Source organism: Centroberyx gerrardi, chromosome 6, assembly GCF_048128805.1.
Source record: "Centroberyx gerrardi isolate f3 chromosome 6, fCenGer3.hap1.cur.20231027, whole genome shotgun sequence".
Lineage (NCBI taxonomy): Eukaryota > Metazoa > Chordata > Actinopteri > Beryciformes > Berycidae > Centroberyx > Centroberyx gerrardi.
Genome location: NC_136002.1, coordinates 13,499,870 through 13,568,581, shown reverse-complemented (window position 1 = coordinate 13,568,581; position 68,712 = coordinate 13,499,870). Strand labels below are relative to the sequence as shown.

The following is a 68,712-nucleotide window of genomic DNA, read 5'->3' as shown; positions in this document are numbered from 1 at the left end:
TCATAGCCATGACGTTGCAAATATGCAGCGAGGACACTTCCAAGACCTTCAACAATCCCTTTGCCCATTCAAATGAATTTTAAGTTTTAATAAAAGATTCCACAAAATATATGGAACGGCAACGTTTTTTTTATGTGGACACTGTGTGTGTGTGTGTGTGTGTGCTCTATGCGTGTCTGTGCCCATGTGTATTTGATGAATATGTAGATGTGTAAGTACTCCTACTATTATAAATCTCTGTGACAGATACAAGCCTACCTGTGTTATTTATAGCACATTAACAGTATCATGGCTCAATAATCAGTGGCAATAACCAGAGAACTGAGGTACATTTTCCAACCGACAGAATTTCCACTCATTGTTTGCAAGTGTGAAGGAATGTTTTTCAATTCTCTGATAGTCGACTGTATGAATAGGCTGTTATTTTGTTATTTTCTTTTTTAGTGGCACATTGTTCTTTTGCTGTACCAATGAATGAACTGTATTTTTCTCATTTTTCAGTGTGTCGATTTAGATTGTACAACTAATTAATGGAGTTTATCAGAGTGTAAAATTACATTTATGTGTTTTTAATTATTTTATGTGCATTGATACTGTTGGAACCATTATGTGTTTGCTTTATATTTTATCGATATTGTTATGTTGCTTATGTATTTATTATTGCTTGTATATATTGTGTATTTTTTTACTTTGAACACTGGGTGGAGTGTACGGATACAGGTACATTTGAGTGAGCTTCCAAGAACAGTGTTGCATGCAGGAGGCACACAATTTTAACATGCTGTGCTTCTGTGCTGTATGCTGTCGTACTATTTTGATTTGTTTGGCGCCGGTGTTATGTTGGTTTGTCAGCAACAGGACTATTAATAAACAATGCGCTGAATTTAAAGTGGACGTATTGGACATTGGCTTATTGATATATGCATCATTAATAGTTATAGCCCCGTTAGCAGCCCTCAGTGTTTTGTTTTGTTTTTGCTTTGGATAGAAAGTCATACCTTAATCAAAGCTTCATTAGACTCATCAGTATCGTATTTCGCTGGATTCATCACACATCATTGGACTCATCATGCTGCTGGAATGTTTCACAGGCTTTCCCGGGTGTTTTGCTGCACTGTTTGGAAACTGAAGATGGCAAGTGTGGATAGCAGGATGCCAAGCTGAAGACAATGGGATGTAGAACTATCTAGGGCAGCCAACGATAAATTGTGTGTAGCTCTATCCACACAGACTATTACATGGCCACTGTGAAGTTGTGTGCACACATATTTTATGAATTTGCTAAAGCGTTTTTCTATGTTCTGAGCTTTGTGTAGTCGGCCTAATGTGTTTTGTGGCTAATTTGATTGGGGGATGCAGTCAGAGGCAGGCGTACATAGCAGTGAGTCAAGTGTTACTGAGCCTGCAGCAGCTGAGGTTGAACCCGTCATGGGTGAAAATAAAGTGGACATGGATACTGTAAAAAAAAAACAGCTTGTCAAACTATTTCCCAAAAGCATTAATGGAAAAGCTATAGATAAGCTACAAAAATGAGAAAGCTGAAAGTAAACAAAGCATCCAATTAGAAAAAGATGCTTCAGGAAATGATGAGTGACAGAGAATATGAAACAGAGGTGCAGTGTACATTTGACAGATGTAAAATTCTGTGTGATGAAGTAAAGGAAGCTCACGACTCTTTGATGGTTTTATTGCCTGATGATGAAAGGGAAAGGCATGAAATACGGTATAGGGCAAAAGCGTTATCAGTGAGTGTTGGATTGGTGATTTGAACAAATGGTTGTCAAACATGGACATTTCTCTTCCCGCTGACAGTATTGAAAATGTCAATGGAAATGATGTGGGACCAAATGACAACATTTCAAATGAGGAAACAAATGCTTCTACCAACTTTCTAGCCAGAGAAGAGGCAGAAAGAGCTGCACTTAAAAGAGAAGCCCACTCTTAAGGAACCTGTAGAACTGCTTAGAAAGAGAAGGGAACAACTTGAGCTTGACACCAAAATAGCTCTACTACTAGGTTAGCAGTGCTACAGGCTAATCATCCAAGTGTTTCCAATGCATCATCAGATGGAACTGAATCCTATCTCAAGAAAGGAACAGACCATAAGAATATCTCTAACCTTCTCAACCCTCATGCCAAAGAATATGAGCTCCTGCAAAGAGCTTATCACAACATAATAGGATGTGCTTTCATTGATTATGTATGCCTTCATTGATTTAAATGGCTATGTAATCAGTTCAACAGGTACATAGTAAGCCAACACTCGGGACGATTATTTCCAGTCTCAAGTGTATGGATAATCATCACACAAGATCCTCCTGAGGCAATGTTGAAACATCTGGAGATCTCTACAGCCTGCTGCAGAGCCAACATGAGAAAACAGAACAACTCTTATTGTCTGCCACCAAGAGAGCATATGACTCCAGAAAGAAGCTACGCTGTGGCAAGAGACCTGCTACAAGAGCACTTTGGGAATGAGTTCAAGATCACAGATCACACATACATGGAGAAGCCGACAGTGAGGATGTCAAACCCCTTCAAGCTTATAGGCACTTTTCCTGCACGAGTGTTGCAATGCTATGGGAGACATGCAGTACGTATGAGAGCTGGATGTGCCTGCAAACAGGAGAGCAGTTATTCTGAAGCTTCCTTATAAGCTCAGGGGGAAAAGAATAACTTTCTAAATGAGAAAGGAATCTGTATTGGCTGCCTTTGCATTGGGCATATGAGCAAGGACTATCATGGATGCATGAATTGAAAAGTGTGCAGTCGAAAGCATCCCAGACTTCTTAGAACAGCAGGAAAAGGTCATGAGAACAGGCTAAGGATAAATTAGTGACTAGCAAAACTGTTTCTACTGAAACTTGTCCAATCCTTCAATAGAGACAAGATCATTCAAATCTAACCTACACATTCCTGGATACAGGAGGTACAGATTTCTGCTCTGAAACGCTGATGGAAAGGCTGAATATCAGTGGAAGAAGAAACTAAAGTCCACCTTCCAAAAGAGAGCTCATGACAAATGCAGTTGTCTAAGACATCTGAAATATACAGGGATGTATTAGGGCCATTGTCTGTGAAGATTCAATCACTTTAAAGCATTTTTTTTAGTTCCCTTGCCATTTTATGGATCTTATTGTTCAATTTTCCACCATGTTATTTTTATAATCATTTAGATTCTGTTATCTAGTGCAGCTGTGCCTTAGCTTATCATTTGTTGGTGTTGTTTTGTTTGTTTTGAAGTGATACGCTCTCATAAGCTAATTGTTTTTGATTGTTGTATTTATCATTGTGTGCCTTTTATTAGTTTTTATCTGTGAAAATAAACTTAAGCCTGCTGCTCAAACACTTTAGAGAAAATTTTGTTTTATAGCATGTGTGCTTGTGTGGAAGTGTGCATATTTTTTTGTGTATGTGCCAGCATGCAACCCTTGATGTGTTTCTCCCACTGTTTTGCTCAGTTAGCATCAGTGGCTAATCAATGGCTAATGAAAGCTAGCAGGGAGGCTAGATTGGCATAAGTTGGCATTAGCTGGTGCATTAGCAAGTGTTGGGCAATTATTTTAATGACGTAAATTGGACTGAGATTTCCCCCTGCACAGGAAGTGAACAGGAGAAATGTAACAATGATTATGATTAGGCAGCTAATTATAGTATCAGCTCAATGCGGCACATACGCTTAGACAGTCTATTTACTTAGAAGGCAGGCAGGGGTGCTTCTGGTGTGTTCGCTGATTGCAATGTGTTGGTGTGTGTGTGCGTGTGTTTACAACATTATGAGAGAAAAAAATATTTTTCATTGACACACACACACACACACACACACACACACAATTGTCATTGTTTTGATGGCTCTTTAAGTGAATGTACTGATGGAGTGACATTTCCCTGACTCTTTTTTATCCATCTTATGTAAATTATGCCCAATTTATAAAGAAGTGATAGAGAAATATGAGGCATATCTTCTGTATTTCCCACATGAGATAATGATTCTGTTCTGAATTTGAGTACAGGACATATTCAGCTCCAAGTTTTCACATATGGAAAGGAATATAATATGAAGAAGCAATAAAAGCAGAAAAAAATGGTAAATTATGGCAAAAGACGGAGGAGGTGGGGTTGTACGAGGACAAGGAATGAATACACATGCATTATTGTGCCTGGAAAAAAAGTTGCTAAAACTGATTTATCTTCCAATTGATATCCATGCACTGTTTGACATTTTGTAGTTCATTTTCACTAGGTTGGCTTGGTTATAGATGATATAAGACAGAAGACCAGCGCACACACTTATCCTTTCTGCATATTTTGAAAAATTGTGCAATTACAGTTTTTAGTGGCAATCATGTTAGATCCACAGTCTTGCTCCATTGCCACTGCTAAGTAATAAATGATTCAACACAAACTGATATTTTAATGTGGGGATGAAATCCTGTGAAATTAAAGGTGACATGGCAAACTCAGTATGTACTGGCAAAACTCTTTCTATCAGTAGCTCTATTTGAAGCTGTGAGGGAGCAGACACATGGCACCTATGGCATGCCACGACCAACAACTCTATCAACGGCTCTGTTTATACCTAAAAAGAACAGACAAAAAAGTAATGCAGCATTTACAGGGTGAGGTAGTTACTTCCCCTGTATGTCAAGGAGAATGGGAGGCCAGGCAGTCAATTACAATGTGGTACACTAGGTTTGCCTCGGAGAAAATACTAGGCAAGGGAATGCACTTGTTTTTCAATCAAAAAACAGGCCAAAATATATAACTTTTCCCTTTTGTATGGGGCACAGGGCCACAAGCAATCTTTTTTTTTCAGATTTTTTTTTTAAAATAGCACTAACCTTGTTGGCAAGCGAGGGACAAATGGTGCGTGATTTAGAATCGCCTTGTTGCTCTGCATGTTCCGATGTTTGACTCAAAGTAGCGCTAGACCTCAGCTGGCCCCCTGCTTTGGGGCTGCTGGACTGCACACACTGACAGTAAAGGCAGGCAGCAACAGACAAAAGGGAACGCATACACAAATAGACAGACAGAGAAGTACAGACACGCACAGTACAGCACAAACAGACAGATAGGCAGGCTGGCATACACACAAATCCCAAAGACCCTATCCTCTCCTCCCTCCATTCTCCTCAGTGTCCCATTTGCCCCCTGCTCACTCTTTCACATAGAGAAAAGAGGGATGAGGGAGGATGAAGAAGAGGAAGGAGGAGAAGAGGAGAAAGAGAAAGAGGAGAGGAGGAGGAAATGCACATGAGGAGGAGGGAGGAATGAGAGTAAGGGAAAGAGGATGAGTGGGGGGAGGAGAGAGCTGAATGAGAGGGAGAGAGAGAGAGAGAGCAGGAGGAGAGGGGATTGGCGAGGACAGGGCTGAAGGACATAAGGCAATGGTAAATTTAAAAGACTGATTTAGCATGCTGCTCACATTGGTGTGTGTGTGTGTGTGTGTGTGCGTGTGTGTGTGTGTGTGTGCGTGTGTGTGTATGTGTGTGTGTGCATTTAGTCACATGCATGTGCGCTTTTTCATGTGTACACGTACGTCTGTCTATGTGCATGTGCGCACAGGCTTATATGTACGGGTGTGCGTCTTTCCCCATGTATGCTCATGAATGTGCCTGTGCATTTGCACTTGAGTGTGTGTGCGTATTTTATATATTTATTCCCATATGTGTTTGTGTAGGTGTTGTGTTGTATTGAGGTGTGTTCACACGCCCTTGGCTGCCTCTAAAGCAGATTAAGGGGGTTGGGTGTCTGACCTTGCTGTTCCAGCCTGGGCTTTAACCCTGACAGAAAGAAGGGGCAGAGTGCGCCTCTATATCCCCCTTGGGGTGCACCCAGCCTGGGTTACCCTGCCACCCTGTGACCCATCTGCTGGAGGATCAGGCTGGAAGTGCCACTGCTGGGTAATTGGCCTGTCTGTCCGCCTGTCACCACACACACAAAACCTGACAGAGCACACACATTTCTTTCCCTGCCTGGGCTATGGGGGTATGTGTGTGGGAGGAAGTGTGTGTGTGTGTGTGTGTGTGTGTGTGTTTGTATGTGTAGGTGGGGAAAGAAACTGGTGGCGGTGGTAGGGTCACATATTCTGAGGCAGCATTCCCTGTAACCCCTAGTGCAAAACAGAGAAATGCACACACACACACACACACACACACGCACACACACCTAAACACATACACACACACATACACACACACACACACACACACAAGCTTTGTCTCCAACTCAGAAAAGAACAGAAACACAAGAATAGAACATATGCAGAAACAACATAGACTCCGGGAGTCTATGTTGTGGCATTTAAGTCAAACACACCTCAAACATCAAATATTTTCTGACCCAAATCTGATGTGAACAAGTGACCCCATGACCTCACAAGAAATAACTTGGCCTTTCCCGACCCTCTCTCTTTATCCCCCCCCCCCCCTCCCCCCCTTCTCCCAATTACACCCAGGCCAAGCAACGGATAATTGCTCATCTCAAAATGTGCCAGATTAGCTGACCCCATAAAACAATACAAGAACCACAGGGCTCTCAGGAAAGAAATAGACTCTCCAAATGAGTTTTTATTTTGGGTTACATCCAATAGTGATTAAGTGACTTGAATGTCATTAGTCTTTGCCTGTGTCTGTGCCGCATCTTGGGTCATGATGAGGTCAGGCCTAACTAGGTGTCAAAGGACAGGGGACGGTGAATGAGGTCATAGGAAGGATAGTGACTCATTAAAGGTCAATATGAGGACAAGTCAGTCAACACTGCAATGGGGGCAGGAACAGAGGTGCTGACTAATCTTTGGTTGCATCGAGTGTAAGAGCTCAGGGACTGGTGAAGGATGATTGTGGCAATCGTCACAAGGCAAAGTGCTTGTGTCAACATGTGCCATAAATACATTTACAGAAAGAGTCACAAATAAAGGAAAATTAAAGAATGCGTCAACATGTGTCTGGGTGAAAATTGAACTCACACACAACATACAGTATACACCATTTCATGAGCAAATGAAATGGCAAACAAAGCCACTTTATGTTGTAATGTTGACGACGAGCTACAAAACAATTAGCGGCATTTGGAAGAGAAAAAGAAAATAAACCCCTCCTAATAGGGTTTCTATGTTGTATTCATGACATATTGAAGGCATCTAGAGGAATTGCAGGGTGAGCTTTACCACAATTTAAAGGCATAGTGAGTAGGGAGACTGTCCTTCAACCGGAGGACCCAGGTTCAAGCCCTGTCAGCAGCCCTGTTGAAGTCCTTTAACAAGACAAAACCCTTCCAGCTACATGCTGTTCTGTCCTGTACTGACCCTGACCTCTGACCTCCCTGTGCAGAAGGGCCAGAAAAAACAGAATTGTCCAATGGGAATGGGAGTGTCACTTTGTTATTATCAACAGTATAAATGCTTGAGAACTCCTTATAATACATTTGGCTCAAGAAATTCTGAACAGATGGCTGTAACCTTTCCAAACCTTTTTCCATGTGTGAATTTTGAATGACTAATAATTAGAAACCGCTATCGATCCTATTCAAAAGTCGCTATGTGCAAAATATTTTGCAATATCTAAGAACTGATGTATTCAAGAATGGTCCAGGTTAAAGAAATGTCAGAATTTGATAACTCTTGACCCCACAGTTTCTGTTCCCACAGTGACTGTCATATGCAATGGTTAACCATAAAGCCATGCGTGTCTTCTCTTTAAAAAGTACTTCTGTGTAATTCAGAATTATACAATGTTAATGAACATTCATAGTGCTATCACTGCTGGCAACAGCTGTGTTTGAAAAACATTTAAACAGCTGAGCTAATGTATTCAGAAGTGGTCTGGGTTGGGAAATATCAGTTTGTGACGCATCTTAACCCCAATAGTCGCAATACACAGTGACTAATGCTGATGTATGCAATGTCAAATCCCCTTTTACTCTGCGTCAGGATTGTGTAAATTTGTAATACCTGATGTTAAAAAACCTCCATGGAATCTGTACTGATGCAAGTAGAAAACAGCTGTGAACAAAGCATATACTGTTACAAAAGCTGAGAGCTGTTTATTTATCAGTGTTGTGGGCTGTTGTTGATTATTGTCTGTTTCCCCTTTCTTTCACTATTTCGCTCACAACTATCCTCTAACTGTGACTGACGTCCAGACAGGATCACATCGTGCTCATCTGCAATGTCTCAGAAGTTATTCTGTTATCTTCTAATTGCTTTGTTGTGTGTATTAACAAGAGCAGACAAAAGGCGTGGCTGTCTCTGCAACTAAATGGAATAACAATGACATGCAAAATACTCCTGTGGCTGTGTCCAAGTGTGTGTGTGTGTGTGTGTGTGTGTGTGCTGTTTGGCCACAAGATGCCCATTAAGTACCAGAGAGCATACTGTGGACAGGGTGACACTAGCCTGACTCAGTCATGTTGATTACAGTCTTTTCTCACAAACACACACCCACCCACACACACACACACACACACACACACACACACATACATTTTGCAGATACACACACAACTCATTCTGAAACCAGAGCACACACAAAAGCATGTGCAGGAGAATACACAAACAGACACTCATGCACATGTGGAAACACACAGCAGGGTTTGCATGCCTGCTGCTGATAACTGGTCATCAACTCATTCAAAGTGGTCACTGATTACTTGTGCGAGACATAATTACTTTATCGTGGTTTTAAATATTTTTTCCCCAGAAAAATCACAGGGCCCCAGTCACAGAATGCATAAATTGAACCACATGAGGGAAGCAGGACAGTCTTTCATTGCCTCTGACAGGCTATATGCAACTGAGGCAGCCTTTCTGGATAATTTGATTGGATGAGACGTGCATGCTGCTGGCTGACGTCTGGAAAGTGATACACGTTTGGAGCAAGAACATAACATTGAAAATATACCCATGTCAATTTGATCATTTGCGAATGGAAACAAAAGAGTAGTTTCACTCCAAAATGAGCCATCCACCAGTTGAAAAAGATTGACGCCCACTCTAACCAGGCATTTGCTGGCTGCTTACAAAACTGTTTTTGAGCATAAAATCATTTTTCCTACATGGAAATGCATAGCATTTTGGAAATCTGGTTTCAAATTTTATTAAAGCTCCCAGAGGGCCCACTTCTTCTTGTGTGTGTGTGTGTGTGTGTGTGTGTGTGTGTGTGTTAGTGTCTGAGGGGTAATCATTAACAGCCTTTGTCAGTGGTAGCTGTTAATAAACTAAACTAACAGTACGACTGTAAAACATCAATTATTGTGTGATTATGTTACAATTCTTCTTTTATTGTGTGATTATGTTACAGTTAAGCCATCTTCCATCTTTTGTCATCTTCAGGTTGTCCCGGACCAATTTTTATGCGGTGGACAAATCCTGTAGACATAAACGATGCTCTGACATCTTGGGTTGTTGAGTGACACAGGTACGGACAGCTGATTAAAGGCCTCCACACTGAGTCTTACCCACTGACCCACTGAAATTTGTAGCCATATTCTTACAGTATGGTAAGGTGTTCCCATGCTCTACTGCTGAGTGCCCATTACTGTATGCTGATTGCCCCCTGTGGTGTGGTTTAAAATTACATCCAACCTCGGTAGCCACACAATCGAACCACAATGCAAGGGCTGCTGTTCTCAATACAGTGACAATGATAATAAAACTTGTTTTGATTTAGGCGTGTCTGGGGGGGGTTGTGGTTGGAACTAGAGGGTCTCAGCCCTAGAGTTTTGCATTACAATATGCTAATTTGCATTAACTGTATTACATGAAAAAAAGAAGAAAAAAGAAAATTCTGCAGTAGATGCAGAATAAATGCATGACGGGGGACTTCTACAATGGCTACAATTGTATAAATACACATAATCACACACACTCCCACACACAAACACACACACACACACACACACACACACACACACACACACACACTTCTGTAATAAGTAATTCACCAGTTTGGTTGAATAAGTAACAAAAAAAACAGCTATTTTCTCCTAAGGGACTTTTCAACTGCAAGCCATGATAACAAGATACAAGTTTGGAGACTGAGGATGACTACGTTTAACAAAGACAGATGTGGATGTCTGAGAAGACAAAGTGGTGTTGGTGAATTGGGAGGTCGGAGGGAGGGGAGGAGAGAAGTTAAGGGATTTGGAGGAATGGGGAGAGGCTTGAGGATGGAGAGAGGATTGGCAGAGGGATGATAGGATGTGTGAAGAAAAGCGCTTAGCCACCAAGAAGCTGGAGTGGCTGTGTGTCTGGGGCCATAGGGCTGATACTGTGTGTGTGTGTGATTCTGTGTGTGTGTGCATGTGTGTGTATGTCTGTGTGAGAAATCTAGTAGTTACAGGTTAGTGGGAAATTCTCAATGGTTCAATTACACAGTCTTGTATAACCTGAGGGGACTGGCTGATAGGTCTATTAGCTCATAGTCAGGATACCAATGCTGCCAATGGGACTTACACACGTACACACACACACACACACACACACAAATGCACACACACACAACTTTCATGCTACACGACAGAACAAACCTGCTGAATTACACATGTATTGTTTCATGCTGCTGACACATACTTCTAGTGAATTGGCCCAGTTTATTTTACTGTAATATAAAAAGAAATATAGACACAAGCGGCCATTAGTGGGGTCCAATCTGTGAAAGAGGCATGATGTAGGCAGCTCAATCTGTGTGCAGAATTAGGTAGAGTCAACTTTGTGGGAGAAATTTAAAAAAACAATTGCTATTGCAAGGGTGGCCTGAAGGTGGCACTGTGAAACCAAATGGTTTGTCACATTTTGGGCTCCATCCCAAATATATATCTGAAGTTTGGTCTAGCACGCTTTGGATTTTTGGTGCAAATTTTTTTTGTGATTGGATCAACTTTGTGGGAGAAATAGAGACCTTATAGTTCAGGAGTTATTGTCCAAAAGGTAACACTGCTTGTCATTGTGCCAGAAGAAGAAGAAGAAGAAGAAGAAGAAGAAGAAGAAGAAGAAGAAGAAGAAGAAGAAGAAGAAGAAGAAGATTCCTAACAAAAACATGCATTCATGCAAACCCTAGCTCTAACCCAAACAACGAATGCAATATGAATGACACAAGATTATTGAAAACAAACTCAGTGATATTCTAGCATGGTAACCATTCACTTACAGGTCTAGCACAGAGTAAATGTTCTATCTATTTACCAAATTATATTTCATTCAAAGCTTGAACTTGGACTGATTTGTATGTTAGCAAATAATCTGAATGAAATGGTATCCAGTCTGTTCATTGGGGGATAATAAACATGACTTGTGATTGCAGGAGCAAGGCCACACTTGGTCAGACCTTGTCAACGACATCAAAGCACCATCCTAGACTCTTTGGCAAACGTGCCTGATTTGGACCAAGTGCAGTACATGTAAGAGCTAGCTCGACTCAGAGAGGAAAAGTAATGATATACTGTGTAAATGAATATGAATGTAAATGATCAGCTCATTCTCTGTCTCTGAGACAGTCGCTGTCTCCCTCCATCCTGGGTCTGTCCTGAGAATGCATAATTTGTGCTTCTCTCAAACATATCAAAAGGAGCACTTTTTCAAAGATTCCCATTGATTTGAGCAGCACTCATATTTGGACTGAGTGAGCACAGCAAGGTTACTGTATTGATGGTTTCATTTGTAACAAGGAATGCCCTTGTAAAAATCCAACATAATTATGACAATGGAGTCAATTCGGTATCGGTTTAGAAAATGAAATGTGACTTTCAGAGTTTGCTCAAGCAATTAGAGCATAAAGTTTCGGCCTAAACTAGATCAATCATGAATTCACAATTGATTCATCAAGTGTGTGTGTGTGTGTGTGTGTGTGTGTGTGTGTGTGTGTGCATGTGCGTGTGTATTTATCCTCATTTTCCACTAGAAATGTCAATTCATACATTACACAGAAACACATGCATTCCATCACATACTATAGACCCAATTCTTGATCAATCTTGCGTGCGTGTGTGTGTGTGCGCGTGAGAGAGAGAGAGAGAGAGAGAGAGAGAGAGAGAGAGAGAGAGAGAGAGAGAGAGAGCTTGTGTGTGAGCTTACTCCCATACTACTTCATTTTATTCTTATTTGTGTCACTGGAAGGCAAAGAAGAGCAATAATTTCAAGGTTAGAAAATAAGGGATGTATTTTAGGAAGAAGGAACAAGCCAGTGAATTTAATTAGCACAGAGTTAGTGCAGAATTGCATAGAGCAATCTTCCCTCTTCCGGGGAAAAAAAAATAAAAAATCCTCATTTGCACCAGAAAGACATTCTTCTCTCATATCTCCATTCTTCATATACATACATTTCTCGCCAGTTCAAAATGAAGACGCATTATGCGGCCGTGCATTTTTTATTTTTTTATTTTTTTTTGGCATCTTGCACTGAGTCTTTATTGTGTTGGAAAGTGCTGTCACTGCAAGACAGGCTTTTCCCTCTGTGATTCTCACTCTGCATGTCCCGGCTAATACTGGGGGAGTTACAAATGACTTTCTAAACACACTCTCAAAGAAAATGTTTAGAAAGAGTAGCTTTGTGTGTGTGTGTGTGTGTGTGTGTGTGTGTGTGTGTGAACGCCTATACATATGTTCCTGTGGAGGGGCTGTGTACTCAAAAAACTTGGTATCGCACATAGTCGTCTTTTCTAAATGGTATCTTATGTCTTAAATTGTCAACATATCCCTCAATGTCCCTTCCCTTCCTTCCTCCTACCCCAGCCCCCCTCTTATCCTGCCTCACCTCATGCCATCAATTCTTTTCCTCCCATGATTGATTTCAGACCAAAACCTCATGTTGTTTTGATCCTAACGGCAGTGTATTGTGCAACAAGGATCAACATCCTGTCAAAGGTCTCATGTTTACAAGGACTGTACATTTCCTTTAGGCCTTCCCCTATGAAGGTAAATATGTTGCAAAATGCGAGAGCTTGTAGACTTGATGTGAGAACTTGTAAAATACGATGTGAGAACTTGAAGAACAAAAATGAATGTGAAGTCACAGAAAAAATATTCACAAATGTGTGGATTGATATTTACATGAATACAATGACAGCTGCAAACTTGTAATCCAACATTTACTCATATTTATTTATTTTATTTGAGTCCATTTTCCAGTACAACCACAACTCCGTGATTACAACCTCTCGAATCGGTCACTGCAACTTCACAAATGTGCTCTCTTGCATCACAAAGTGATGAATCTGCACGCCTTGACTTTTGCAACACTTCTTGTGATAAATGTGTTGCAAAAGTCAAGGCGTCCAGATCCGTCACTTTGTGATGCCAGAGAGCACATTTGTGAAGTTGCAGTGACCGATTCGAGAGGTTGTAATCACGGAGTTGTGGTTGTACTGGAAAATTGACTCAAATAAAATAAATAAATATGAGTAAATGTTGGATTACAAGTTTGCAGCTGTCATTGTATTCATGTAAATATCAATCTACACATTTGTGAATATTTTTTCTGTGACTTCACATTCATTTTTGTTCTTCAGGTTCTCACATTGTATTTTACAAGTTCTCACATCAAGTCTACAAGCTCTCGCATTTTGCAACATATTTACCTTCATATTCCCCTTAGGAGTCCCATTCAAACCCATGAGTTCTGTGCCTGCGAAGATAGGTGTCCATGCTAGGCTACTGATGAGCCAATTAGACAAAGAAAAAGAAAAAGAAAAAAAAAAGTATTTCTACTAGTTGGACTGAGTTTCAGAGTTTGCCTCAACTTCTTCACAAACGCCTGCTCTGTTTAATAGAGCTATATTTTAATGTTGGACTCGGATCACTACTTGATATTTTACAAGGCTTTCAGTGAGTCAGCATTATATTTCTCCATGGTATGTTGCCTTGCAAACTACATTGAAGTGTATTACAAACCTGCATCTATAAATCTATGCCCCCTCTCCCCCCTTCACTATCTATTCCATCATTTATTTTTTATTTATTTATTAATTTGGTTTTATTGGCCTGGTCCTGATGAGAACCAACTGACCATCTTTTCTTTTTTTATTATTTCACCTCAGCTTACACCTGTTTAAACAGACCTCATGGAATAATTTGAAGTGGGCATTTAAGCACGTTACACTACACTGCCTTGTTTTTGCCTTGTTTGGATGTACTTATTATTGTTTGTTTTGTTTTTTTTTAACCTTGTTTTAAGTGGCTTTTCTATTCTTGTTTTTACTGGCTGAGAATCAATTACCCTCTGGGATTATAAAACCATTTTTCTTTATCCCCCCCTCTTTCACTCCATCTCCTTCAGTTCTTTCTCCCCTACCCCTCCCTCCCTCCCTCCCTCCCTCCCTCTCTCATCCACGCTCTCTTCTCTCACTTCCTTCCTTGCTCCTCCACCCATCCTCCTCTCTGCCCTTTCTTGCTTCTTATTCCCTCTGTTAAACTGTGTTTATATTCCTGCTCACTTCTTACTTCTCTGCGCCTGTCGCACTCATCCCTTCCTCCCGTCTCACTCCTTTCCCCTGCACCCTTGCTATGACATCATTCCTCCCCTTTTTTGCTTCTTTAATATTCCCTCCTTTCCATCACTGCCTCTGCCCCTTGCCAGCTCCACTTCTCCTCCATCTCTCTATCACTCCCTGCCTTTCCTCCTCCTGCCCCTTTTCATTCCCCTTCCTCTTTCCCTTTCATCCTCTTGTCACCCCCTCCTTCACTCCTTCCATACCTTGTTACCCTTTTCTCTCTTTTCCTTTCTCTTTCCTTCCTATCATGCCCAACATCTCTCTCCCTCCCTCCCTGTATTCTCTCTCTCTCCCCTTCCCCGTCTCTCATCCCTTGCTTGCCCCCCATCCTACCTTCCCTCTCTCTTTTTCCTTCCCTCTCTCTCATCTCTTCCCCTTCCTCTCTCTGCCTCCCTCCTATCCCTCCTTTTCTCCTTCTCTAGCTATCCCCCTCCCTCTCCCTCCCTCTCTCGTTCCGTCTCTCCCCGCCTGCTTCCAAATAAGTGACCCTCTAGCTGCTATTGGTGAGCCTTGATCCTCGTCTGGTGTCTAATTAATAGATCCCTGCTGAGTGACCAGCTTTAACCAGCCCCACCACTGCGCCACCAGGTCAGTCCTGCTGGGAACGAAGAGTGCACACACACACACACACACACACACACACACACACACACACACACACACGCAAACACAGATGTATAGAGGCATTTACAGTTGCAAATACAGACACGCATGTGTCTGTATTTGCAGACACATGTGTGTCTGTATTTGCATGCATCATACATGCATGCATGCTGCCTTATATACACGCATATGTACACACACACAAACACACATTCCACTCTCTCTCCCTCTCTCTCCCTCTTTCTTTCGCTCACACACACACACACATCACCTGCAGTCATTGTGGCAGCCCATGGTGAAAAAATGTGTGTGTGTGTGTGTGTGTGTGTGTGTGTGTGTGTGTGTGTGTGTGGATGTGTGTGTGTGTGTGTGTCACAGGAGTGTTCTCACATCCCCCCCCAGATCACCTGTTAGGTCACACACACACACACCTACACACACACACACACACACACACACACACACACACACACACACACACACACACACTCATACCTCAAACATCATTATCCACTGTCTGTACTACAGAGCCCATGGCTGATTAGCATCAGGAGATTAGTAGCATACAGTAGAGATTAAAAGACAAGAAAGAAGACATAGGGTTAGGACCAAACGGCTGGAAGAAATGAATTTCATTAAGTAGAAGGTAATTGAGTGGACATGGGTGAGAAGGAGAAGGGTATGAGGATTCAGGCTTCATTTGGGGGACAGAACATCTGCTGTTGTAGGTTGCGTGGTTTAATTTGTCCTTTCATAGTTTGCTCAGATTAAAATCTTGTAAATTGTTCACCTTCTTCCTGGCAAACACATCTTAAGGCCCTGACACACCAGGCCGACGGTCGGCCGTCGGGCCGTCGGTAAGCGTCAGTGTCCGCCTCTTCCTTTCTTCTTCCACAACCAAAAGACGAAGGGCTGACAACGCCAGTGCCATTCGCAACTTCTTATCAGACATAAGGTATGGAGAGTTATTTCCCCTCACGCAGGCGCAGAACGTACGTGCTAGTTGGCCGTTGGCTGTAGTCTTTGCGGTGTGTTCAAGTGCAACTTTTTGGACCAGACACAGGCGACGTGAGGCGACGCAACAGTCGGCCTTCGTCGCCGCTGGTTCTTTGATGTCGGTTTGGTGTGTCAGGGCCTTTAATGTCTTTGGTGAATGGCGACTTCACACCTCCAAGTCACACATATGAAATCTACATTCAGCTGAATCATTTTTTCTTCCAACGAATGGGAGAAGAGAAGAGAAGAGAAGAGAAGAGAAGAGAAGAGAAGAGAAGAGAAGAGAAGAGAGTCACAGTTACAGTTTTTACAATTGGTTACAAGCATGTCTCAATGCTAGACTCACTTTTTCAAAACTCTTCACACTGTTAGCACAACAGAAGTCTATGCGGACCAAACTGTGACTGACTCTTGCCTTGCTTTAACACAAAATGCATTGGTTTAACACAAAAGACATTCAATGACCACAGCTTTCAAAATTCTTGAATTCTTTTCTCACTCAAAGTCAACCACCAGCAGAACCATGGGTATCTACAGCCCATTTTGCAAATGCTTACATACTCTTTTCAAAACGCAAATTTACAAGTTCAAAACCTAACATACATTCAAGTGGACAGCAATTTGCCATCCCATTCCATTGAAATACATTCAAAATCCTAAAAAAAGATGGTTATGGAGACAAATAGTGCAAAATTATTGATTGGAATTATGTAAATGAGACCAACCACAGGTGATTCCCATCTCAGTCCCATTTCATTACCACCTATACAGTAGGTGTGATGTGGACGAAAACATGTGGCCAAACGCAGGAGACCAGGTGGACTACTGTAACATGATTTGTATGTTTTGTTTTTTTTGTTTTGTTGTTTGAGCAAACTATTACAGTATTGACTTCTGTTTTCCTTACAGCGATTTTCATTTACAGTACTCTACTTTATTTTTGAATTACTTTATGGCAAAAAAAAGCACATTGAAGCTTTTCCTGTTTTCCTGTTGCATTCCTATGACTTGTTCCTGTAGTATACTGTAGTACATTCTATAAAGAGGTACCATTCTTACTGTATTTTGTAATGGGAACTTTGTTTACTGTAAAATAAGACAATGTACACATTGCTTATACAATTACTCTAACAATAACAACAAAAAAATATATATACACACAACAAAAAACTAGAGAGCAAAGATTGCCATAAAATAACACATCTACTGTAATGCTACCTGTTGTTAGTGTTTTTTAGGTAATTGTGTTATGAGTGACAAAGTGTTGCTGTTGGAGAAAACTAGTGCTGGTGTTTTGGTAGAATTATTTGATTTTGACACAAGTATGCAGTGTTTTGGTAGTTTTGGTGCATTTTGGGTGTGAAATTAGCTAACTGTTGTGCCAAGCTGCGTGTTGGTACAGACAACAGTGTAAAGAGTTTTGAAAAAGTGGACTCAGTATTGAGAAAAGTTTGTAACCAATTGTAAAAAACTGTAATGGTACTACAGTGTCACCTTCATTGTTTTTGCCCCTCCTGTCCACTAGAGGTGCTGTTCCACTGGGGCAGCAGGGGAACCCCACCAGATCAAAGAGATCAAAAGAACATCCTTCTACAGCGACTGTCATGGCAAAAAAACAAATCCTTTCACTCTCCATCTACTGTGGATTAGTACTGCAGTATGTTCCAAACAATTATATTTTAAGGTGGAACACCAGTGTAGCAGCAGTGCGTGTAGAAAGTGGGGCATCTATGATGACTGCATGCATACTTAATTGTATGCAAATCTTTACAAGCATAGACAACTGATTGCTTTGCTTATGCTTATATGATTATGCTATAGTTGGCCTTGTTTGCACTGGTGAGTTGGTGAGCAGCTATACAAATCTTATTAAAACAGCTAAAAGGCAATATGTGCAAAAATTGCCTACGCATTAATGCATACACAGACAAACACACACACACACACACACAAACACACACGCACACACAAAACACATCAAACCACGCTTGGCATGTCAAGAGCATTTGACTATTTGTGGCTTCAGTGGTTTCCATTAGGAGATGATAAGATTGGAAATGAATACAGCTTCATTTTAATTTCACAACTATAAAACTGTACTTTGATTTGCATGCACCTACTGTCTGTGCTCTGGTCTCAAGGCTGCACTGGGGATGTATGGCAGTTTTAAATTGGTTCCAATATGATTAGAATAAACGTGCATGGACAATATTGCATCGCAAACACGCAATCTCTCACACACACACACCATACAGATACTGTATGTATGCAAATAAACATTCACTGTGTCAAAGGCCAAAGTGATTTTCAAATTAGATTTTTGCTGCAACAAATTGAAAGTCACTAGCAGGAAGCATTATGTCCATGGATATGTTTGTGTGCGTGTGTGTGTGTGTGTGTGTGTGTGTGGGTGGGTGTTGGGGGAGGTTGTGTCTGTGCACATGTGCATGTGCACGTGTGTGTGTGTGTGTGTGTGTGTGTGTGCACACCTTTGAGTGAGTGAGAATAGCCTACTTTCTTTTTCTACAGTGGATCAATCAAAAGTCAATGTGTCAACTCCAAAATAATGGAAATAATCTCTCTCTCTCTGTCTCTCTATCACATACACACCGTTGGACATGATCTATCCTTCTGCTGGATTTCCATTTGTTACAGCACAAAAGTCAAATTAAATATTTTGAAATTTGTGATGCAACTGCAGGAAAGCAAATAAATTGTTGAGGAGAGCAATTTCTCTGCACAACTCAGTAATGTGGTGGACAGGAGTGAAAAATGATACATTATTTTGAAATATTTATGTTGAAAAAGACTGAAAGGAAGAGGCAAAAAAAATCTACAACTTCCTTGTTTATCTACTTCATCCTGTTTTGCTAGAGAAATTGCGTATCTTGAATCTTATCTCATTGAGTTTTTTTTTTTTTTCATCAAACTTAATTGAGCCGTCCACTTTGGAAGACCTGTATACAGTAAGCTTTGTGATATCCAGGAAGCTTCTCCCATCTCTCATTTCCTTCCTCTCCCTCCCCTCTGTTCCTCTGTTTCCCTGCGTCATTCCTCTCTTCACCTGTGAGTCATAACAGGAATTAAACCCACCCTGCATAACGACACACGCTTAGGGAGAGATAGATAGAGAGAAAGAGAGATAGAGAGTGAGAGAGAGAGAGGGAGGGAGGGTAAATACACATGGAGGGGAAGGTTGGGTAGGGGGGATGGAGAGAAAGGAGAGAGAAATTGGAGGAAATGAAACACATTGGGAGAAAGCGTAGCATACAGAGAGAGAGAGACAGAGAGAGAGAGAGAGAGAGGCAGAGAAAATGAATAAGAACAAAAACAAGTCTCCCACCTCTCTCTCTTTTCCTTCAATCTCATATATAAATGTGATGGTTCCTCTCCCCATACAAAACCCCATAGGCAATTTAAAGAAACTAGGCCAAAATGAAATATGGCTGCAATATAAAAACAACACTTCAGACACACAGCAGCCTGATAAAACCCTTTTGTCTGTGTGCGTGTGTGTGTGTGTGTGTGTGTGAGTGTGTGTGTGTGTGTGTGAGTGTGAGAGAGTGAGTGAGTGAGTGAGTGAGAGGGAAAGTGAGAGAGAGAGAGTGTGTTTGTGGTGGGTATGTGCGCAATGGGACACTAAATGGGTCGCAAGATGGTTGAGTGTTTTATTAAGATTGAATCGAAAGCAGGGTTTCAAATGAAATTTTACACCACAGAGATGGCTATATAATCTGTCACCCTATTCCTCTCTCCCTCTCCCTCCCTCTCTCTCTCTCTCTCTCTCTGGCACACACACACACACACACACAGAAAACTCTCTTGCCCACTCACTATCCAACAGTCACGCTACACTCACACTTCTCTAACCTTTTAGCCAGCAGCATACTGCAAGCATTAACAGGCTAAATCCCTGGTAATCTGTCTGTGACATACATCAGGACCGTGTACCATGATGACTTCCAATAATATGGTCTGAAAAGTGAAGCCTGACCCAAATATCCTGCATGGACTTGGACATTAGCCCAGAACAATTGTGAGCCGTGATTTAGTAATATTATGACATACATGACTGCATGGAGACTGTGCTGGTACACAGTAACTTTGCACTTTGGCAGCCTCAAGTGACAGTAGGAGATAACTCTTTGAATTTTTTAAAGTTTCCTTACCCAAAAATTACGTATTTTTTTTTTTTATTTCATTACCCAGAAATTATATAATGTGACATCAGTAAACTGCACACTCCTCGGATGTAAATTTCCTCTTCTTATTGGTAGAGGTTGTGAAAATTAGATCTTTTTGCAGCAGATTCAACCATCGTTAATGAATCGAGCTTTGTCTGGACTGAGCACTCACTTTCTGCTGTTTAGGTTTTGTATTTATTAAATTTCAGCATAGTGGTATCAGAAACATGGTCTGACCCTAACATTTAAAACACATCATTAACTGCAGGTTTTTCACATTGTAGCTACTGATGTTTATGATGTTTATTCTGACGGATGTGAAAACAATGCTCCTTCCCTGAGTTGCCCCAGTGAGTTATCAGTAAAACTCCTGGCTGACTAAAATGGTTTTACAGCGCTTTTTGTGCAGTCTAAAAGCCATTAGCTGTAGCTTCTAAAGTATTCTACAGTAATTTATTAAGTTATTAACTAATTTAATTGGATTAGAATGTTCTTGGGACCACATATCCATATTATTGTATGTAAGATGAGATGTTACACCAAGCTATCATTATTGTAATGTTCAATTGAGTGCCTTTGAGCCAGGCACTCAAATTCATGACATTTTAAAATCTGGTTTGGCTATTTCACACCTCATACACGTTATACACTTACACCTCAGTCAACCAAAAAAATGTGTTACCAAATTTAACCATCAAAATTGAAACCCCATGGCAGTAAGCAGCTTTTCATTTCTATCAGCAGCTAATTGGTTGTTTGTGCGGCTTGCCGCTACTATTTGGTTGCCATTAGCATTTCTAACAAGCATCAACTTTTATATGTGTATTCCCACTGAACAATGAGCAGCTTGTTAACACTGTTTTTTTGTTTTGTTTTTTTGACTCAATTAGAAATCAAAACTATTACAGTATCCCTTCTATCTATTGCAAAAATAAAAATATGAAGATACATATTCAGTCTCATTTATATGTTATGATTCCCTATTGTATGCAGTCAAACATCCCTTGCCATTAGTCCCACTCTGTTACACTTGACCTTGTCAATCCCTATTCGGCATGCCAATTACTGAGTTTGCTAGTTAGAGTGGTCAGTTCTGAGACCAGCTAACCAGCTGTCCCACGTTAATTACCCTGTCGCTCTGTTTCTCACCAGCTTTTAAGTAACTTCTCTCTCTCTCTCTCTCTCTCTCTCTCTCTCTGTGTCTTCTCATTCCCTCGCTCTACCTATCTATCTCTATTCTTCCAATTAAGGAAGCTTATGTCAGTGAAGGACAAGTGCTCTATTACCTGTGAAGGTTAAAGGAAGGCAGACCCTTCACAGGCTAATTTGGTGCATGTGTGTCCATACGTGTGAGCATGTGGTTGTATGTGCGTTCTTGTAAATGTTTGTGCGTGTGCACGTGTGTAAGCGCATGCGTGCCTATGAGTGTGTATCCATGTGTATGTGTCGCGTCTGATGTGCGCCACGTCGTAACTGGCTAATTGCTGTCAGAAGCCAGAGGGAGGATATGGTGGTACTCATTAGGGAAGCCCAGGAATTCCAGTCCCACAATCTAGATGTTCTCTAATGGGTCGACTCTCGATCCTGTTTCTAGCCAGTGCTCCCACTGCCACCATTATAAACCCCATTCTTCAACCAGGAATCTCAGCCTAGCTCTGCTGTGATAAGTAGTCTCATAGTTCAGCTTGGAGATGTAGTTGCTAAACATCTAAGCTGGTTACCAACTTTTTTTTTTCTTTTCCAACTCAGTGATTTCTATTTTTCTATTCTATTTTTATTCCTTGTTTATAATTTTATTTATTAAGTACTGAATTGTAAAATGAGGTTACATGATAAAGGCACAACGTGAGATATGCTCTTTACAAGTTTCATTAAAGCACCTTAAAAACGCTCTTTGCTCCAAATATGTATACACACATACATGTGCAAGTGCGCGTGCACACAAACACACACATACACATACACACAGTGACAGACAGACAGAGAAAGCGAGACATAAACCAATATCCTTCTCTGTGACACCATGATTGGATATTTACTATCTCATTTCTCCCAGCTTACACACAAGAAATGAATTAAATGTTTTCATTTTTTTTCACTGCTCATCCCTGTCTTCATAATGGCAGATTGACATTAAAAGGGCGTGGGTGAAATGAAGTCTTGTGTGTGTGTGTGTGTGTGTGTGTGTGTGGTTGGGTGGGTGGATGTGGGGTTGTGTGTGTGTGTGTGCATTCCAGTCCCAAGCCTGTTTTGATGATGTTAGAATGAGAGAGAGAAACATTCTCTCAAAGGCTCCTATCAAATGCCTGTCAGTTCTTCCTTTAACCACCTAATCCCTGATGGCGCGTGGTTATGGCGAAGACTGTGCCGTCTCTTCTCAAACAAACTGTTTACCGCCCCTCTCTCTCTCTGTCTCTCTTCCAAACCTCCTGCTGAGCTCTACATGTCTCTAAAGAGCCAGCCCTCCCAATCGCTCCCTCTCTCTTGGGTTGATGTCCACTGTTAAAGTTGGCTCATGTTTAGAAAGAGTAAATGGCAGAGAGAGAGAGAGAGAGAGAGAGAGAGAGAGAGAGAGAGAGGGAGATAGAGAGAGAAAGAGAGTGAGAAAGAATGCTTTAAGCTTTGTGTATATGTGCACCATCTTGAAAACAATAGGCTACAACTTACCAGGGCGAGAGATGTGGGGACTTTTTCACTGACCGACGCTGTATGGAGCTAAAATTCACTCTAAAGTATGTAACCACACTCAGAGGAACTGCAAGACAGTAATCACAACTGCACCAAGAATTTTTTAACTGAAAGTAAGTAACTGTAACTGTATTCAAAGGTAGTGCAACTGAAAGAAAACATTTGGAAGTGTGAATCTTAGACACATATGTGTTTTTGGTGTTAACACAAACAGAAATTGCACACAAACCATTGCAAATTGTAATCATTATAGTAACTTGACTGTGAGTTCTATAGCAACTGCACCAAGAGAAGAAATTCAAGTCTGCCTTTAAATTGTGCAAACACATCAATATTTAGCACTCACCTGTAAGCTGAAGTGTAGGCCGAAACCTTCATGTGTTTGCATTTGTTTTTGTGGCTTGCATGTGTTTTGGAATTTGCATTGTCTCTGAATTTGCAACGTTTCTCTGTTAATGTATTTGCTTTCACATTCTGCAGCGTGTTTCTTCTTTTGCAGCACATCTCCATTTTTGTATTTGCTTTGGATTTTCGTATGTGTTGTTGAATTTGCATAATTTCTGAAGTTGCAATGTATTTCTCTTAATGTAATTGTTTGGGCCCTTGCAGTGCATTTGCACCCATTGGAATGCACCATGGTTATAGGGTTTCTGCTGCTAGATTTTACTGTGTGCTCCTATTTTTCTTTCTTTCTTTTCTTTTTTTTTCAAATCAGGAGCATCAGTGCTCCCTGGCAAAAAGCTTATCATAGAGCCCTGGCCAATGCACTATGTCCTTGTAAATTGTGTAACAGTTTCAATTTTGGGATGATATGTTAACAAGTTAGTGGCTACAATAAGCTAATGTTGGCTCTACATATGTTATTATAGTTAGCTTTCTAAGCTAAACTTAGCTCAGCACTCTCTTAGTAGATTAAATCAACAGTGTTGAGTTGTCAGTGGTGGAGTCTGGTAGATACATTTTACAGACCACTTGATTAAAAAACAGTCTCAACTATGAAGTCTACTGGGCCCAAAGTACTACAGGTTATATTTGTGCATTTTGCGTTGGGTACTAAGGGATAATCACTACATCATGCATGTTTCACTCCCAACTGATTTAGTGCAGTAAGTTGAAGCAATGACAGAAACGATGCAGTGTCACAATTCAAAAATAATGTTTTTATATGGAACCCAGATTAATGTACTAACTCACTTAAGACAAAAATATTAATGGTCCAAATGACATCTATCCGATTGTTACCTCTAAAACACACACAACGCATAACCTGCTTTTTATGCATCTCGGTCAATAATGGAGGTTATTATGTGGCAGCTAACACTTAACGTTGTTACATTAAATAGACACGTTTAAAAAGACAGTTTGAATAAATAGGCTATTATAATTCAGTACAAAGAACTCACAGTACCACAGTACACACATAAGGACAAGCGTTTCATGAAACATAGGCCTACTTTACCTGACACAACCATCTAGAATTAAGTTGTGCCATCTAGATAAACCTACTGAACATCTACATTAGTTTTTAAAATCAGGTAACACTATATTGCCGAAGCCCTCACTCAAAGTGTTAATACTGTTGCCCCACTAAACAATGATGAGTTCTCAAGGTTTAGCTAACAAACACAGCTTGCAAGCTAACCTAAAAAGTCTAGCATTCTCACTCTCAAAATACCATCCTCTCATCCTCTCACCATGGTATAGAAATTATTGTCAAATAAAACTTTTTGACGTCAGCCTCTTCCAAATCCAGAAACTGCAATTACGAGGAAACAACACAGTGACTGCTTGATCCAGCCACCAAGACATATTCATATAGTCAGACCTCAAGTGTTTACAAGAACTAAATTGTTATTTTGCGATGTAATGTCCCTTTAAAACTACAAAAACATGAATAAAAAAAGCAAACCTTTGAGCCTCCATTTCAGTGGTGAGGACCAAAGAATGTTTTTATCCTTGTAAAAGCCAAAATACGTCCTATCCTGCTCCTCAGTTTTTTCTTGAATGTCCACATTGAGAACCAGAGCCAAGCAGCTCTAAGTGAGTCTGACACAGCCCTCCAAAGAAGGGTATCAATTCAGATTCAGATATAAAGTGGTGCGCATTAATGGGAATATGAGTATTTAGGCCAAATGTGTAACACATTTTGCCAGTAAACATGGGAACTTCTAAGGCGCCTTTTTGCTTGAGGAACAATGCCAATGTTTATGTCACTGGTACAACTTCCCTCTAGTATGCTAGACAGAGATTTGTGAAGCCATGACTGACCATTGTACATTCAAGATGAAAGCTAATAATTTGTATGTCTTACTTTCATATACCCACCTATTTTTGAGGGTGTTGACTTATTGAAAGCTAACTGCACTTCTTATGACTATATAAGATGATGAAGCGATTTGTGCTGTTTGTAAATAAATTACAGTTTGTAGTTCAGTTTTAGAGTGTCTTACAGTCCTACTTCATTTCATAACTGATGCTGGTGTAATGAAGGTAGAAGTTGGCAGGGTGTGTTAGTGAACTGGTTGTGTGGCTCTCCAGAGGGCATGTAGTGACATATTTCATATAATTTTTAATTCGAATAACAAATATTGAAATTGAGCCATTCAGTCAATATTTGTTATTCTAATTAAAAAATGTTCACATGACATTAATTACATAACTAAAAAAAAGGGATGGTGAACTTTGGTAGTACCTCGGGTTGTGAAGCTTCCTGGCCATGATTGTTGTTATCTGTTGTTCCAGTAGAGACGATTGGAGAATTGTGTTTTTTTCTCTCTCCATTCACCACCATTATATGGTGAAACAGGTCATAAAGATAAACATAAGACAGTGATTCACTTAGAGACATTTTAGCAGGATTACTAGTTTTTTTTGTCTGAATCTGCTTTGTTTGAGCTCATTTATGTGCTATAAGTGTGATTTTCAGACCTGTTTCGCCATATAATGGCAGTGAATGGAGAGAGAAAAAAACACAGTTCTCCAATAGAGAATCACCGCTTTTGGGGTTACATCATGTCCAGGAAGCTACACAATGCAAGGTACTACCAAAGTTCACCATCCTTTTAATATTGAAGAAATATCGAGGATACCATTGCCTGCGCTCTGGAGAGCCATCTGACCACCTCACTCACTCTCTCTTTCACACACACACACACACACACACACACAAAGCTCATGCACTGACTAATACACATTCACACACATGGCACTAAAAATTCCTAAGAAAAGTTTACTTTTCGCCCCAGCTTTGGCCTCGGGATAAGTGGAAAAGGAAAGCAAAGATGACAAAAACAGACAGAGATAGAACAAGCAGATAAAACGGGCAGTGTGAGAAAGAAAAGAACAGGAAATAGGACATAGTAATGAAGAAAAAGACAGTGGCAGTCTCTCCTTGCATGTCAGTAATCATAAAAGGAACTATATAAAATTACTAAAATTGGATTTCTCACTACCAATTGCCTAATGTCTGGTTCCAGGCAACAGAAGTGATGACGTCAATATTTTACATGGGGAGATTTGAGGAGGAGAGGGGTTGGCCTCTTACTTGTTGACACAAAATATGTAATTATATAATGAGAGATTAGAATGTGCAACTCTAGTTAGCTTTGTTCAGCCTCTCAATGTAAAACAGCGATTTTCAGACAGCGACATCTCCACCGTTTCACAACCAATCTCAATGCCATTTCAAAGGTGGACTCGCATGGCCACTAGCTCACCATAAACATAAAAGATCCCAGCAAATGACCCCTCTATATGTCCGTCAATACATGGCGGAGTGCCTCTCATGGCTGTGGACTTTATTAAATATTAATGGGAGCTCAAAATTCTAACGTTCTACTGATTCTGAGCCCATAGAGATAACACAGTGAAAAAGTTTGAGTTAGCCACATTTGATGCTTCAGAGATCAAAGGAATTTGAAATTTGAAAGAACTTTAGAACGAACGACCGTTAGTAAGCTAGAACAGGGATGCTGGAGTCTGAGCCTGCTGCTGCTCTGTCTGTCTAGCTAGTAGATGGAGGTTTGTTTGGGCTTCTCTACCATGGAGATGTTGTAGGTAGCTTACAGATGAATAAGAACCTGCAACCTGCCAAAACTGCAACACTTCTACCAGACAAATGCTGCTGGCATTAGTTCATATTGGTAAATGTAGATGCAAGGGCGTAACTGTTGTGTGACCATTGAGGGGAGTTGAAATGCATAGACCCCGAGAACACCAACCCTCTAGGTGGGTCTGAGGGCATGCCCCCCCGGGAGATTTTATTTTAAAGAACAGCTGTGAAATTATCTATTCTGGTGAATTTTAGGGGGAAAATACTGATCAAACCAACAATTCAGAAAGCCACCCCATTGTTCAGTTACTGAATAAATTATATTTTATGCATGCTAACATTATTAATTACATTATATTATTGATATTGTCTCTGCCACCTAAGATCTGCCTCCTAGCTGGGTCTATGTTTCAGACACATACTATACTCATGTGATACTGTTGTGTATAATACTGCCACACTGCCTATATCTCGAGGGCTCTATTCACAAATGTTGCTACCAAAATGTTCAATATCAGAGTTCACCCATGGTCATTTCATCAATAAGCCACACTTCATTGAGGTGAGAGGATTTTTAATGTTTTTGTGTGTCAAAAAAATATTGAACTTATTGATGTTTTTCTTCTAGACTTTTATGCTATTAGTATCTCTTTAAACAATTATCAACATTGAAAAGTGTGAAGGGAGAGCTATAGTTCAGATTTTCTCACTGGGCCACAACATGTGGTCGTTAGCTTCAATAATAGTAAAAATGCTCTGCTGGGGAAGGTCATCACATTCACTTCAGGGTTGGTCATCACATGTGAAATGTCATTGATAAGGCTACAAAATATGACTTGCAGCTACCAGAGGTTTAACAAAACATAGCAATGTTTTATTATAGTCTCCCATATATTAAATGGATTCTTGTATAAAAAAAAACTAATTGCTGCAGAAATGTTTCAATTGATAGATTTTGTGACATACCTCATTAGCTAAAAAGGTACAAAATAAAGCCAGGCCAAATGGGAGTTGAGACACATTAACTCATGAAATTAATGCAAGCTCTGATAGCTCTCAAACTGTTTGTGTGTGTGCATGCTTGAGTGTGCATATATGGGTGTGTCCGTTTGTATCTCAGTAGAGTCTGTGGAGCATCTGTTGCTTGTTGTCTGTCCTCGTCTGTCGCTGTCTCTGTGTTGCAATTGAACATATAATGAATTAATCTAATTGTTGCTAAGTTGCAAAAAACAGTACTTTCTTTCTCTCCCTCCCTCAGTCCTTCACTCACACCCTTCTCTGTAACTCCCCGATGAACATAATTAGAACTAAATGGACAGAGTCTTAAGAGAACTGTCTGTCTGTTTGTCTGTCCGTCCGTCCGTCTGTCTGTTCATCAATAGAAGTATATGGACAGAGTCTTAAAGGAATAGTTCACCCAAAAATGAAAAAATCATTATGTACTCACCCCCATGCCAGTGGAAAATTGTGTAAAGTTTGTTAGTCCATACAACAGTCCCAGAGATCCCCAGAAGAAGTACATTGCAGCTTTCTCCAAAACAATTGAAGTTACAGGAGACCTGTCTTCAGAGTTAAAAAAAATAACGGAAAATAACCATAAAATGGCTCCATGCAGCTCTCCCAGCGTAATCCAAGTCTCTTGAAGCCAAACGATCCCAAAGTGAAACGACAGACATTTACACCTTCATTTAGCTGAAATCACCAAAACACGTCACGTTTGCGCGCACCCCGGCCTCGATAGGTAAGACGAATTATCAGAAACAAGACTTCCGGTTTGGCCATTTAGCCATTAAAATAAAAGCGCAAGATATTAAAATAGGTAGAAATACTGTTTTAAACCAATTACTTTGTATTTAATCGTCAAATTTAATAAGTGAGCACCCATATTAATGTTTAATGTCCTAATGTCCACTTTAGTCTCTGTTCTGTATGTATTCTGCACAGTGTAATACATGCAGCGTTATAGTTAGAAATGGCACATTTTATGGCATTTTATTATTGTTATTATGACATCCCCCTCCCCCCCAAAAAAAAAAAAAATTATGCCCTTGTGTGGACGGACAGTAGGTTGACATTACCAACTGCTAAGACTTACACAACAGTGCACACAGCACACTAAACATTTCATTTTGAAGCAGTAGCTTCAAGTAATTCAACAATACATTTAGCCTACCACTGTGACCAAGAGTCAACTCCTGTTATTTAAGGCCTGTTGTTCAGTAACTTGATTGACAATGGAACCAAAGAAAATGTGTATCTGTTAAATCTACAGTTTGGCAATTTGTACCTTCTATCCAATGGCATCAACTCGTAGTCTTTATGAAGAACGTGATTAGGGTCAGCCACAATTTTTGGAGCCTGTCTAACTACTGTGTCCTCAAACATGTCCTGCAGAGAATTAATAACTTCCACTAGCAAGTTCTTGGATCTGATTCATAGAATATTTTACTTCATTTTATTTCATTGGTATATTGTTAGGGTTAACAGTCATATGTTCATACCCACCTAATATCACACAGTCACTGTCCCATGTCAAAATCCAGGATTGTATCTTGAAAATCTTGATAATGAAGAGAGTCTTAACTTCTATAGGAGAGACATTCCCATTTTCAGAAATTGACACTGAATGCCATAAGAACATATTAGATGTGTGAACATTGTTCACAACATTGTTTATTAACGCTCATCCTACCAACTGGGGTACCCGCAGACCCCAGAGGTATACTTTTTGTCATATCTCTGCTTTATTCTATCATTCCAATTTTTCATGACTTTGTCAATCAATTTGTTCCTAATGACTTCATATAATTGTTTTCTGTTTCTGTTTTAATTAGTGCTTTTTAAAAATACCAATGTATTGGGGTCCTGGGGGACCCCAGTCAAAAGCACCCAATTCCGCCTATGCAGTTTTAATAGATGGAACTATTTATTGAGTTCATGTTTGCCATGGGTCCTAATTTAAAGTATCACACACTATCAGGGGGGGTAGGGGCACTCTGTCAGTCATTTTGAAGGAGACAGACACAGATGCAGCAGACACAGATTTCCTCATGTGCTCTGTCGACGACCCTAAATACTGCTCTTCCTAAGGTAAGATGATGTTCAAAGTCAGAAATACAATACATCATTTCATAATAAAATGTTTTATGACTATCAAATTAAATGTTTATGTTCTATTATACAAGATAAGACTGTAAAATAGTGTGTCATGCACACTATTTTGACATCAGTGTTTGTTTTTTAGGCAACAATGGCAAGCAGATCAAGACTGGCCAGATTTGGCGTTGCTGAAGTTATGAGACAAATTTTTAATGAGGAGAGCTCTGAGGAGAATGATGATTCAGGGACTGATTATGAGGATCATGTTTCAGAGGCTTCTGAATACAGTGACACTGAAAATGCACCTGAAGCTCACCCAGACACTGCAGGGGCCACCGAGGCTGACCCTGACATTGCAGGACCCTCAGCACTTCACATCAATACCACTGAGCCACCACTGGTTGAATGGAGACAAGAAAGGGGAAGGGCTAGAGCCAGGGGTAGGGCTAGGGGTAAGGGTAGAGCTCTAAGCAATGCACGTGGGCAAAATCATGGCATAGAGTATAACGAAGCAGCTGGAGCTAGAGAGAATGCCAATGACAGACCATATCGTGGCAAAAATGGGACAGTGTGAGAAAAAAATCCTCCACCAGCAGGGCGAAGACGTGCAGCTGACATCATCACAAATCAACCAGGTATAACAAAGGCAGCAGAGTGCAAAACAAAGGAAGAATCTCTTAATTTTTTTCTGACCCCAGAGATGATTGATGTTATAGTGCGTGAAACTAACAGAGAAGCTGAATGAAGAATCAGGGAATGGAATGAGAGTCATCCCACCAACATTAGTGATCAATGGAAAGCAGTGGATGACACAGAAATAAAAGCAGTCATTGGCCTTTTGATCATAGCAGGGGTGTCTAAAGATAACCATGAGACTGTAGATTCCCTCTGGTCAGAGACTGACTGGAAACCTGTGTTCACTGCAACTATGTCCAGAACAAGATTCCAACACATATTGAGATACATGAGGTTCGACAACAAAGCAACAAGGGGAGAGCGAATGGCAACAGACAAGCTTGCCCCTTTCAGAGATATATGGACCATGTTTGTAGCCCAGCTCCCAAAGTACCTCATTCCAGGCGCAGACATGTGTGTGGATGAGCAGCTTGTTGGTTTCAGAGGCAAGTGCAGTTTCCGACAATACATCCCATCCAAGCCTGACAAATATGGGATAAAGATCTGGTGGAATTGTGATGCAGAGACCAGCTACCCTCTCAAAGGTGAGGTATACCTTGGCAGACAACCTGGACAAAGAGCTTGTGGGGCCTTGGTTCCGTTAGCTGAAGCCTTACTAGAAGATGGACTGACATATGTTGGCACTATCAAGTCAAACAAGCCACATATTCCAGAGGAGATGAAGGCTAACAATGACAGAGAGATCAAAAGTTCACGGTTTGGCTTTCATGGGCAGCTTACCATGGTGTCATATGTACCGGCAAAAGGAAAAGCGGTACTGGTGCTGTCCTCCATGCACCATGACACGAAGGTTGAAGGTGAGAAGCAGGAACCAGAGATCATACTACACTACAATGCAACCAAAAGTGGTGTGGATAATCTGGATCATCTAGCCAAAATGTTCACAACCAGAAGAAAAATAAACAGATGGCCGATGGTGCTGTTTATGAACATGGTAGATGTTGCTGCCATCGCTGCCTTCCCAGATTGGAAGTTTTCAGAACGTGGCCAACATCGCCGAATCTACCTGAGACAGCTGGGGCATGCCCTGGTCATGCCACACATGAAGAGGAGAGCTGATACTGCCACGCTCCAAGCCCCAATCCGAGCAGCAATGACCATCATGGGAGTGAGGAAAACTCCACCTGCTGCTGTGGACGTCCAACGCTTAGCTGGAAAATCTACTCGAAAAAGGTGTTGCCTTTGCTCCCGAAACACAGACAGGAAGGTCCTCCTGTCACATGCCAGTATGCCCTGAGCATAGCATGAGCCAAATCGTGTGCTATAACTGCCTGTAGTGTGTGGTGTTCATAGTTCTATGTAAACACCATTCATTTTACATTATGTACAAATTGAAAAACCTAAATTTGAATTACATTTATTCAACCTTTATTTTGACAGGGGGTCATACTGAGACCAAGGTCTCTATCTACTTTTGTATTGAAAGACAAATAAAAATAAGAATTGTTGAAGTTTAAATGACTGTGGGTTTATTTCAATTATTTTATATTGGGGTCAAAATGACCCTGGTTGGTTTCACCATATACATATAACACAAATAATGTTTACTTGAAATTACTGAAAACTAAATGATACCAGAATCAAAGGATGGATAAATAAGCTTTTAAGTACTGATGTGGATTGTACTTGGGATAAAAGCTGCAATTTGTATTAAAGAAAAGTATATATTTTCGTTTTACACAATATGCAAATTAACTGTAACTTTCCTAAAATAATAATAATCTTTTTTTTTTTTTTTCAGATGACATTAATTACATAACTAATAATGTTTTGAGAAGAAATAAGTTAACATTTTGCTATGACGGTTGCTTCTTACAGTAGTTTATTCTTGGGGTCCCCAGGGACCCCAGTCAGTAGTCCTTGTATGTTAAATATGTTGGTAGGATGAGGGTTAAATTAAGTATTTAATAGAGGTGTTTGATTTATACTTTTTTTTTTTTTTATTGAACAAATATGTTTTGCCAAACGACACTCACTAAAGTATGGGGCAAATAGTCCAGATGGTGGCACTGTAGCAGTGGTCTAAACTTTAAAACATAAAAAGTCAACAATAGGCCTATGCTACAGTTCTGCAATTTTCAGAGGTTATCGTCCCAAACAAGAGAGAACTTTTGAACACTGGTACCTATGCTTAAGTATGAAGTCCAGCACTGCACTTCCACATACTTTCACCTAGAGACTCCATTCAAACTTTAAACTTGAGAACCAGAGCCAAGCAGCTCTAAGTGAGTCTGACACAGCCCTCCAAAGAAGGGTATCAATTCAGATTCAGATATAAAGTGGTGCGCATTAATGGGAATATGAGTATTTAGGCCAAATGTGTAACACATTTTGCCAGTAAACATGGGAACTTCTAAGGCGCCTTTTTGCTTGAGGAACAATGCCAATGTTTATGTCACTGGTACAACTTCCCTCTAGTATGCTAGACAGAGATTTGTGAAGCCATGACTGACCATTGTACATTCAAGAGGAAAGCTAATAATTTGTACTTTCATATACCCACCTATTTTTGAGGGTGTTGACTTATTGAAAGCTAACTGCACTTCTTATGACTATATAAGATGATGATGCGATTTGTGCTGTTTGTAAATAAATTACAGTTTGTAGTTCAGTTTTAGAGTGTCTTACAGTCCTACTTCATTTCATAACTGATGCTGGTGTAATGAAGGTAGTAGTTGGCAGGGTGTGTTAGTGAACTGGTTGTGTGGCTCTCCAGAGGGCATGTAGTGACATATTTAATATAATTTTTAATGCAAATAACACATATTGAAATTGAGCCATTCAGTCAATATTTGTTATTCTAATTAAAAAATGTTCACATGACATTAATTACATAACTAATAATGTTTTGAGAAGAAATAAGTTAACATTTTGCTATGATGGTTGTTTCTTACAGTAGTTTATTCTTGTTTAACTCTCTTTTCGTGCTGCACAGCAATCACACGCATTTTCCCCAGAAAATGCTCCATTCTAGTTAAGTCTAACTAGTCCCACATACTTTGCACAAATTACATGAAAATCTCCACAGGGCATCCTTAGACAAGCAAATAAAACTAACGTGGGGTTTTTAATTTGATCACAGATTGAGCCCACAGCGCATCAAAATGTTTTACTGTAAATGGTACTGTAAACAGCTACTGCAAATTCTTGCAAAATAAATCTCCAATGTTCATGAAAAAAAAAAAATTGCAGTCATGGTAGATGATGTATGTAAAATTTCATAGCTGTATCTCAAAAAAATAATTTTGACTGTAATTTGAATTCTGCCCTCATGTAAGCTATCACAGGCAATGGAAAATAGAGCATCTTTAAATATTTTTTTTTTTGCTCATGGAGCATTCAATCTTTGTAAAGATAAATTATAAACATTTCTATGTTGTCTATAGATAAAATATGCAAATTATTACAATTATATCTTGAAAACTGAATTTTTGACACTAGTTTGAAATCTACATTTATATTAATGGACAGTCATTATCATGCACCCTGGTAGTTAGTCATAGTGGAAAGCCATCTCCTGTCAAGCCACTTTCAAGCTCAAGTTTGTGACTTACTGTTGGTGTTGAAGTTTGTGAGTCCTGGTTGATGCAGAATAAGCATGCATATGCCTAATCAGGCTGTTGTGTGATATAGATATATGTTTTCAAAGATATTTCAAGGTTTTAATGATAATATTCATCTTATTACTTCTTTCTCCAAACGCTTCTTTTTCTTTTCTTTTTCAAGCTGCCAAGCTGTGCAGATATGTGAACTCTGACACAGTAATATTCTCTGTTAATAATTAAACATGAAGATCAGTACTTGCACCGTCAGCAAACTGCAGTAGAATCTAGTTATAATTTATTGGTGAGTAGTAACCAATAATAAATTGGAATGAGCTGCAGTGGTGTGCCTGTGCCGCCAGAACTGTTTATTCATCAAGAGAATAAGAAAGAAAATCTGTTACACTGACCGGTAAAAAAAATAAATAAATAAGGAGAGAGAGAGAGAGAGAGAGAGAGAGAGACTTGAATGTGTACCTCTTTATTCGGTGTTAAGGCTTTGTGTTTAGTGTTTTCAACTGGGCGGGGGGGGGGGGGGGGGGGGGGGGGGGGGGGGGGGGGGGCGAGGGGTGTGGCACATTCACCCTGAATCCACCCTCTCCATCTCATCAATGCTGCGTCCTCATCCACTCCGCGCATCTTTTGGAATCACACAAACTTGTGACTGAGAAGGTAAGCTGTCACCTATAGGCTTTTTCGTTGATATTTACAGTTCATGAATGATGGCTTTGCTAAAGTTGTTGTCTATGAATCGCTGTGTGCGCGCGTCTCTCTCCAAGCCGCGCGTCTCCTTTAATCCCGCTGTGTGAGCCAGTAGAGTATTACACTGGAAGCTTGCCATTTTGTTCAGTTTGGCTTTTATAAAAGTAAAACGTGTTCACAAATGAGTTATATTCGTTCTGCCACTTATGTCTTTATAGCCGCCGATGACCTTAATACAATATGTTTCCAAATAAGTGAGGATTATAATAAGACGCTTCTAAAATGGAAAGTTTACCAGGAGGGCGATCCTCCAAATTGGCCAATCCGTGAATTGGGAGCAGGCGGGAGTTGTCTATTCTATTCTATTCTATTATATTATTTGCGTAACTGGATGTTTGATCTCCTTTGCCTAGCCTGATGTTTGGATTGACCTGCTCCTGCGTTCCATGCGTTTTTTGCGGGCCATATGCCCTTTGACCGGGTCCGATATTAAGTAAAAAGGAATTAAAATGTGAGAGAAATTACATTCTGTTACCTGCCTGAATAATAATAATAGCCTAATAATAATAGTAACAATAACTGCTTGTGTGTGTTTGTCTGTTTTTCTGTCTGTATGTACGTCATAGGTGTGACAAATGCATGGTAGTATTTTCTACAACAGCCTTGAGTGCTTGTGAGTCTAATTATACAGCATCTAAAATTGTATCATGACTTATATTGAGAAAGAAATATAGAAGAGAAGGTCTTATTGACCGCAACATCACATTAAAGTGTAATGCAAGTGTAGACAGTGTGTGAGACTATTTCTTTCTCAGTAGGCCTATCTACCTTTTTGTTTTTTTGTCCTATACACTCAAATACCTTTAGATGTGCAAAACATTTTTTTTTTTTCTTTACCATGCCTTGTATGCAAGTGATCAATATACTCTGGTCCCCGATCCTTCCAAACAAACACAAAAGTTGTGTGTAACAAGATGCAGAATGCATACTCTGTATACTCTACTAACTTACAGTATGTCCATATAAGTCTGTCATCTCATATGCTGTTAGAGGCTTCAGATTGCAGGTCTGTCCAAAATGAGCCAAACAAGTGGCAACAACTGTTTAGCCTCTGCAGGAATATGTTGCCTGGTCGTGTGATGGAGATGATGCTTTTGTATCCTTAAATGGCCTAATGCCATGTTCAACCCCTGTAATGTTTGAATCTAAGCTTAATTTTAATATAATTATGTAAATCATTGATATTGTGTCTGTGTGTGTGTGTGTATTGTGCTTTTTCCCTCTCCAGGATTTTCCATGGCGACAATCTCTCATTACACACATATCACCATTCTTCTGCATGTCCTGACGCTCCATCTCCTCGCTGTTTCACACGCCACGCAGGATGACCTTATAATCAATACCAGGAATGGGAAGGTTCGCGGGGTGCTGCTCTCTGCACCGGGTGGTGATGTCAGAGCGTTCCTGGGAATTCCTTATGGAAAACCACCGGTAGGGAGACTGAGATACCGAGCTCCGGAGCCAGCAGAAGGATGGGAAGGAGTGAGAGACGTCACAAAGTTCCCAAATTCATGCTACCAGCTGCCAGATACATTATTTCCAGGTGGGACACACACTTTGCACATGGATGGACATGTGTATGAATATGTGCACGGATGCACAAGCGCTTACAAACACATGCAGACGCACACACAAACACACACACACACACCCACACACACACACACACACACTTGATTTATGTCCACAATCACAAAAAGTTAGACGTGAACAATAAAAAAAAAATTTTGGATGACTTCCCACTCAGCAAACACAATACGCCTACACAGAGACACATACACACTCATAATCTGATACAGGCATGTTCCCCACCCAAGAGTTGTAAAGGGGGTGGGTCATGGATACAGTTATTTGTAGACAGCCACCTGCCAGGGGCTATTTGAAAACCGATCACAACCAGTAACCAGGCACATGTACACAAGTGCCCAAAACATTGTCCAAATATAGATATGAGAACCCAAATAGATATGGACAGAAGGCATCAGGTGCACTGTTACACACAGTTTTAGACTTAGTAGTGCTCATTAAAAGAGGCAAATATACTAGGACTTTGATTTCATTGATTTAATAATCATGTGTCCCACTTATGTTTCTAGTTAAATTTTAATGGGTCAGATAAGGATATCTATCAATCATTACAATATGCAAGTTTCTCAATCTTAGTCTATCTGTTAATCTTTCACACACCCCAGACTACTGTAGGAAATAGCAAACACCCCTGCACAGACACACACACACACACCGACACACACACACACACACACACACACACACACACACACACAATCAACACTAACTCAATAACAATTTCCAATCAACAGAAATCACCAATCTTTACATTTTCTCCTCAAAATCTCATTTTGACTGTTGTTCCTAGGGTTCAGTGGGGCAGAAATGTGGAACGCAAACACTCCTCTGAGTGAGGACTGTCTCTACCTGAATGTCTGGGCCCCACATCTCAACCAAACCCAGCCGCAAGCCTCGCCATTGGCTCCTGTTCTTGTCTGGATCTACGGAGGCGGGTTCATTTCAGGGACGTCCTCTCTGGACTTGTATGATGGACGCTTTCTGAGCAAATCAGAAGGTGTTGTTGTGGTGTCAATGAATTACAGGTAAAGTCATGGAAGTATTCATAAACCGATTTGATAGAGACAAACTACAAAAATGCTAATGATGAGAGGACATATGTACGTGACTTTAGTAAACTACTTTCATAATATTTATCTTCACTAATCTGCAGTCAACACGTAAATTAAGTTTCTCATTCTTTTTTTGATCAATGATAGACTTGGAGCTCTTGGTTTCCTGACACTTCCTGATAACAAGAATATCCGGGGCAATGCAGGCTTACTGGACCAGCGACTGGCCCTCCGCTGGGTAGCCAATAATATCGCAGCCTTTGGAGGTGACCCTGCAAAGGTGCAACTTCTTTTTTTGTCTTCTATCCTTAGTTTGCAACTGCTGGCATTCTGTCAAAGCAGAGTTTTAGCATTTTATTTTGTTTAATTTTAAAACATTTTTATGATGTCTTATAGGCGACATAGATAGATTTTTTATCAAAAATTTAAGAGAAAAAAAAATCCGTTGCTGTTGTTTCCAGGTGACGTTGTTTGGGGAGAGCGCTGGGGGAGCCTCTGTGAGCTTACACCTGCTCTCCCCAGGCAGCCATGGTCTTTTTCAAAGGGCTGTGTTGCAGAGTGGCCCCCCTAACGCACCATGGGCCACAGTGAGCCAGAAAGTGGCTTGGGACAGGTAGTGTGTGTGCTAGTGCATGTATGCATTCATTTATCCATGTATTCATTTATTTATTGATTGATTGATTGGGTGCCTCACTGATTCATTCATTCACAATTTTTTTGTTAATTCATTCACTAATTCATTAATTCACTCACTCACTCACTCACTCACTCACTCACTCACTCACTCGCTCTATTATTCTCTCATTCATTCAGTTATTCACTGACTCACACTTTATTTAAAGTTGCAGTGTGACACTGACATTAAAATAACACTTCATCAGGCTGTGTCTGTTTGTGTGTACATACCTAAATTATTCCGTCCGGGGGAGTGGGGGGGGTGGGGGGGTATAATACCATTTGCTGTGGGTGTGATCATATGGACACAGCCAATGGTGAGCTGTGTTCTGGCTATCAAGGTCAGGCTAGCAGAGGGAAGTCATAGCCGCAGCGACAATGTCGGGAAGCTGTAAGCAAAAAAAGAACAGCAAAACTAAATGTCTGGCAGGCAAGGCCCATTCAAAATCATGGGTGGACATCGACATTGCTTTTTCATTCCAGATTTTCTGTGTTCACTGTCTGTATTTTCAACACCTGAGGTAGAATGCCAGTTAGCTCAGCCTCAGACAAGATGACGTTTTAAGGTAGACACCCAATCTAGATGAGTGACAAGTGTTGGAGCATGAACTTACAATACATTTGGTCGCCTAAAGCTGAAAAGTTGCAGATTGTAGTTTTAACAATTACAGTGAACTTATTGAAATACCAATTGCCATTACAAAAGTGAGCAAAATGCTCATGCCCATTAACACAAGGGAACTCGCAGGGAAAACATCCTCTTCCTCTCCAACCATCCCAATTCATGAGAAAGAATTGTGCCACTCAGCTCTCTCTGACACAGCTCTATCCCTGGTAAATTGTATTATGTCCACCATAGTGCACATATACACTGGTCAAATTTTCCCACACAATGGCTCTCTCTCTCTCTCTCTCTCGTTCTCTCTCTCCCTCTCACCCTCGCTCTCCCATTGTCTCTATCCCTCTCTCTTCCCTCTTCATCCATTCCGTCATTCCATCATCTTCTCTCCTTCCTTTCCCTCCCTGCCTCTTTATAAATCTCTCTCTCCCTGTTGTTCTCCCACCCTTCCTTCTTCCCTCTCTCTCTCACCCATACTATCTCCCTCCCACTATTCTTTCCTTCCTCCCTTATTCCCTCTGTCACCTTTTCTCTCGCTCCATCACCCCCTCTATGTCAATCTCTCGATCCCCTCCCAGGTCCATGATGCTGGGGAAGCTACTGGGCTGCCCCCTGTCCCCTCCAGCTGATCTGGAGTTGTGTCTGGAGAAGGCTGACCCTCAGACCATCCTAACTAACCAATTTAAAGTTATCACCAAGCCTTCTATCATAGCTCTGCCCTTTGTCCCTCATGTCGATGGGGACTTCCTACCAGATAAACCAGAAGTAGGTGTGTGTGTGTGTGTGTGTGTGCGTGTGTGTGTGTGTTTTCTACGATATTCTTAGTAGTGACCCATGTTTGGACAGCATGTACAGTTATTAATGTAATGAAAGTTGAAAATGAAAATATGCAAATATATGAAATATATCTAAAATGTGTTCTATAATAGCTAGGATTAACCTCTAGTAGGGGTGTAACGGTACACAGAAGTCACGGTTCAGTTCACACCACGGTTTGGACATCACGGTTCGGTACAAGTTCGGTACAACGGGAAAAAAGCAACAAAAAACCCCAAATGCATAAGGCACTATTTCCTTTCATTTATTTTGAACAGACAGTAGTGCAAGTTACAGTTTGTTCCACCTAGTGTCGTATAGTCCCCCCTGGTAGTTGGTACAGCCTGTAGTGTATTACTGTAAGCAGTAAATTGTAAAATGTAAACAGTGAACATACACTCTCACATTTGTCATATTTTTATGTCGGGCTGATAAAAAACAAAAGGTCACAATCGGCTACAAAACAGAAAAGCATCTCTTATGTTATGAAAATACTACAAAATAAATAATGAGTGTTTCAATTACTTCGGCCTAGGGCTGATGCAAAATAAAAGGCAATACAGAACTGAATAACATCTCCTGGTGTGAAAATTCAAAATAAATACAAGTAGTTGGACTTTTTTTTTGCCTAGCTCCGGTGATTGGCACATCTGGGTGATGCCATCGAATATGCGTTAGCATGTTCGATGTGTTTCCGCACACATACCCCACAACTGTTGAACAACGCCGACACACCGTCCTCGTCCGATCCACCACTCACTCTCCATTGCTGTCGTAGTTCACTGGGAACCCGAAATTTTCCCACACAGCTGATTTGAAAGAAGCAGATGGGTCTTCTACCTCCTGTGTCTCATTTGCACTCGTCATAGTGTGACTGACTCAGTAGTAGCTTGAGCTAAGCTTAGCATGGCATGTTGCTAACTGTTTTTGGCTTACAGCTTAAGGTTTCCGGGTGGAACTCGTGCTTGTGAAAGTTGGTTCTGCATTATGTTCATCAATCTTCGCACATACCGCGTATTCTCCGTACGACTGCATGCACTGAACCGTCACGTCCGTACCGTGACGGTTCGGGATGAATACACGTACCGTTACACCCCTAACCTCTAGTGGCTGTTGTAACAATATTCTTGTCTAGTGTTATATAGTGTCACTCCCTGATTATAGCAGTGTTTTCTGGACTTCTGGTGCTGTTCCACTTAACAAAAGTACCAATTTTTATTGAAATGAGCTCCAAGCTTAGACTAAATTGGATGAATTTAGTTGCTGGACTAAAGAAAAACTGGAAGATCTCTGATTTGCCCAAAGTATGTTTATGATTTATCAGTCTGGTCCCGCTCCAGCAAAAAGTCCCCAAAATCCAAACCTCTTCTTTCCATTTTTCTGCAGGTGTTGCTGCGTACTGGTAACTTTCTGAAGACTGAGGTGCTGCTTGGCCTAAACAAGGATGAAGGGACCTACTTCCTAGTATACGGAGTGCCCGGATATGACATCACCAGTCAGAGTCTGATTACCAGGAGGAACTTCGTGCAGGGGATGGTGTTGGCAATGCCAGAAGACAGTAATATCACAAGGGATGCGGCCATTTTCCAGTACACTGATTGGACAGATGAGAATAATGGGACAAAAAACCGTGACTCGCTGGGTAATGTGGTCGGAGACAAATTCTTCACTTGTCCGATGCTAGAGTTTGCTCAAAGGTAAAGAGCAAGGCAGTCATGCGGATGTGGGTTGACTCATGCTTAGAGTTGGTGATGGTGAAAGTTGATGGTTAAAATAACAGAACCAGCCAAAAAAATTCTAAGGCAAACAACAACTTGACGGTTGTGGTGGCCAGTAGTGCACAATATGATAGCAATCGGTAGCTGAGTAGCACCTTAGAGTCAGAAGGAATGGGAAGCTGTGAGAGTTGTTTGCTTTTATTCTTGTTGAGTTCAAACTGCATGGTTTGGATCTTTGGTAAATGCCAGTCAAACATCAGCAAAACTTCGCCACCCCTAGTCTTAAATGAATAGGAGTCATATAGGAAGGGTAAGGGACAAAACAATACATTCCAGTTTCCTATGGTTTCAGGAACACTGAAGTTTGAAATGTGCAAATATGTGTGTTTCTGGTGTTTTTTCTCCCTTTAAACTGTCAGTGCTGAGCCAAAATAGCTCAATATGATCAATTTCTTTTCCAGGTACTCACAACATGGAGGTAAGGCCTACCTGTATTTTTTTGACCATCGCTCATCCACCAACCCTTGGCCAGCATGGATGGGCGTTATGCATGGCTATGAGATAGAGTTTGTCTTTGGAATGCCACTGAATGTCACTCTGGGATACACACAGAATGAAGTGAATATGAGCAGGAAGTTTATGAAGCACTGGGCCAACTTTGCTAGGACAGGGTACGTATCAAGCAATCAATCATTCATTCAATCAGGCAAACTTAGTTGACACACCGTTGTTGCTCCCATGTTGCTATCGACTTGCTATGACTGGTTATTTTCTGTCAGGAACCCAAGCATCAAAGGAGCTGATTGGCCCATTTTCACACCAGAAAAGCGGGAGTATGTCACTCTGAACTACGACCCACCAGAAAAAAAGAGGATGCTGAATGCTCAATTGTGTCACTTCTGGAACGACTTCATACCAAAAATACAGACTGTCTCAGGTTAGAGTTCACACTCACACAGCTACACACACATCTACAGACACACAAACACACACATAAAGACATTACACAATCTCTCTCTTTGTCTCATTCTTGCTTTCTTTCTCATGCACATTTATTCTCTGTCTTACATACATGGGAATATTGTCAACCATATGCTATCTATCTATCTATCTATCTATCTATCTATCTATCTATCTGTCTGTCTGTCTGTCTGTCTGTCGGTCTATCTATCTAGGGCTATTTCTCACACACATTCACACACGCACACACACACACACAGAATTCTTTATAGTCATCTGTAGTAGGTGGAAGTGCGTCAGACCCTCCCAGGGAGGCGTTTTGCCTCGCTTAGCCTGTGGAGGAGATTTGTACCCTGGCTAGTTGCTGCTCTACTCCCCCTCCTCTTCTCCGCAGCTCTGGAGGTCTGAGTGGGAGGAGGGTCAGTTGTCACTTCACTGAACACTGATCACACACTGGGTGAATAATACTCATACATCCCTCCACTGAGCTCATTATACACACACAAACACACACACACACACACACACACACACACACACACACACACATACATCTGCACTTGGCTTATTTAACATATAAAATCTGCAGCCCTGGTGGCTTGACGATAGATTGTGACAAACTTTGGCTGCTCTTACAAGTGCGATTTTAGGCTCCATGTATACAAGACATGTAGCGGCAATTTTCAGGTCAAGATGGTTGTTATTCAGCTACTTAGTCTCAATCTCAAACTCAATAATTCAAATGTGTCTACTTGAGTTATTTCTGGTAAGATTGTTAATGTAAAAATGTTTCCCAGGTTATTGTTCTTTGTTGGTTAATGGTTGCTTTCACAAAATCATGAAGTGCATTTCATGGGCACTGACATAAAATTTAGTGTAAACACAAACGAATAGACAAGCATTAAAATAGACACACACACACACACACACACACACACACACACACACACACACACGAACATATATAGAGCAAATGGGGATTATAGAAACATGCAACTGACAATTTCAACACTAAAACATATTAAGTCATATTAATATAATACATACATATTAATATATAAATGGAAGTATGAAAACATCTTCAATCCTCAGTCTTCAAGTAACACATTTCTACTTAATATGTTCTAGTGTTGAAATACAGAAGGTGGAGCACAGCAATGTTTGGATGATGATGTGCAAAAAGACACAGTTGCGCATTCCCCCAAACACACATTATGCACAAATTGTATTGCATTCAATGATCCTTTGTGAAAGATTATGAAAATAAAGGTGTGTCTCTCCCTCTGTGTCTGTGTTCTTAGATGATCGGCTGCCATGTGTTCTTGCTGATGGGACTGTACTGCGCTGTAGCTACACATTCCTCCTCATGTTGCTGCTTTTTACTTTAACCTACTGAAAGGCTGAAGAGAGCTGTCTTCCATACAACAGTGCTATTATGGCCATTTGCAAATGATTTACCGTGAAAATGTAAGTTGAGAGAGAAAAGAGAATTAGTTTGTTTTACCAAATTTTTAAGTAATCTGTTTTGTTTTAATAAAACAGTTTAATCATGCTCCCAATTTTATGCTTTACTTTTTACTTCCTGAAAATGTCCTGATTTTTTTTTTTTAACTTTATTATTGTTACTATTAAAGTTGATGTAGGCATTTTTTTTTTAAACAATTTTGGTAATATTTGGTGAAATTCTGTTTACAACCCAACAGCTATCAGTAAATCACATGCTCCTGTCTCTGTGACTGTCCCACTCCCTGTACTCTGCCACTCCAAAATCGCCTAAATCTCAACAACCAATCAGGACAGCTGTCTGCAAGGAGGCGTTCCTACTGCCTATCAATCACACACACGCTCAGCTCAGTCTTGTTTTGACCATACTGTAGCTATGGCTTTGACACTGTGGTAGCTATGTGTGACAAAAAATACTTTATTTTGCTGGCGAATGTTTCAGTAACAACTAGAGCTGTGTTGCTGTATACTTTAAAATGCTTGCTCATTTCATGTTGCCTACCCCAGCTTTAATATATTATTCTGATTTTCATGATTGTGTTGTATCTCATTAATGATCTTCCTATCTTGTAAATCATTTTGCACTGCAATCACAAAAGGTGCTATATAAATAAAATTTGATTGATTGACTGACAAAGTTGGTCTTTGTTTTTGGTGTCATTATCTTTGGGGTCAATTTGACCCCATTCAATGTTTAACGTCTCTAAATAAATGATTGACATCATTTTTTTTGCTTCATATTTAATGACTTTTCCTAAATTAATGGGGACAACTGGGTAAACATAAAATTAACATGATGATATGTTTTCAATGTCCTGTACACATTTTGTATGCATCGGTGTTCTTTGGGGTCAATTTGACCCCAAGCGGTTTTAGCTGTATAAAACATATAAGAAATATCAACATTTTGCACACATTTGTTTTGGTTGTTTTGGATGATATTGAGGTCACTATAACATGCAATTTTATAATCTTCAAAAAACTTCCCTCTGCTTTAGGGCCCTAACCTAACATAACCATACCTGTAGTAGTGCGAGAATCACTGATCGTTCACACGACATGGGGGAGGGGAAAACATAATTCCCACGAGAACTTTGATATTTCCCGCGTCGTGGGAGCGGGGAAATATGGTTCCCGCGAGGACATTGATAGTTCACACAACATAGGGGAGGAGCAAACATATAAAAGCTTGCACAGCAGCCTTCTAAACCATTTCTCTTGGTGCTCTGTGTGCTCTCTCTTTATGCTCTCTCTCAACTGAAAATGACCTCTAAGCAAAGTTGCACAAGGTCAATGAGGTTTTGTCACAGCTCTTTGACAGTGAAAGTGACATAGAGGAGAATGTGTCTGAGACAGAGGATAATGTTGAGGAGGACTCTGATTATGAGGCATCCTCCTCTGATGAGAATGAGACCCTTAGTGTTGACCCTCCTGTTGTCTCTCAACCACCAGCAGACACGTTACCTTCCAAAAATGGAAAGTTGTTATGGTCCCTCTCCCCACTTGAACGACAGGGTAGACTTCGTGCTGCTAATGTCATCAAAATGGTTCCAGGCCCCACCAGATACGCTGTCAGCCATGTCCAAGGCATAGAATCAGCATTTGAGCTCTTCGTAACACCATCAATCGAAAAGGATATACTTGAGATGACAAACTTAGAGGGGAGGCGCGTGTATGGGGACAGTTGGAAAGACTTGGATGTGACCCACTTGCAAGCCTACATTGGGTTGCTCATTTAGTGTACAAGTCAAAAGGCGAAGCAACAGCAAGCCTTTGGAATGCTGACACTGGAAGGGCAATATTTCCAGCCACCATGTCTCTAAAGACATTCCATGTTTTCTCCCGTGTCATACGCTTTGATGACAGAGAAACAAGGCAGGGCCGACGAGAGCGTGACAAACTCGCAGCAATACGGGATGTATGGGATAAGTGGGTTCAGCGATTACCCTTTCTTTACAATCCAGGCCCCCACGTGACTGTGGATGAATGTCTGGTTGCATTTCGTGGGCACTGTCCCTTCAGACAATACATACCAAGCAAACTGGCCAAATACAGTATCGAAATATGGGCAGCATGTGATGCACAGTCCAGCTATGCCTTTGTTTTTTACTATCTCAGACATACATATTCGCATACATAGCACTTACAGTAGCATAGAACAATCCATGACACAATGCTCAAATTTACTTTTTATAGGTGTTTTTTGTAAATAAAGAACTGTTATGTGTTCCTTACTGATGTTCTGATGATATCATATTCTAAATGTTTGAAATTGTGTTTGTTTTTCCTGGGGTCAAATTGACCCCGAACATAATACATGTTCGGGGTCAACTACTATCCTTGATACTATCCTTGATAACAGAAATTGTTTTTCTTTCCAAATGTTATAAATAACAAAAATCTGTTCTTAGAAATAATATCCTTGATACTATCCTTGATAACAGAAATTGTTTTTCTTTCCAAATGTTATAAATAACAAAAATCTGTACTTAGAAATAATATAAAGCCATTAAAACACCAAAAAGATCTTTCTTTCCAATTTTAGGTCAATCAGTGAGATTTTATGTTGATTTGCATATTTTTCCATAGTCGCGTAATAGGTATTCTGGATGTATAAGGGGGGGGTTATGTTTTGTTTAAAGGGCTATTTAGGTAGTCAACAAAGAAACATAAAGTACCTGACATAAACTTGGGTAACAATTTTAATTATAATAATTTTCTGGAGGTTTAAATTGCTGGGAACCCCAAGGATAAAAGATGTTAATAAATTTGAAGATAACAGGAGGGTTAACATGGAGGCCAATAATAACCTGAAATCAAAGGCTGACAGTTTGTTCTTTGTAGACGTTTCACATTATACATGCTTATTGCACTATTTTTACTCTAAGAGCAATGGAGAATTTTACAATGTGGCCCAATGGATTAATGAAATCAATAAATGTATTTTAATATGTTAACTGTGTTTCTGTTTGTCCCATACACAGATACTCACATATCTCGCACATCCTGCATGTTGTGCTTGTTGGACACTATTGCCAGACAGACGGTCAGTCTATGGTTATGCTTATTTTATCTTGTGCAATTACATACACATGTTAAGCAACATAAACCATCTTGTAAACAAATTGTAGTCAAAAGTTGTTTATAACTTCTATGCTAGACCCTTACATGGCTCACACGCAACCTATTTTTGTAATGATATTTACTCTTGTCATCAAACATCTTTAGCGGTTTACCTTAAAATGTTATTTTTTCTCATGCTATCATTGAGAAGAGTAATGTGATAGTAAACAGTGTCACCAAGCAAAGGTCAGAATGTTGATATAAAAAGCTAATCTGATGTTTGAGAGAAATTAACTGTTTTGGTTGAATGACCTTGTATGCTATTTGAAAGCCTCTGGTGCGAAAGTAATTGATTGTTTTGAGCATCTGAAAGTAGTACAGTGTGTGTGTGGGTTAGGGTTAGGGTTTAATATTTTTTCTTACTTTTTTTTAAATTTGTTTTATACGTAACATTACAGAAGTTGCAAACAAAGGATTCTGATATGCTTCTGTTTGAATTAACATTTTATTTTTGTGGGTCTCCAATTAATTGTGTATACCTATTTATGTGATTTTCTGCAAAAATGAACTTGTAGTTGTCAAATGCCATAGCCATTTATTTTAGTCATAGTCAATTTGGACAGTCACACACACACACACACACACACACACACACTGCTAATAAGTTCTGATTGTTCTTTTTTATTTGACCTTTTAAAAGTGACTCATTGTAAGATGACTCCTGGCCACTGCTTCAAGCATTATGGATGTATGTGTCAGAGAGAGAGAGAGAGAGAGAGAGAGAGAGAAGGAGGGAAAGTGAGATATAGAGAGCATGAAAGTTGAGTAGAGAGCATATTTGGCGAAGATAGTCCGTCGAGACATGACCGCTGGCATTAGCAGTGACATCAGTGCACCCTCGTTTATGAAAACGTTTGGCATGTTCCAAAGAGAATAACATTGTCTTTAGTGTGCCTCATTCATTATGGATGAGGATAAAGTCAGTGTGTGTGTGTGTGTGAGAGATAGAGAGAGAGAGAGAGAGAGAGAGAGAGAGAGAGAGAGAGAGAGAGAGAGAGAGAGAGAGAGAGAGAGATTGAGAGAGTGGAGTAGGGAAAATTTGTTTGGTAGTCTTTGGAGAGACAGTCAGGAACCATTTTAGCTCTGGCTTGGTATCTTCAATATGTCAAGGTGATGCACCTCTCAGTACCTTTAAGAAACTCTTGTCATGACCACAGGGATCATAGAAAGAGACAAAGGGGAAGTTAAAATGAAATGAAAATGAAAGACAAGACAATTGTTTTATCTTTTCATCCTCTCCACTATCTTGCTGTCTCAAGTTTTATTAGTAGGTTAAAGCTGCAATAAGCAAAATTTTCTGACCACTAGAGGGCGACAGAAACCACAACACGTTCGTAAATAACACACAGCAAAGCCACTGCACTACGGAAGCCTACTGAGGAGATACATTGCAAAGCACCATGCATAAAGGTTAATAGCTAAGCTAACCGTACCTGCTGATAAGTGTCACCGGTTACCCATCTCACTTTGCCAGATCTTTCCCCTGCTGAAGGTTACATGTCCCACAATGACAAGTGAAGAGGTAGGTAGCAAGTTTATTAGTTTAAGAAGTTTACTCGCTCGCTTCATCGATTCCACTATTACGAGACTTTTTTTCAGGAATGGGAGGGGATGAGGGCCGCTTTTAAATGGCGAAGGAGGTCCCAAGCTAGTTTAAAAAAAATGAAAAGCTACTGAATGGACTGGGAGGAGCTTCGTTCCAGAGCGTAATTTGACAACAAGCTTTAGAAAAGAGGTGAAAACAGCAACACAACTGGCTGCTGTGTGGATATTGGTTTATATAATTATGTCTCAATGAAATCTCCACATAGCACACATTAGTTTCAGGTTATAAGGTCTGATATCGCTTATTGCAGGTTTAACTGTGATGATGGTGACATGAATTGTCACTGATTTTAAGGTCAACACCTGCATAAAACAAATTTCACATATCTAATACTTATGATCTTGTGGCATTCAGTGTCAATTTCTGAAAATGGGAATGTCTCTCCTATAGAAGTTAAGACTCTCTTCATTATCAAGATTTTCAAGATACAATCCTGGATTTTGACATGGGACAGTGACTGTGTGATATTAGGTGGGTATGAACATATGACTGTTAACCCTAACAATATACCAATGAAATAAAATGAAGTAAAATATTCTATGAATCAGATCCAAGAACTTGCTAGTGGAAGTTACTAATTATCTGCAGGACATGTTTGAGGACACAGTAGTTAGACAGGCTCAAAACATTGTGGCGTTCTTAAAGACTACGAGTTGATGCCATCGGATAGAAGGTACAGATTGTCAAACTGTAGATTTAACAGATATACATTTTCTTTGGTTCCATTGTCAATCAAGTTACTGAACAACAGGCCTTAAATAACAGGAGTTGACTCTTGGTCACAGTGGTAGGCTAATTGTATTGTTGAACTGTATGTACCATTGTGACTTTCTGGTCTGGTGTTGGGAATTGTATATGTGGCAGGCCCTACTTGTTATGAGGGTTAGGATGCACTTTAATGTGGTGTATGTCATACACATGTCTGTGTGTGAGTCTAATATGTCACTTAATGTAGTGTACAATGGAATGTAACAATGGCAGCTTTCTTTCTAACACTAACCCAAGACAAATTTCTCCACGGAGACCAATACATTCAATCTCAAATCATTGTCAGAAGAGGAGTTCTCAGTTTTGACTCTTGATATATTCATGGATTAGGCTTCCAGGTTCTAGTTTTGGGGTTTGTGGTTTTCATATTCATAAATAATAACATTAAGAAACTGTAAGGTTGATTACTTCACCAAGGTATATACAAATAATATCTTTTGACTAAAAGCTGCTTCACAGGAGGTTTCTTGTTTTCACTCCTGTCAGTGTCACAGTTTAGTTCTCAGACATGACACTTTAAGATGGATGTCAGGGGTGAGATGTGATTAATGTGCATGACAGTGACAGCTTAATTAATTAAGAGGACAACACCACCCACTGTGTGCCATGTCAAATTACTATTATCAACCCCCAGGCATAGTCGAGGCATGACACATTGTCAGAAGAATGACAATGCTTGACATGAGAGAAAAACAACGCTGTTGTTTTACATAAGAATGAGGCATAAACTTGTGAGGAGTTTTCAGGAGTACTGCAGGGTTAGGGTTAGAGTTAAAGCTCACTATTGAATGCTATTAGAGGTATTCACTATCGTATGACCCACAGAATAGAATGCTTACAAAACTGTAAAATTTAAAAGGAGGTAATCTCTTGTAGTTTTTAAATATTTAGCAAAACTGTTTTTTTCTGAAATGTATATATAATTACCTTGTGTTTTCCAAAATGTTTTGCTATTATCTTGATATTATCTTTATCATATAATCTATTACACTATGGGGCAGGACCATAAACTGTCCTCAATGTTCTCAATGATGTTATTCCTCTAGTACTCTAGTCCTCTAGAAGGATAACATAATTTGAAAACAGCAGATATGCCGCCCTAATATCACCGAACTGGACACTTGTCTCAGTCTTGATATTCTGTCCATGTATATCATAGACAGGAGAGCAGACAAGGTGCATCGTTGTCAGAGTCTAGTGCCCACATTGACCAAGGTTGACTTTATGCCAAGAATACAAACCCAGCGCTCACTCCAAGTGTATAGGGACCAAATGGTTTGCAACGGCAGCCCCAGTACCCCAGTATACAGTCGTAGGCCTTTTCCAAATCCACAAAACATGTAGACATTATTAACAAACTCCCATGCCCCCTCAGTTATCTGTGAGAGCGTAGAAAGCTGGTCCATTGTTCCACAACCCGGAAAAAAATCAACATTATTCTTCCTGAACCTGTGGTTCAACCATTGGCCGGAGTCTCTTTTCCAGCACCTCTGCATAGGCTTTCCCAGCAAGGCTGAGCAGTGTGATTCATTGATAGCTGGGGTAATCCATGTGATATTGAAGAGACTTGTCCATCACAACACCCCAGTGATATCCAGAGACTTGACCATTTCAGGATGGATCTTGTCCTACTCTGGCATCTTGCCACTGCACAGTGTTCTAACTACGCAAGTGATTGCTGCCAAGGAGATGGACTCAACCCTCCAGAATCTTTCAAGCACTGTCTCCTGAACAGACAACATGTCTGTCAGGTTTAGGAATTTCTCAAATTGTTCCTTTCACCCTCTGACAATGTCACCAGTTGAAGTTGCCAAATGGTTTTCCAGAAGCACTTCGAGGCTTCCCAAAAGCAAAAGTCAGTCTCCATAGACCTCTGGACTCCCCTCAAGCAGGCTTTTGCTTCTGAAGCTACAGAAGTTGCAATACTTCTCTGCTGAATCAGGAGAACTCTGCACTAACCAGGCCCGCAAAGCATCCTTATTAAGCTCGACAGCCCCTATCACCGACAATTTCCACTAGGAAGTTCTTGGGTTCTTTTGGCCATAGCTCCTAGGAACTTCTTCCATAACAGAGGTTTTGAACAGGTTCTATTCCGACTCCATGTCCCCAACCTCCTCCGGGATACAGAAGAAGCTGTATCCCGGAGGGTGTGTTGGGAAAGCTTTGCATTCCCAACACACCCTCACAACATATTTGGCAGCCTCTGCTGCCATTTGATCCTATTTGCCACCAGATGGTGGTCAGTTGCTCTGCTCAGCCCCTCTCTTCATGTGAGTGTCCAGAACTTATGGTCTCAAGTGAGCGACACCAAGGTCTTGATCTATTGTTGTTTTCTAAGCGTCCAGAGCCGGTCTGCCTCTAGGGATGCTTAAGTCTGCTCCAGGGCTTTCAATAGGTGTAGGTGTCATTTTCTCAGTTTCTGTAGCAAAATGTTTGCCCCGCACCTAACCTAAGAAGGAGGGAATCACACCCCTCAAAGTTTCAAATTTGTTGTCAACATGACCATTGAAGTCTCTCAGTAGGACTATGGAGTCAGTAGGTGGAGCCTTCTCCAGCACCCCACCCACTGTCTTCAAAAAGGCTGGGTACTCCCAGCAGCATTGCTCCTATCAATATTACTCCCAAATTCACTGAGGCACTCCAACCTCTCCACCACAATGAGGTTGTGATTCCAGGAGGGCAATCCACAGGTAATACAACACACAAATACATGGACAAAAAATCTTTTTTTTGCAGTTGCAGAAAAGTTGACATTTCAGGACACTGAAATGAAATTTAAGAGAATAGATTTCAGACAAAGGGAATGGGAACTACAAATTCCATACATACACATATACACCATGAAAACCATAGCCTTTTCTCTAGTTACAGTGCTAATTGCCATCCAAAGCTGAGATGGATTTATTTAACTGTTTTTATCCACTCTGTTCTTTGGCTCTGTCAACCATTTGTTCCCTTCTACCCGAGGGTCATTCTGGGAAACTTATCGTGTAAGACACATTTTGGCCCCTGCTCTTCTGTGTGTTTTCAGCGAGAGAGAGAGAGAGAGAGAGAGAGAGAGAGAGAGAGAGAGAGAGAGAGAGAGGAGAGAGAGAGAGAAAGAGTGAGTTCCATGCTTACTCTTGCTGGCACATGTACTGGCTCTTAAGATTGCTTGATTTCGTGTCCAAACAAAATGAGATGGGGAGGAGGAGGAGGGAGAGACACAGATATGAAAATAGAAAAAAAAGGATGAAAAGATTTGAGAAGGAGATGGCAGGCTTTCAGAGGCAACTACAATGCAAGGGGGAGAGTTGAATTTGGTAGCTAAGAGCCATGATTCTTCTTTGTTGGGAAACTCTATGAGTGGGCAAAGTTTTATTAAGTATCTTTTTAGCACTGTCACTTTTTTGGATTTTTTTTGGGAATTCCTCCAAAAAATTAGGAAGTTTGAAACAGTTACTCAGTTAAATTAATTAAATTATTACAACATCACGACAGGAAGTATTCTTCAAACCCTGTAATATCCATTTCAAAACAGTTGTAACAAGACAGACAGAAACCAAATTTTTATTTCAGTAGGAATTCAGTCTCACCTCCTCAAACTTTATCAACAAAAAACTGAATCACCTTCAAGAGTATTTTTTGTTTTTTTCCAGGACAGATAGCCACGCCCCTGCTTTGCCTTCCCATGAAAAGAAGCATTCAATTAGTCAATCCCATAACAAGGGCCATATTATTCATCCCCTGGAGTTAACCAGAAAACGCTAAGGATATTAACACCATGGCAATGTGAGAATGAGTCTGACCTCGGCTGTCAGTCGAGATCGAGACAGCCATCATTCAAATGAGACAGGTGATTAGGGGAAGGACAAACCCAGACAGCGAAAGGGAAACAGAGAGAGAAAGACGGAGGTATACAGAGAGATGGGCAAGGGGTATAGTGTGCGGAAGAGAGGGAAATAAGTTAGTGGTGGGAGAGAGGTGGGGGATATAGAAGAGAAAGAGGGTGTGGGGAGATAAAGAGAGGGAGAAGGGGAGAAGATGAAAAGACTTAATGCCGAGGAAGGAAACATAAAACACAAATGTCTGGGAAGAGAGAGAAAGAAAGAAAAAGATGATAAAGGGACATGGACTGAGAGAAAGGGAGAGAGACGGGGAGAGGGTAATGAAAGACTGAAGACTTTCAAAGTGAGAAGGGATTTGGTGACATTGAACAACAGAGAGGGAGAGGCAGCCGGCTTTCATCAGGCTACTGATGAGGGGAAGCGGAGAAATATAATAACATCATTCCATGGAAATTGAAAAAGTTTCTGTAAATGTTTCATTTAAAAAAAAAAAAATTATGCATACTGTATAGTATTATCAATGGCATGGGGGATAATTATTAGATGGAGAGAGACAAAATTAATGTAATAAACGCTGCCTTTTCTGCAAGTAGACTTAAATTCAACCACCTCATCTCACCTTATTTCAACTTTACCTTCAGCTCACTTCCTATGGTTGCTAAGAGGCAACAATAATGTGATGAAGCGTTCTCACACTCTCAAGGACACACATTCCCAATTCAACACAAAACAAACAAAAAACCCTCACACAAACCCAAACAGTGTTGTAGTGCTGTAGGGGCTTGTATTCCAAGGTTAGGCTGCGCACACACACACACACACACACACACACACACACACTATAGTTAGTGCTGTTGGGCTTGTATTGTGAAGTATACTTCTGCAGTATACTTCTGCAGCCTGCAGGGTGGGATATCTAGGCCAAGGTGGCTGTGTTGCTTCAATAGCACACACACAACAATAGGCCATATAATCTCTCTCTCGTCTCTCTCTCTCTTCCTCTCTCTCACTTCCGCTTCTCCCCCCCCCCCCCCCCCCCCTTTCTCTCCCTCTCTAAGGTAAACTATTCTCCATTCTTTCTGTGGTGTATTTCCTGCGTATTTATTACTTGTGTGTGATTGTGTGTTTATGTTTTTGTAGGACTGTGTGTGTGTGTGTGTGTGTGTATGTGGAGGGTAGCCCCAGCCAGTCTCTATGAAGTAAGATTTGGAGCCAGGTAGACTGTGAGTTTTTCCGAAAGTTAGAGCACAGAATGGATTGTGCTGAATCAGCAGCTGAGTTTAAGAGTAAAGAAAATGTGTGTGTGTGTGTGTGTGTGTGTGTGTGTGTGTGTGTGTGTGAATAAATACTGTATCTGTGTTAAGTTTTTACTTTTGTCTCACTTCTTTTGTTGGAGTAGGTGATGTTCTTTTCTTGTGTGTTTGTGTGTATGTGCGTGTGTGTGTGTGTGTGTTTGTGTTTTGTGTGTAGATAAACATTGTATCTGTGTTAACTTTTTACTTTTGTCTCGCTCTGTTTGTGGGAGTAGGTGATGTTCACTTCTTCTGTGTGTTTGTGTGTGTGTGTGTTATCTGTAGAGGCATCTGTTTTGCTGTCTCCTCTCATTCTCAGCTTGTCTGTGATACTCCACAATTTTGTATGTTTTCTGTGTGTGCGTGTGTGTGTGTGTGTGTGTGTGTGTGTGTATGTGTGTTGGAGAGGAGGGAGGCTGAGGATGTTTCTGTTTCCGTGTCCCTCTTTGGGTGAAAGATACAGTGGTTGATGACCTGGGTGGGGGTGTAACTGTTATAGTTAAAGACACACACACACATGGCCGCATTCAAATACATAAATAGACATACAAATCATCCACCCGCCACTACCATCCCAAAGTTATGTGGGCACACTGTCTCAAACAGAAAAAAAAATATATATTCTGTAGGGCAATGACCAATGATGTCTCTCCTTTGTGACATCAGCAGGTAGTCTCTTGCACAAAAGAAGGACTGTGTGAGGGAAGGGGAGTAAAATCTAAAATAGAAGTCGATGGCTTACAGTACAGATTTGAAATAGGTTTGCTTTGTGTAATTTCATTTTGTGGAAATTGCCCATGTCGTTAAATTGAAGGAAAGCGGGCTTCCTCTTCATTTTCCATCTCTTCTTTCCTCCTCCTGTCTTCGGCTTTGGCTTGATGAGAACAGATGAGGGTGTGTGTGTCATTGAGAGGGACGGAGCGATGAATGGAATGACAAATGAAAGACGAGGAGATACGGCCAGGGACAAACTCTCCTTTGTCCCTCACCGTTGATAGACAAGTATAGGTGAGGAAAGCATTAATCATCATATTCACAATGAACTGTTGAAGAGAATAAATGACTAGACAACAGCGTGATGGATGTTTGAGGTCAGTTTTGGACCCTTAAAACTGTTATAATCAGTGAGGATAGTAAATGGCCCATCTTTGTAGGTCCGTTCAGTGGAGCTCTCTTGTGAAAGCTTTGGCTAAAACTTCATTCCTGATTCTAGCTCTAGGTTCTAGGTTGGGAACATCTAGGTAGTGAAAGTGAATTGAGGAATGCTCCCCCCTCTCTCAACAACTAGTGATGAGGCGCCCTTGGGCAAAGAGCTTAGCCCTAAACTGTACCACACTGGGGCTGCTGTGGAAGAATGTGGTTGTGCTGGGCAGCTTCCAGATGTGAATGTGTGTCACTGAATGAATGTAAGTCAGGCCTTTGCTGAAAAGGATAAAAACAAAAATACATATAAAAATGCACAAAGAGAATTTGGAAGGTCAGGATTCCATCCGCATCTTCTCTGTCCCAAGAAGTCCATCTGACCTCAGCCACGGTCTAGCGTCGGGGGTCCCGCCAAATCTCTTTAAATAAATCTTTTTTTCATATTCCCTCATTTCATGTTTCCAGAGTCTCCCTGATTGAACACCAGCAGGAGGTGATTATTTTTACCTAGTTTTGGATTACTTTCTTTTTTTTTTTTATTTTACATTAACTGCAACCACAGTTTCAACTTGTGTAGAACAGTGTAGGCTGCATCAACTCACAAGCAAATTGCCATTCCCATCAAACATTTCCCTGAGTGATCTATCAAGAAATCACCTATGTTTTAAGATAAAGCATGATCCGATTATTGTTTTCTCCCCTTTTCTGCAATTGATGGATTACACTTTTTTTTTTTTTGTTAATGTTGTCACATGTAATCCGTTAATCCCCAAAGCAGTACATAGAGTGACAGGGATACACTGCCTGTATAGATCCTGGCTAACCAATGAATCCTAGCTTTCTCATTGAACAATTCTGAAGTTTTCTTAACAATACATAAGCATTACCTCTGTGATGCTTTAGGAAACTGATTAAATCTCATCTCAACCAATTTATTTCCAAAGTCAATGTCCTTTGAGACCTTTGGGACATGCTTTTGATGAAGGACTATATAAATAAACTTGACTTACAAAACCCTTCTGTATGCCTTGATCAGGCCTCGTAATATCATCATGATATTGTGGTCATAATTGTATTTTACTGCCAAGAAAATGCAAAGCCATCTTACCATGCTGACCCATGAATGCAAGCATATTCAGCACAAGGTGAAGGACTATAGAGTTTAAAACTATAACTGTAGGATTACAGGACACAGAGGCATGTCAGAAACGTGCTTATACATACAATAATGGGATGAGGTGACAGACTCATTATAGACTTGCTAGACGGCTGAGCAGGCTACACACACTTAGGGTTTGTATCTACATGCACACACACGGGCACCCTTGCGAGAGCATGCATGGACACACACTCACACACACACACACACACACACACACACACACACTTGATTTATGTCCACAATCATAAAAAGCTAGATATGAACAATGAAGAAAGAATTTTGGATGACTTCCCACTCGGATACTCAGCAAACACAATACGCCTACACAGAGATGCATACACACTCATAAGCACACATAGGCATGTTCCCCACCCAAGAGTTGGAAAGGGGGTGGGTCATGGATACAGTTATTTGTAGACACAGCCACCTGCCAGGGGCTATTTGAAAACCGATCACAACCAGTAACCAGGCACATGTACACAACAAGTGCCCAAAACATTGTCCAAATATAGATATGAGAACACTAATAGATATGGACAGAAGGCATCAGGGGCATATGAGGGCACTGTTACACACAGCTTTGGCTTTTTTTCTAAACTATAGTGCTCAATAAAAGAAGAAAACATATGAGGACTTTGACACACACACACACACAGTGAGATACAGTGTGACCTTCCCAGTCCCTCCCTAATCCAATGGATCCTTTTGGAAATAAAATTAAAATAGATCCGTTCAGCCCGCTAGCTTTCCCTCTGTGAGTACACACAAGCATACATTACATTAAAATAGCGCAAAGCGTAGCAGAAACATCGCTTGGCTATTCCCGTGCCCTACTTTTATCCACCCATCCCTTCATTGCACTTTTCATTCTTCAATCCCTCCTTCCTCTTCTATTCCAAATCGATCAGGAGCCATTAGGACTTCTGTTCCTTCGCCTGGCTGAAATCCGAGACTTCAACTGTTCTTCCGAGACTCTGGTCTGTATCAAGTGCTTTTGCTTTTCATCTTTTTTTTTTTTTTTGAGAGCTGTGATGGGATCTGCGTTTTATCTGATCTGCCTGTCTTCCTGTAAAGGAATCCAAGCAGACATAAACAAAGCTGCTGCACCTAGCGTTTGTTTTTGTGGGTATTGATCTTTTGTCTTTTCTTTATGGCTTTTATTTAGTTTTTCACGTAATGGTTGTGTGATATAAAACCAGGCATCTTATTAAAAAACAATGTATATGCTGTATAGATTTATATAATATACTGTGTTTATTATGTGTAAATGCCTGAATCCTGAGCAAATAAAAGGTCAGTGGAATCACCATAATGTCAGCACAGAATGCCTACAGTAGATAGACTTGTGAGTCACCAGAAATTCACTCTGACATGTGCTATGAAACTGCACTCTGAAAAGAAAAGCATGCTGCTAATGAGAACGAAAAAGCTTACAATTTGTGTTCGCTTTTTAGGTAGTCCAACTTTGAATGTTAATTAGTGGCTATGCAAAACTGAATGAGTATCATTTTGCATGCACAGTTCATCATGCTGGATTTGCTTAAAAGCGGATGTGAATTATTAGTTCAATTCTTTCAAGTGAAATCGAGTCAGTCTATCTACTGTCTGTGTGTCTGGAAGATAGAGCTGCGCTGGGTACTTTAAGGAAATTTTAAAGTCTGAAATGTCAAAAAAAGTTTATGGTATAGCTTTAGTGCTGAATAAATAAAGTGCTCCAAGAGTAAAATTGGATCCCCGGGATGCTGTTTGAAGCTAGAGAGAAGCTGTTTTGCTGTGGTGGTCCTAACCTCCTACCACATTTACAATGCAAAGAGGCATATTCTTGACTTGCTGTTAGCTCTCCTTGCTTCAAAGGGTTATTTTTTGGATATGTGATCAAATCTGAAATCAGTTCTAAGCATTTGGGAGTGATTATTATATGAATATATTTTCTTGCCAAAACTGCATAGTGCATCTTTAAATCCAACAACAGAATCTAGATGAAAATGCTACGATAGCATCTTCTAAGCCCAACGCAAGTAATTTTCATTTTGCCCTTCAGAACAGATGAGTTATCCATCATGATGTCCATCTTTCCTTCATCTTACCTGGGGAATGAGAAATAAAGGATTAAGAAAACAAAGGAGCGGACCACTCTGCCTTTCTTTGGCTGTCTCTCTCTCTCCCCTTGTCTCCAAGAGCAGCTTATAACCAAGTCTCAGATCTTTGTTTTTGCACCTATACAGTGAAGCCAAGGCTCCATGCAAGACGCCATTCTTCCTCATCCACCTATTAACCGATCTGATTCAAGGTAAAACCTGGTTGCAAAACATTGCGATAAAAGTAAAAGATTACGGTGTCATGCTACAAAGGAGAAGCCAAGAGTGAGGTAATCTCTCTTTCTCTTTGAAAACAAATTTGTGTTCTTTTTTCCATCAGTCGCTCTCCAAGAAAGAGTCCGCTTAAATCATTTCAAAGAGCAGTGATGCAGCGCTCGTTTTTTTTTTTTCATTTGATCCTCTCAATAAAAGGAGGGATAAATAAATAAAAAACAAACATGTGTAAGTGAGACCCTCTCTTCATCCTTCCATCCCTGCCCCCCCCCTCCCCCCCTCCTTCTTTCCTCTCCTCGGCTCCTCGCCTCGCTTTTGCCAAGCGCCTTAGCGTTGAGCTGCTCTCTCTTTTCAATATCGCTGATTAAAAATGTCTGATGCATCAACACGACTAAGCTGATTACAGATTTAGTTTCCCTGAGCAAAGGTTTCTAAAGAGTGCTGGGGAAAAGTGGGAGAGGAGTGAGGAATAATGGAACACACAGACTCAAAGCTACTGAATGGCGTTGAGTGGCTAATTTTGAATGTGTGTGAGGCGGTGGGGGTGCATGCGCATCTCTATCTGTGTGAATCGCTTTCTGAGTGTCACTGAATATGAAGTGTGGAATATTAAGAAGTGAACCTATCAAGAAAGGAGGTTAAAAAAAACATTGGAAAAGATATGTGTGCACGTGTTTGTCTGTGTGTGTGTGTGTGTGTGTGTGTGTGTGTGATGGCTGATTGCTGTTGGACATTATAGCAGCCCCTTTTTGGGGATGAAGAGATCACTGATATACTACTACTACTACTACTGCTACTACTACTGCTACAACTTTATTTATATGGCACCTTTAAAAACAGAGTTTACAAAGTGCTTTGACAGTCAAAATAAAAGCAGAATACTCAAAATGAATTTAAAAAGCAATGGAACAGTGGTAAACAGGAATTGAATTCAGATAGGAGGACAAAGGTGGAAAAGAGAAAGTAAATACTAGGATAACCATAAGATGAAAACCAAAATAAACAGTAAGGATAAAATAAAAGTAAGATAATATTAAGATAAAAAGATAAGATCTGTCCTTGGCTATGACACACACTGATCATGCTTTCTCTTCTGCCTGTGACTTCCATCTCTTCCATCTCATTTCTCCCTCTACTCTTCTCCCTCTCTCTGTCTCTCTCTCATACAAGCTCACATCTGGCTTGACAGATTATGCTTGACAGTGCCTTCAAGTGGTCCTCACCCATAGCTCGAGCCCAATTCTGTAACCTTTAGGCAACCGGCGCCCCAACAGTTGTGCGCCAAGGGTATTGGCCCGGTCAGCCTGATTTTGTAACCGCCGTCCCATGCTGCTCTTCTTCAAAGCCGATCACAGAACTAACCACGCACCTCTAATTTGTAAATGATGAGCATGCTGTGTTCACACAGCCTGCCACAGACATGCGCGCACACACATACCTACACACATACCGTGTTGGTGGTGGGACAGTAATGAGAGCACCTCCGGCCCTCTGGCTAAAGAGGTTTAAACAGTAAGCACCCAGCTCTGCCCTGAAGCTGTATGTGCCCTGGTGCCCTCTCCAAACAACACAGCCAAGGACAGACCTCTCTCATGTGGAAATGGATCTGATAAATAATCTGACCTATTCTAACCGTAGGCCTTCACCTCCAAGACGGGCGGAGGGAATGTAAAGCACTACTTGTGAGTGTTACATCTGAAACTTGGTATTCCGGCTTTATGTCCCAGGACAGGTTGGACTGTATTTGTGAGCGTTTACTACCATCTGTAGCCACAGACAAGACAGAATAGTTGGCATCTGCCCTCTTTGATGTGATAAATGAATTGAAAACCGTGACATTAACAAAACTGGTTTCAAACTAATAGTACTTTTAGGGTTCAAACTAATGGTGCTGTTAGTAAGAACAGTTTTCCACTCATGAACTTTGGATTTTCTAGCTGTTACCCCACCCTGGGCATCAGGTTTTGACATGTGCAAAAGGCTTTGTTTCTAGAATTTGATGTGGTTCTGCAGATGCCCCTCGGCAATGACAAAAATGACACTCATGCTGCTGTTATAAAACGCTTTCATCTGCATGTCTCCCATTCTGTGTAGTATATTCAGGCCGTACATTGGCATAACATCACAGAGATTTGATTCTGTCATTTCTGTCTCTTTTCTAATTGTTTGGGTCCACAAATGTTGCTTTGCGTGTCCAACATCATGAATGAGTGGTATTCCTCTTCAAAGCCATGATTCATGGCAGTGTAGATGGGCTATTTAACCTAAAGCAAGGATGGGGATTTAAGTGTAATACAAGTGTAATAAGTGTAATACAAGGAACAAAAGATGCTGGAAATGTTGTCTTTGTATCTTGGCCTTTCAAGGCCCAAACTGTGATTGTCCCCTGTTGAAAAAAGGCTGCCTCCCTACTGACATTGTTTACATTGTGAAGAACTGGATTTGAAGCCTCTTTTCCTTTTCACCCTGATATTCATTGTCAGAGCTTTTGATACAAGGACTGCATGTGCCATCTAAACAGTAGTATTGCGTGCAATGTTGCCATTTCTATTTAGGATCTTCATGGATCTTTAAGAGCTTTAATTTATAACAGGTCTATGCAATGGACAAAGGTGTATTCTGATTAGCATTCATAGCACCCCCTATTCTACCAAACAGTGCAGATTTGTTACACACATTTGTTATTTTATTTAAAATAAAATCAATCCTTTCTAAAAAAAAACTGTTGCTGTGATTTTGGTTGTATGCACCCCATAGCTGTCTGTAAGCTGATGTTGTCATATATTATCATATTGATCAGAGTTCTGCTTCAAAATTGATTCAGTAGTGTAATAATATATCAATGTATCATGAATAATATTATATATATATATATATATATATATATATATATATATATATATATATATATATATACATATATATATATATATATATATATATATATATATATATACATATATATATATATATAAACATATGAAGAATTTCACTGAACAAAAAAGACAAACATATTGTGCATATATAAGCAAATAAATCATTGAATGAATGAATGACTAGGTGAGCATAGGAGAGGGAACAAAATCACAGACTACTTTTTTAACATGTCATAAATAAGCAATGAAAACCTACCGAGGCCTATTAGGTCTGCATTGCAAGACCTATATAGGTGTTTAATTTTCTCCAGAGAGCTTGTTAATATTTTCAAACGAGTCAGCAATCAAAGGACCGTCCAATGGGCCGGCTTTTACACTGAACTCATCCATATGCATGGAGCCCAGTCTTTTTAGGCACGGCAGACGGGAAGAGAAAGCAACTGAAGAGAAATAGAGAGAGAGAGACTGTCACGCTACACAAAACCTAGAGAAATGGAATCCAAAATCTCTTTTGTGCTCTAGCACTTTCTCCATCTTGCTTCCCCTCCATCTCTACCCACATTGCAACTTATTGCCTTACGTTTTCTCTCTTTAAACCTTTCTATTCAACAGATTTTATGTTAATGGTATTTTTTTTTTTTTTTTCTGTCTGTGTGTCTGGCATTTTTAGATGTCTTATGGTATTTTCTGCCTATCTGGTTGGCTTTTCTATTTTACTGTTTAAGAATGCATGACAAACATTTATCAAATACTATTACCGGGGAGGGTGGATTGAGGAATATAAAGGAATGTTGTGGGTGAGAGTTGTGACCATGTTGGAAATAAGTGTTTTTCACTTTAACATGTTATCCTTTGGATTTTTTTGTTTTGTTTTTTGTTTACTAATCCATAAATAAAATCAATCAATCAATCAATCAGAGGCAAGTTGATGACATATCTGTGAGGGTAAGGAGATAGAGTCTGACTGTTGTACCACCTATCCCTCTGTGTGTGTGTGTGTGTGAGAGAGAGAGCGAGTGCGTGCACATGTGTATTTAGTTGACCTTGGAGTCCTGATTACTGCGTGGGTTCCAGGAAATGGGAGATTCATGGTATGGCCTAAGGTAGATTTACCTCTCGCTTTCATCCTTTCATCCCTGTACAAAAAAAGAGCAGAGAGGTGACATTGGCAGCAAAAAGCTCTAGACCTGAAGTTCATAAAGAAATCTTTATTCCACCCTTCACCTCTCTTTATTTCACTTTCTACTTATGTTTACCCTTTTCCCTTGCTTTTTTTCTGTATAATATTATAAAATGTATCTATATTCTTCTGAAGACATTCAACATACAGTATATTATTAGTGCTTAACAAAAATGTCTTAAACCTCCTATCTACAAGACATCACCTACTTATGAAATGATAACAATGGCTTAACCTAAAATACATTTACACAATGTTTTTTGTACATTTGAGAGATAATGTCAGCTGACAAGTGGAGTTAAAGCTTTCTACAGAATTTTAAGATTTGAGCAACATTGGTAACATTCAACAAAATTAGATTTACAGTAGCTACAGTGTTCTTGTTCAGTGCTGATTTAGGCCTGTCAATTCCTTATCTAAGCTAAAACCAATACTACCTTAAACGTCTTAAACCATTAATGTTTACAATCACAATGGCCATGAATTATTTGTTCCATGTTACAATCACCAAAATGCATACACAAAGATGAACACACACATTCAAAAACACGCACGTATGCACGCACAGATGCATGCTGCACTCACATACATGCACACATAGAACAAGCAGTGGGTGAACCCTATGGAACTGGACAGCTCCGAATAAGTGTGCGTGTGTGTGCGCATGTGTGTGTGTGTGTGTGTGTGTGTGTGTGTGTGTGTGTGTGTGTGTGTGTGTGCATGTGTGTTTGTTTGTGTGTGTGATTGAGCGGGGGGAGCAGAGAGGTAAAGAGGATGGAGTGAGAGAACCAAGCGGTAATCACAAACTGCCACAGGCAGTTATCCTTGCACCACCTCAACAGAAGTTCACACACACACACACACGCACACACGCACACACACACGTGCTCATATACAGGCACATATACACACATTCAGTCATGCATACACACACACACACACACACACACACACACACACAAACACACACACACCAAAGCCAAATGGGGCTTTATCAGAAGCAGAACACAGAAAAACGGCCCATTTATTCTCAATCCATTAGTGGTGTCAACAGGTAAACTGGTGTCTAGTGGAATTATTTACCTTGCTTCCATGGACATTCCACTTGGCTACTAGGTTCACTTTGAATACTGATGAGTCCCATGTGGCACTGTGGGCTTCTGCAATTATCAGTGGAAGATATAGACAGGGACAGGGAGAGACAGGACAGGGACAGAGAGAGAGAGAGAGAGAGAGACCCAGAAGACCCAGAGAAATGAAGAAAGAAACAGAATGAAAAGACAGAGAAAGGAGGAAAGAGTTAGGCACATGTGAGCTGAAAGGGAAGTAAAGAAAGCAAGAAAGGATGAATGAATGAATGAATGAATAAACAAAGAACGAGATTTGATGTTTTTAAATAAAGAAACTCACATCAAAGCAACAGAGGAAAAAAGAAAAACCTCACCAGCACCTCCCCATGCATGCCCCCTCGACTCATACACGCACACACACACACACACACACACACGCGCACACACACACACACACACACACCTACACACACACACACACACACACATGCACACATACACATGAAAAACAGCAACAAGAACAAAACTACTATACCTAACACAATTAACACAAGTAAAAACAGTCAGCCCCTGTTCTCCCACAGTAAATATTGCATTCTGCGGCCTCGAGACATTTATAAATTATACAATATTAGAGAAAAATACATGTACTCCACCCCGTGGTGTTCGAGACCATCCCTTTCAGCATTGCCACAGGGTCTGTAGGATCCACACTTGTTCCTCAGGGTGAGTCAAAAGGGCAACTTCTTTGGCCTGGCCAAACAGAAAATACAATAATGCACTTACTGCCTTTTACAGACAGAATATACAAGCCAATGAAAGAAGGTCCCCACCAGTGTTGGGAATAACGCGTTACAAAGTAACTGTACTATAACTGTAAGTACTGTAATTCCACTACTTTTGGCAGTAACTAGTAATGTATCTAATTACTTTTTCAAATTAAATAGCACAATTGCAATTACTGAAATTTAAATGGGCTCGTTACTCGTTACTAGATTATCCGGTTTATGATCATCCGACTTTACGGTGGCGCAAGTGAATCAAAAGACTACCAACCTCCCTGGCGACTTTATTTCTCAAAAGCGACTAGCGACAAATTTGGCGACTTTTTCTGACCATGGGAAGCAGTGTTAATGTGTTGAATCCCAAAGCATTTGGCAATAAATTGGTACAGCTGATGCCGGTTTTCTCTACTTGCTTGTCTCATCCAGAGAGGTCTGACGATCACAGCGCTTCCCACACACAGTGTAGCTCCCTCCCTCCGCTGAGAGCAGGGACTGTAGGATAGGGTCCACTTGTAATTGTTCCCTATCCTACAGTTGTTAGATTCCCTCACTGTGCCACAGCAACACAAAAATAATATAGCTATGTGTAATAAGAGAATTGAAGCAGACATTTAAAAGTAACGCAAAAGTTACTTTCCCTAGTAACTAATTACTTTTATTATGCACTAATTGGTAAAGTAATTCAATTACTTTTTGAAAGAAGTAACTAGTAACTGTAACTAATTACTAATTTTCAGTAACTTGCCCAACACTGGTCCCCACACAGAAAGTCTCCCTCAGCCTACTATACGGAGCATTAAAAAGGGGGAAGGTCATGTTGGGAGATAAAAAAAAAAGGCCGGGAAAGAGAGAAGAGAGTGAGAAACAAGAGAGAGAATTAGCACATCCATATGAAGAGAGAGAGAGAGAGAGGAAGGGGCAATGGAGCAATGGAGAGAGGGGGTTAGGCAGGGCAAGACAAAATGAAACAGATTCAGAGAAAGAGAGGAGGAGGCAGAGAGAAAGAGAAAGAGAAAAAAAACAACAGATCCAGAGAGAGAGAGAGAGAGAGAGAGAGGGGATGAGAGGAAGAGGAGGTGTCTGTGCCCTCATCCTGTCTCCTGCTGTTTTAAGTCAGGCTCTGGGTCATTAATCAGACTATCACAGCAAAGTCTGGGGGAATTAAACATCCGTACGGAACAGGAATTAAACACACACACATGCACACACACACACACACACAAACATGCAATCTCTCTCTCTCTTCCTCTCATCACACACACAGACATACAACCTCTCTTTCACAGACACCCACACACACACGACAAGCCCGCATAAACGCACAAAGACATACATGTAAGCCTGCAAACACATACACCCACACACACAATCTCTATCTCTCTCTCATCAGACACAAACACACACATAATCTCTTTCCCACACATACGAACACGCACAACACATGAGCCTTCCCACAAACATAAGCTACATACATACAAAGATTGACACACACACACATACACAGACGCACACAAACACATTTTTCTCCCCTTTACACATCCGTAGACACAGATACAAACATACACACACACATACACACATACACACAGAAACACACGCAGAACTTATTATCTAAACAGCACTGTGTGAAATTAGAGCCCTCTGATTTTCTGCTCTAGCTCCTTTACCGCAGAACAACAACAGGGAACATTAAGAGAGAACAGGAGTGGGCTTTTGCCACTAACAAAAGGTACACTGAACCCAATCCCCAATGTGTGCACAAAGGAGAAAACAACTACTTTAGGCTTTCTTCTAGTTCAAACATCTTGAAATTGTGATCAGTGGCATAATCCAAGGGGTTAATCAAAGTCAGTTGTTACTTAGTTTATACTCAGTTTGTGGTACCATTGTCGGTGCGCATGTTGGAGGTCATGTGAATCTGTGTAGAAATAATAATTAGTCTACTCACACACTCAGCAGTAGGAACCCAAGTGAATCCAGATGGTTAATGCAGTCTGGTCTATCGATGACTACTCGTGTGCCGATTATCACATCCAGGCATGATGTCCTCCCCTTGCCAGCGTCACAGCCTGCAGGCTCTGTAATAGTCCGTCTCTGAGCCATGAGCAGTGCTGTATCAAGGCAAATCTCAGTCCTCCACAGCTGAATCGATGGCAGTGATACTTAGTCCAGCGACAGAATATGGTATACACTTTGCAACGAAAACAGAACACACTAGCTCAAGGGCTCGTTAGCACAAGGTAAACTATTTTCACTTATATCCCTGAGCTATCTTACCATATGGCAAAGCTAAGCTAATACACTTGCAGGAGGATTGTGTTGACGATACAAACGAGATTGCTGGTTTATCTATGAGCAAAACTTCACTGCCCACGTTTAAACTTGAAACCAACACGATAGGATGACAGTAAAGTTTGACAAGAGTTGATATACATTTCTTTTCAGGAAAATTCTAATGTAGTTTCCATTTCTATCTAGTTCCTATCATATAAACCATACATTTAACTGATCAGTAAAAGAACTGGAGTAAATTGTGCATGTACTTAAGCAAGGGATGGGTGAATACTGACAATAGAGAATAGTACACAATATAGATACATATTTCTAGATGAAAACCATAACGTAGTACACAAAAAATTTACTACATGTACTACATGGAAATGCAGTATTGTCGTCATCACTATTGACCTCATTTCCCATCCATCCATTCATCTAGTACCATGCTGCTTATCCAGTCCAGGGTCGTGGTGGCATCGGTGCAAACAGAGCAGCCCAGATGTACCTTTCCCAAGCATCTTCCCCCAGTTCCTCCTAAGGGATCCCAAGTTGCTTCTAGGCCAGTTAGGACATGTACCCCTCTAGCATCTCCGGGGATTGCTGTGTTGTCTCGGCCCAGTTGATCTCCAAAGGGTGCCTTACCAGATATCTGGACCACCGCAACTGGCTCCTCTCAAAGCAGAAGTGAAGTGGCTAGTAGGTTGACTCCTAGGTTCCCCCCGGATGACTGAGCTCAGCCCAACACCATGCAGGAAAACTTAATTTTCACTGGCTGTATCTGCAATCTCATTCTTTTAGTTACTACACAAACCTTGTGGTTATAGGTAAGGGTTGGAGCAAAGATTGAGCAACAAATCAAGAGCTTTGCTTTGTGCTTCAGGTTTCTATCACCATAGTCTGATACAGGGTCCAGCTGTCCAGCACTCAATCTCTTTTACCCTCACTCAAAACCCCAGAATACCTGAATTCTCTACTTGGGAAAACTGCTCACTCTCCACCTAAATGGGACAGGCCACCTTTTTCCAGAAGAGATGGTGTTACACTTGGAGGTACTGACCCTCAGCCCACCCATGTCACATTTGGCAGTAAACTACTCCAGTTTACATCAGAGATCAGATCAAACGTGTGGCATCATCTGCAAACTGTAAAGATGCCAACCTAATGTCACCAAACTGGACACTCTCCAGACCTTGGCTGGGCCTTGATATCCTGTTCATCACAAACAGGAGAGGGAATAAGTCACATCCTTGTCTAAT

The 68,712-nt window shown here is 40.5% G+C and overlaps 1 protein-coding gene across 2 annotated transcripts; it reads left to right on the top strand.

Annotated features, from left to right (window-relative positions):
• Window positions 1–22,814: 22,814 nt before the first annotated feature.
• Window positions 22,815–44,654, top strand: LOC139910171 (cholinesterase-like). 2 transcript variants are annotated; one of them, XM_078284359.1, is made up of 11 exons: window positions 22,815–23,068; window positions 36,334–36,648; window positions 37,483–37,717; window positions 37,892–38,024; window positions 38,206–38,357; window positions 39,617–39,803; window positions 41,241–41,551; window positions 42,034–42,243; window positions 42,352–42,509; window positions 43,834–43,999; window positions 44,236–44,654. In XM_078284359.1, the coding sequence occupies exons 2-10, from the start codon at window positions 36,342–36,344 to the stop codon at window positions 43,926–43,928; spliced, it is 1,788 nt and encodes a 595-aa protein (XP_078140485.1). In that variant the 5' UTR covers window positions 22,815–23,068; window positions 36,334–36,341; the 3' UTR covers window positions 43,929–43,999; window positions 44,236–44,654. The 2 variants fall into 2 exon arrangements, with proteins under 2 accessions (XP_078140485.1, XP_078140486.1); XM_078284360.1 differs by lacking the exon at window positions 22,815–23,068 and adding an exon at window positions 34,990–35,015.
• Window positions 44,655–68,712: the final 24,058 nt, after the last annotated feature.

Bases quoted from the DNA above. Each gene is read 5' to 3' on its own strand.
- LOC139910171 (XM_078284359.1), top strand. From the start codon at position 36,342: ATGGCGACAATCTCTCATTACACACATATCACCATTCTTCTGCATGTC. The intron at 38,025-38,205 runs GTGCAACTTCTT...TGTTGTTTCCAG, and splicing joins TTGGAGGTGACCCTGCAAAG to GTGACGTTGTTTGGGGAGAG. The intron at 42,510-43,833 runs GTTAGAGTTCAC...CTGTGTTCTTAG, and splicing joins AAAAATACAGACTGTCTCAG to ATGATCGGCTGCCATGTGTT.